Raw genomic sequence first — 72,089 nt, 5'->3', positions numbered from 1 at the left:
CCCACCATTCCAAGGCTGTTATTATATACACTGTTAGAAAAAAAAATCTGTAGAGAACAGAGAAGAGGAGAGCGCGATGTGCAGGACCAGATGGTGGAGTAGGGATGGGGGGAGAGGGGATGGACAGACTCTCACCTGGTGGAGTTATGTTGCTGCACGTCTTCCCACCACGTCTTCCCACCAATGTCGGATTGCCAGTTAACAGCTGCAGATTCAGAAGATAAAACAATGGAGGTTTTCTCTGCCGTCACTGCAAGGCGCTTGTAAGCTTGAAGATGACCGATTTATTGATAAAGCAGTGCCAGTCATCTTCAAGCTTACATTAGGCTCCTCATGATCATTGCAGTGCCGGCAGAGAAAACCTCCATTGTTTTATCTTCTTAATCTGCATAAAAAAATTGGAGGAGAGAACTACAACTTCCAGCATGTCAAATCTAGGTCTTATAGGATGTGGTATCAAAGTTATCAAAGTTAGAGTAAACCACGGCACTCAGAAGTGAAATTTAGACATTCTTTATTCCATCCAAAATTAATTCAACATGGAGCCATTGGCCAACGTTTTGGTCTATCCTAGACCTTGATCACGGCCTATACAGTATATAAACATAATAACAAGTGCTAAGTAATGTCATACAGTCCTGATCAAAAGTTTAAGACCACTTGAAAAATGGCAAAAAATCATATTTTACATTGTTGGATCTTAGCAAGGTTCCAAGTAGAGCTTCAACCTGCAACAAGAAGAAATGGGAGTGAGACAAAACATTTTTTGAGCGTTCAATTAATTGAAAATAACGATTAAACTGAAACAGGCAGTTTTTTCAGCTGATCCAAATTTTAGGACAACATGCCTTTAAAAGGCTAAATCTGTGCAAAGATGTGGATTCATTGTCATTTTCTGTCAGGTAGTCACACGTTGTGATGGCAAAGGCAAAAAATCTTTACCTTTTTGAACGTGGTCGGGTTGTTGAACTGCATAAGCAGGGTCTCTCACAGCGCACCATCGCTGCTGGGGTGGGACGCAGTAAGACAGTCATTTGGAATTTCTTAAATGATCCTGAGTGAACAAAAAAGTCAAGTGGAAGAACTAAAAAAATTTCATCAGCACTGAGCCGGAGGATCCAATTGGCTGTCCGTCAAGACACTGGACGATCCTCGACCCAAACTAAGGCCCTTACTGGTGCTGACTGCAGCCCCATAACCATCAGACGGCATCTGAGACTGAAGGGCTTCAAAAACAAAAAAATGTCTTCAAAGACCTCGTCTCCTTGAACGCCACAAAACTGCTCGCTTGGGCTTTGCAAGAGAGCACCAAACATGGGACATTCAAAGGTGGAAGAAAGTTTTATTCTCTGATGAGAAAAAATGTAACCATGATGGTCCTGATGGTTTCCAACGTCACTGGCATGACAAGCAGATCCCACCTGAGATGTTTTCTACGCGCCACAGTGGAGGGGGCCCCATAATGGTCTGGGGTGCTTTTTCCTGCAGTGGAACAATGGTGTTCAAGGAAGTGCAGGGGCGTCAAAACGGCCGCTGGCTATGTCCAGATGTTGCAGAGAGCATTCCTCATGACTGAGGGCCCTCTTCTGTGTGGTAACAACTGGGTTTTTCAACAGGACAATGCTACAGTACACAATGCCCGCAGGACAAGGGACTTCTTCCAGGAGAATAACATTACTCTTTTGGCCCATCCTGCGTGTTCCCCTGATCTAAATCCAATTGAGAACCTTTGGGGATGGATGGCAAGGGAAGTTTACAAAAATGGACAACAGTTCCAGACAGTAGATGGCCTTCGTGCAGCCGTCTTCACCACTTGGAGAAATGTTCCCACTCACCTCATGGAAACGCTTGAATCAAGCATGCCGAAACAATAACGGCGGAGCTACTCATTACTGAGTTCATGTTTGGAAGTTGGATTTCTGTTTTTGGGGGGGTTCGTTTTTTGGGGGAGGTGTGGTCCTAAACTTTTGATCAGCTGAAAAACAGCCTGTTTCAGTTTATTCGTTGTTTTCATTAAATTGAATGCTCAGAAAATGTTTTGTCTCACTCCCATTTCTTCTTGTTGCATGCTGAAGCTCTACTTGGAACCTTGTTAAGATCCAGCCATGCTAAATAGGATTTTTTGCCATTTTTCAAGTGGTCTTAAACTTTTGATCAGGACTGTATAATCATATAACAAAATGTAAAAACAGTTGAAAGTACATTATTGGTATAAATCATTGTGCATTGTCGTCTCAAAACATTCTCCTCTGGTGTAATACAATTGTGCAGAGATCAAGGTTGCTGGAAATGTAATAAAAACATATATATACACATGAGTATATATTTTTTTTAGATATGGTAAGAGTCTCATGTAGATAAAATCGGACAACACAGCCCAGGTAAGTATAAAGTATAATGATCAATAGATATAGTATGAGGCATGTATTGAGGCTGCAGACTGGAATATAAATTATATCTAAATTGCATCTATAGGTAGGAGACCTTTATATGTATTAAGATGTCAAAGGAGAATTAAAGTATTCTATAGACTATATTTCAGAAGACAGGTTCAAAACAAGGTTGACAAAATAAAAGAAAACCAAAAAGTACAGAGCAGTAAAACATTGGTGGTCAGTGGAAGCTTACCCTAAGTGCGGCTGCCAGACGTGCGCATTGGAGGATGGAGGATGCTAAATGCCGCGTGTTTTAAAGCCAGCCGGGCAAACAGCGTCTTGGCTAAGATCAAGTGTAGTATCTGTTCTTCAGTTTCAGTCGAGCTACGCTCCTGGACTGTACTCCGTCCATGGGGGGGTTGAATACCCAACCTATCCTATGTGACGTTGAGCGGAACGGAGAACCACACAGTAACCCTGGGTTTACGGAGCATGGGTGGCACCGATGCCAATGCGATGTGACCTCTGCTGGATCGAAGCCATGAGGCTGGGTTCTGTTAAAAGCCCGAAGTGCATAGTGCCCCAGGACTGGTGACCCTGGGGTGCCTAAACTCACAGGGTGTCTGGGCCCACTAAGTATGGCACATTTGCACAGCACTCCTTTTCTTCACAATTTTATCACACACCTCTCTTTGTTCGGCTTCGGCCTTGACAAGATGAGGAATTTTTATAATTCCGGCTAAATTTCCAGGCCGTAATTGGCACACATTTACTTATTTATTTTTGTGTTTTCACTGTGTGCACATTACACGTTTGTTTGTCACTGGATTTTCGAGGTTGCGGCGCCCTTACAAGCAACCCACCTTGAGGTCTAGGGGGGCGTGTGTGTGGCCATATTGGTTTCTTAACCCACTGCAAATCCTGGGTGGCAGCCGAGGCGAAAGCCGGGAGCATAGATGGGAGTACCCTCGGCTTCGGGTGAGGGATGCCACTTGTTCCAGTCTGAACTGTCCTCTGAACAGCACCTGGTGGTGTCGGATAAGTGCATTGTCCCAGTTATCCTTCAGTTGTTGGTACAGGGCCGTTGTTCCCAGGATTAGGGCGGCCATCAGAAAGAGGTTCCTCATCCTTGGGCGTCAGAACTTTCTTGCAGTGAGAAGCGTGTATCCAGTTAGGCTTTCCTTCAACCTTTACTGCTGTATGAGTAGACCATCAAATCTGGGATCCAGGCCTTTCCCCACATGTCTTTTTATCACCACCCGGTCTCATGGTTGCAGACTGTGTGTTCCTTCTACTGAATCTGAAAGGGAAGCAAACACTTGTTTATGGGTATGCTCAAGCCTCTATGTGAGGGCATGTAGCTTGTTAGGCTATAATAGTTCATTTGCAACTGTTGTGGAAAATACAATCCTAAGCTGGGGGCTCTTCCAAACAGAATTTTAAATGGGGATAATCCTGTCTGATTCAATAACTTCAGGGACACCATACCTGCACATCAGTTCACTGACCAGCTTCTTTGCTGTGTTCTTTGCATTTGCCTTTGCTACTGGGAAGGCTTCCGGCCACCCTGAAAAGAGATCAACACACACAAGGACAAATTCCTATCCTCCTACCTTAGGCAGCTGTATGTAGTCTATCTGCAGTCTCTGGAACGGGTAAAGTGGCTGGGGGGTGTGCTTGCTTGGAGTCTTCACCACTTGACCAGGATTTTTCCAATGCAAATGCGGCGGGCTGTGACCTCGGCCAGGGGTCCCCTTTTAGTGATGGAATAAATATTTTGTTGTGACGCCAGTTGTAGTGAAGCAACAAGTGCACAGGGCCCCTTTTAGTGATGTGGTGGTACCCAGGTGTAGGAATTCCAGAGTGGTGTAGGGTGGCCTAAATGTCCCTTAATGGTGTTGCACTTGTCATGGTGCTCCTACCTGGATACGCTGGACCCCAGGCTGTGTCGTCCGCAGCAGAACAAAGGGGTAGTTGGTAAAGGGGATGAAGAAATAAATTGCGATCAAACCTTGTGATGAAGTTCAATAACAGCTTTACTTGAATAAACGTTTCTCCAAACATTTTCAGGCTTTGTCTTGGTTCCAGCCGGCTTTGCCAATAACTGTGTCAGGCAAACTCCTCTCTGCTACATCTGAACACTTTACTTCTGGTCTCTGAGGCTTCAGGCTTTGGCCTCTGTGTCCAGAAAAGCTCAAAGTGCTTCGGCTGGCCCAGACAGGGCTTGTCCAACAGGGACGAGTACCTGCTGCACAACCTCCCTTAGCAGGGGGTAAAACTGAATTAACTCCTCACTAACTAGTCCCTCCCTCTCTTAGAGAGAGCTAGAGTGGAAAGAAGGGTTCCATTCTAGGTAAAATAGCTCTGCCATTTATTCCACCATCTGCTGGTGAACCAGGCATACATAACAAGAAATATGAATATGCATTTTGCAGGACCTGGAAATTAATACATAGGATCACATGTGGTTAACCATAGGAGACAGTAGCAAGGTGCAAAGGTGGTAACGGCACTCTGGGGCATTACATACAGACCATACATCCTTGTACAAACCGAGCGGCTACTGTAGAAACTCCTGGAGCAATCCACCCTGCATTAACCACACTTACCGTGGCACCTTTTGATAGGTGAGTGGGCCCGTGGGCCTCCTGAGCCATAGCTGGGTATAGAGGGCACGATAGACAAATTTTATCCTTGTTTCTCCAAATTCCATGTTCATCAGGTTTGGCCCGTTGTTTTACCCAAAGTTCTTTTTCCTCAGGAGAGCTTGTTCGAGCATTCTTTGAAATGTACTTAGTGAAATGTCCTCAGTTCTCAAGGCTCTCACCGGGGTGGCGTCAGCATATAGTGACTGGAGTGCAGCTTGTTTGGCTGCCTTGTCTGCTCGATCATTGCCTTTTACTTCCACCGTGGTACATCTTGTATGAGCCTTTACCTTAATAATAGCAACCTCCACTGGTAATAACAGAGAGTTCATAAGTTCAAGTACAGAGTCATTATCTTTAAATGGCCGGCCTGCTGATGTTAGAAAGTCTCTAGCCTGCCATACGGGTCCATAGTCATGTGCAATACCAAAAGCATACCTTGAGTCCGTGTAGATGTTCACCTTCTTCCCCTTGGCCAATGTCCATGCCTCAGTGAGTGCCTTCAGCTCTGCCTCTTGCGCTGACATGTGAGGTGGCCGTGGTTCAGCTATCCCTGCCTCATGCTCTGTGATCACTGCATATCCAGTGTGAACCGGCCGTCCTCTCCCATCAACCTGCTTCCATCTACAAAATACCCAAAATCAGGGTTATCAAGGGGGTTTTCATGGACATGATTAAATCCTGACGTTTCTTGTTGCATTAATTGTACACAGCCATGGAGGTCATGTTCCATCATGTCATTAAGGAGGCTGCCTGTACCTTCTATGCCCCCTTCCCCCATTTCTGAATCTGTGATTGGTAACAAAGTAGCAGGATTCAGAGTAGTCCATCTTGTGAAAGAAATGTTAGCGGCATGAGGAGTGCACACTGGAGTCTGAGCTGCCTGGCCATAGAAATATTCTGAGGTTGAACCTGTGTTAATATGCCCTGTATGTCATGAGGGTAGTCTAACACAATTTCAGAGGCTTTTTCTATCATTGCCTGCACTGCCGCTACCGCCCTGACACAGGACGGGATCTAATCTGGCTGAAAAGTACACCACTGGCCGCTGGCGGTTACCATGTTTCTGAGTCAGTACAGCCGTGCTGTGACCCTGCATTTCTGAGCAGAACAGGTTAAATTCCTCATCATATTTTGGAATACTCAGGGCAGGGGCCGAGGTTATGCACAGCTTCAATGTAAGGAAATTATTCACTGCCTCTTCTGTAAGATGAAATGGGTCACATGACAATCATACAGAGGCTGCATTAACATGGACAACTGCAAAAAAAAAAAAAAGGGGGGGGGGTCAGTCAGCACATCCCAATGTGCAGGTGCACGCTGCCATGGCTAGAAACAGCACTCTGCAAACACAAATAAAGTACAATAATGCCATAATTATAGAAAACTTTCTGGCGCTAATGCTACTCTTATTTTGCAAATTTGAGATTCTTGGCAAATACATTTTGTACAAAATAATTTGGGCCAGTTGGCCAAACGTCACGGTGATCTCTATCAGACGGGAACCTAACACTAAATACTACCTGTTATGTGCCATAATGGCCACCATAACATTCAGGGAGTGCAGGTTCCACATGCATGTTGGGTCTACTCTGCCTTTTACCATTTTTGGTGCCATAATGGCCTCCATTAAATCCAATTTTGTACAAAATGTATTTGCCAAGAATCTCAAATTTGCAAAATAAGCGTAGAATTAGCACCGGAATATTTTTTATAATTATGGCAATATTGTACTTTATTTGTGTTTGCAGAGTGTTGCTGCATTGTCTTTTTTTATGCATTAACATGGAGGTATATGTCTAATTCAGGGGCAACAGTATGACACCAGCCCCAAAAACACCCTCAGGCTTTGTGCTCCTTTGGGCACTTGTATCCTTTCAGCAGCCTCCTTTCTTTCTGGGGTTAGGTGGCGAGCTCCATGGGAGAGACAGTGTCCTAGAAATACAACCTTGTTTTTACAAAACTGCAGCTTCTGCTTTGAGGCTTTACACCCGTTCTGATGCAGGAAAATTAAGAGATATAGTTGCCTCACAGCAAGTCTCACTGTCTTCAGCACACAGGAGCAAATCCCCCACGTATTATAACAGGAGCACTGAGCCGGCTGGTGCCCGGTCTGTAAGGACAGATTGCAGAGCTTGTGTATACATGGTCGGGGAGTTCTGAGCTCCCTGAGGCAGGACGGTCCAAGTATACTGATTACCCGTAAATGTAAAGGCAAACAGATACTGACAGTCAGGATGCAGCGGGACACTAAAGAAAGCATTTGCCATGTCTATCACTGTGAAACACGTGGCAGTGGATGGGACTTGTGACAGTAAGGTATGTGGGTTTGGCATTATTGGAGTTTGTAAAACTGTCACCTTGTTAACAGGGCCGGACTAGGGATAAAAACCAGCCCTGGAAAACATTGCACACCAGCCCCACAGCATTGCGGCATTATTTACTTGTTTATAATAGGGGGAAGCATTCATTTTAAAACACGTGTGTAAACACGAATATGAACTTTGCCCCACGGTAGCTCTTTTGTAGAATCCCCATTGTTCATATTATCACAGTGTTTCCAACCAGGATGCCTCCAACTGTTGCAAAACTACAACTCTCAGCATGCTCAGACAGTGTTTTACCATGTCCTTTGACCCGCCCCTTTTTGTTGGCCACCTATTTAATGATTGTTGCATGGAACATTTTACTTGACCAGCTATTTTAGATATTCTACGGCAGTCCTGTTACAATCCCCCCCCCCCCCAATGAGCCTTTCAACCAAATAATAAAAATATTCATAAAATCTCATATGCTGCAAAAAAATAATAATAATCAGCAATGTAAAATTGATAATAAAGATCAACTACAAACAAACATATTTCACATGAAAACTTAGAGTTACTTGGCTTGGCCCTTGGGGATCTCGGACGCCACTTCCGCACTTTGGCCGGGGGCTCGGCGGAGCTCATGTGTTTTAGCCTAATAAGAAAAATGTCATAATAAGGATTTGGAGAAGGGGCAGAGCAGGGAGAGCAGAGCAGGGAGAGGCTGGTGCTGCTACTAGGGGGCTCATACCATGGGGGAGTAATAAAGCCCACCATAATGCCCCCCAGTAGAAATAATTATCCTTATAAGGTACAAAACATACCCCTTTGTAATGCCCCCAGTTGAGCTAATGTTCCCATAATGTGCCAATATAAAATACCCCTTCTCAGTGCCCCCATAGATGACCCCATAGTGCTCCCCCTTCCCCATAGTACCCATCATAATGTGTCCCAGTATAAAATGCCCCTATACAGAGCCCCCCATATAAAATACCCCTTCTTTTTAGCCTCATTAGATGCCCCTATAGTGCCACCCAATTATCTGCCAGTAATAAGTGCCCCAATAGATGCCCCCAATCATGTGCCAGTAATAAGAGCCCCCCACCATCATGTGCCAGCAGCCACAGCCCCCCCATATCATGTGCCAGTAGCCAGAGTGCCCTCCCTATGTGCCAGTAGCCCCCCTTATTATGTGCCAGTAGTTCCCCTGATGTGCAATTAGCCCCCCTTATCATGTGCCATTAGCCCCCCTTATCATCTTATGAGCCACTAGCCCCCCCTTATGTGCCAGTAGCCCCCATTATGTGCCAGTAGTCATCTTTATGTGCCAGTAGCCCCCTTATCATGTGCCATTAGCCCCCTTATCATGTGCCACTAGCCCCCCCTTATGTGCCAGTAGCCTCCCATTATGCGCCAGTAGTCATCATTATGTGCCAGTAGCCCCCCCCTATATGCCAGTAGTCCCCCTTATGTGCCATTAGCCCCCCTTATCATGTGCCACTAGCCCCCCCTTATGTGCCAGTAGCCCCCATTATGTGCCAGTAGTCCCCATTATGTGCCAGTAGCCCCCTTATCATGTGCCAGTAGCCCCCCTTATCATGTGCCAGTAGCCCCCCTTATCATATGCCAGTAGCCCCCCTTATCATGTGCCAGTAGCCCCCCTTATCATGTGCCATTAGCCCCCCTTATCATGTGCCATTAGCCCCCCTTATCATGTGCCACTAGCCCCCCTTATGTGCCAGTAGCCCCCCATTATGTGCCAGTAGCCCCCTTATCATGTGCCAGTAGCCCCCCTTATCATGTGCCAGTAGCCCCCTTATCATGTGCCATTAGCCCCCCTTATCATGTGCCATTAGCCCCCCTTATCATGTGCCATTAGCCCCCCTTATCATGTGCCATTAGCCCCCTTATCATGTGCCACTAGCCCCCCCCCCCATCATCATGATCCAGTATTGTACCTATATAAAAAAATAAAAAAAAACACTTATACTTACCTCCAGTGATGCGATGCAGGCCTCTTCCGGCCTGTGTCCCTCGCTATACGCCTCAGGCGGCGTGATGACGTCATCGCGCTGCCTGCACCGGACTCTGATAGGCTGCCAGTACTAAGCCGGCAGCCTATCAGAGGAACAGGAGGGGACACACCTCTCCCTCCCCTGCCTCAGACCCAGAGAATGGAGCTCCGCTGTTGTGTGAGAAGAGGACGCGGCAGCCGCACAATAGCCATGTACTGGGTGAGAGGCGCCCCCCGGAGGACAGATGAGGGGCCTGCAGCAGGGTCATACAGAGTGCAGGGCCGGCTCCGGGAGCGTGTCGTCGGCCGTTGCGTGAAACTTCTCCCCCCTGATACAGGAGTCCCCGCAGCATAGACATCTGTATCGCCGTCCTGAGGACGGCGATACAGATGACTGGAGATGAGCGCTTCCAGAATGGAAGTGCTCATCTCCTGCTGCTGTGCCCTGCCGCCGCCCGCCCCCCCTTGCAAACAGGGTCGCGGCCTTGCGGCACTCAGGCCTGCCGGCCTACCCGGAAATTTCCCGGTATCCCGGCAGGCCAGTCCGGCCCTGCTTGTTAATTTCTCTAAGATCATGAACCATCCTGTAACTGACAGGCTGTCCCTTAACTGGTTTCTTCTTTATTGGGAACAGCGGGGTATTAGCGGGAGATGCCCATTTTATCAATATACCAGCCTGGAGAAAAGCATCAATTTGGCTGGCCACTGCTATCTCCTGGGCATGACTGAGGGGGTGCTGCTTCAGGTGAGGGGGCTGACCTCCTGGCTTAAGAAGCACAGTGACTGGAGACAAGAGTTTCCCTATATCTATTTTTGATGTTTCCCATAAATCCTTCTGTGCCACCTCAAGAACAGTCTGGTCTACAAGGGTTAATTCTGATGGTTCTGTCTCAGGCAGGGCCAGCATCACTATTAAGGGACATAATACTTCTTCTGGGGCCCCAAAATCTACACGGGTAGTACCATCAGGATAAAAGTGTATGTGGGATCCCAGAGCTTGCAAAACATCAGTCCCTAAAAGAGGTTCTGGTAGGTTTTCTTTAACAAACAATTGGGTAACAACCGTACTGTCTTTTATCTTTAGTTTAAATGGTTCAGCTTCACGGACAAAAACAGTTTCTCCTGTAAATCCCACAGCTGGTACATAGCAAGGGGTTTACTGATATGGCTTCAAGAAACTCGGGTCTACTACTGTTTTGGCTGCCCCCATGTCAACCAGGAATGGTACTGCCTTTCTGTTTCTGAGTATACAACAATCTACCTCGCACAACTTCTCCTCTCCATCCCTCAGTTCCAACCTCACAAGCTACTTTTATCCATATATCAACCACTTCTTCACATCCATGATCCTTTATCCAACCACAATGTGTCCTACTGAATCTTTCCCAGACTTCTAGGTTACGATATCCATACTTCATCTCTGCCTTCTCCAACACTCTGTCCACATTCTTCAGACCCTCCTTACCTCCTCTTTCCTTCACCAATGTTTTGTCTGTCTTATAACCTTCAGGTATAAAGAAATTATTCCCCATTGCTCTTCAACTGTACCAGAACAACTATAGAAAGTAACACAATTCCAGACGTCTATTTCCTCTCAGTTTCCTCAGAGCTTCCTCACTATTCACCTAGTGTACTCTGTTACTGAGATTTCACTTTCTATAATGTTCTGCAATTTTTCAAACACAGTAAAGAACAAACAAGACGTATACCAAGACTCCTAAAGCCAGACCAAAAAGATCATCAAAGTTACTCATGATCAGAAACTAAACCCAACAATTATAGGTATTTTCAACTTTTAAGGTTCATTATCAATAAGGACTCGACTGTAAAAGGACTTTTACGCGTACGTTCCTTCAACAGTCCCTGTAACCATATAACAAAACAATAACAAATACAGGTGCACTCTGCAGTCAACCGGTCAGGGAGGCACAGATATAATGTAAGATAAAGTCTCTTACCTTGCAGTGCTGTCTTTTATATCTGTCCGTCTAGGTCCGTATTATCCAAGTGGTCGGGAGATCAGTGAAGTGTCCTTTAGTCGAGCCCCTCGTTGGGCGCCAAGTTTTGTTGGGGCAAAAGCCCCACCTCTATGATTGTCGGGGTCCCAATTGAAGTGTCCTTATGAGCGCTCAGAGAACAGACACAGACGCACTGCTGAATCAGATTCTCTCTACTTTATTCCACAAAATTATACATCTTTATAACACTACAGATAATCACAGACAAATCTGGCACACCGCCAAAGGGGGTGGAAATCGAAACTAACGATTTGATTCGTTATTCATGAAAGGCAATACTTCCGCACCATACTAACAGAATTCTATTAATTACAAAGTTTCTGCATCATCTTATCTCAAAGTACACATTCTTCAGCAGTACATCCCAAAACTCAGAAAGAACATAACTCTCTCTTGTCTGTCAAACTCTGATAAGGAAGCGAGGGGGCAGCTACCTTGGCCTTGCAGCTAGGAACATTTGATTCCCTACGTCCTGCCAGCCGGCTCAGTAATTTTCCACATATGTACAAGATGGAAGAAATACTCATACAAAATGGATTCTGATCCCTCACACATGCATACATAGATATATATAGGCACATACACACACACAAAAACTGGTCACTTACCTTCCTACTTGAAGGCTGCAGGATTGATGCAGTCAGGAGGCACGGAGGAGGGAGAGCAACTCTGATAGTAGGCCAGGTCTTTTCTTCCTGACCTCGGCTTCCTCCTGAGCGACCTCTGGGCATCATCAATCAATGTCAGCAGGCAGGTGTAGAGCCGGCTCCTCATTGGCTCAGCCTGCCTGCTACTGTATAATGCTGCTGCCCTGCACTCCCTGGGTCCCGTCAGATATGTAAATAACCAGCTTTCTGTAAGGCTCCATTCACACGTCCGCAATTACGATCCCGAAAAAAATAGAACATGTCCTATTCTTGTCCGCAATAGGCATTTTCTATTAAGTGTCGCGATGTGCGGTCCACAAAATGCGGAAGGCATTTTGCCGGTGTCTGTGTTTTGCGGATCCACAAAACACACATGGATGTGTGAATGGACCCTAAGGGGCTGGGACGGGCGGCCCACTGTGTGATCTGGCCAGAAAATACTGGCAATTATCATTGCCGGTAAAAATAAAATACCGGTACTGGCTCAGAGAACAAAACACCCGCTTGGCCGGTGAAATACCGGACAGGTGACAACACTAACCCTAATCAGAGAACTACAGCTTCCACCATAACAGATAAACCTTAAGGGACACTGACAGGCCCTATAAACATATTTAGATATTCCTATGCAGTCATAGGTCTTATAATGTGTATGCCGATCATATAGGTGTACCCCCGTCCGCATTTCAAAGACTGTAAAATCTACTTTATAGTCATATGTGAATCACTTACCTTTGTGCCCAAGGGGGCGGTATTTCTCCTGCATTTGTGCCCAGCCACGCCCCAACTGCCGTTTCCTAGCGCCGCCCGGCTCATTATTATTCACTGCGCTGGGCGATTTTCCAGTCCCCGATGCTGCGAGATCCCGTGCATGCCCAATAGAAACGTATGGGCATCGGCCTCACTTGGAGCTTCTGCGCATGCGTCAGATACCTTACCCTCACTCGCCGGAATCGTAGTGCGCCTGCGTCCTGTAACCTTCAATGCGGCGGCTTCAGCATCTGCTGCGCAGTGAATAATAATGAGCTGGGCGGCGCTAGGAAACGTCAGTTGGGGCGTGGCTGGGCACAAATGCAGGAGAAAGACCGCCCCTTGGGCACAAAGGCAAGTGATTTACATATGACTATAAAGTAGATTTTACAGTGTTTGAAATGCGGACAGGGGGTACACCTATATGATCGGCATACACATTATAAGACCTATGACAGCATAGGAATATATTAATATGTTTATAGGTCCTGTCAGTGTCCCTATAAGGAGATATTTAATACAAGGAGCAGTTATATAAAGAAAGCACTACAACTCCCAGCATCTCTTCATCTCTCTATTCCCTTACATTCTAACCAGTGGCACAGATGGGGGGGGGGGGGTATTCTGCCCCTGTGGACTGGTTAGGACAGGTGGAAGTTTTAATGAAATAAAAGAAATGAACATATACACGCCCTCCCTGCCCCCAATAAAGAGGGGCGTGACTCTCAGGACATCGTGTTTTTTTCTGTCCTGCGGACAAGACAGGATGGGTGGTCTACTTCTCCATCCCTAGCGGTGGAGAGAGTGTTTTTATTTCCCTTTGGGAGCGCTTTTTCTGCTCCTTCTATGCCGCCTGAGGTCTAATGCTCCCTTAGTCTCTGGAGCGTTCGGCCTTACCTCGTTCCGAGGACTGAATCGGCGGTAACAGCGTCCCGCATGTTCTGCTGGGCGCTGCCATCTTGCGGAAGTGAGTAAAAGGGCTATATGGAGACCAATATGAACCAAGTGAACGCTTCCATAGAAGAGTTTAAACATGCCCTGGTTTCTAAACGCCGTCGTCCCTCCTCTCCGCATCGGGCGATGGAGGTATCGGGGATTCAGGATGCGAGAGACGGTTTAGCCTCTTCCTCCTCTGAGGAGGAGGACGGTTTTTCATATTTTTTTCCGCCGGAAAAAGCCAAGCGGCTACTAAGATCCATCCAGTCGGAAGACCAGGACGTTGATCCGGGGGAAGCATCATCTTCTGCCTCTAAGGGGCCTAGGGCCTTTAAAGCAGATAGTTCTCTCCTATCTCTGATGAAGACGGAATGGAGAAAGCCGGAGAAAGGTCCAGAGTAGAACAAAAGATTTAGGGCAGTATTTCCGGTCAAAGAGGATCAGGAATCTTCCTGGGGGCCTGTCCCAAAAGTGGACATGGCGATTTCGAAACTATCAAGAAGGACCCTAATCCCATCAGATGACGGGTCAAGTTTGCAAGATGCAATGGATCGGAAGGCGGATTGCGCCCTTAGGCGCGCTTATTCCTCGTCCTCCGTCTCAGTCGCGATTTCTTTTTCTGAAGTAGCGAATTTCCTAAAGACAAGATTCACCCAGATTCAATCTGACCTAGACCAGGGGGTCTCTAGGGACGACATTCTGGCCTCATGTAAAACGGCCACCCTTGCCATAGACTTCCTGTATGACGCAGCTCCACAACAGTTGAAGCTGGCATCTAAGTCCATGGCTCTCTCAACCGCGGGCTCAACCGCGGGCAGGCGTCCGCTTTGGTTGAAACCTTGGAAGGCTGATACGACCTTGAAGCACAATCTTTGTGCCATGGCATACGAACCCGGCAAACTCTTTGGTGCAGAGCTTGACCAAATAATGGAAGGGCTGTCGGACAAGAAGGGCAAGTCCCTTCCCCAGCAGTCCTTTCGTGGTCGGGGCAAAAGGCTTGGTTCCAGATCGGAACCTCAACCCAGAGCCCAGAGGGATTGGGGCTCCCGTAGAGGAGGAAAATCCTCTCGGGGTTCTAGACCCCCCAAGAAATCCTCGGCGCTCTGATTGCGGGCCTCCTCGAGGCTCTTGGTATTTAGCCGGTCTGACTGGAAATCCCAGGCTCCCTTCTCCCCACATTTCCGTTGGCGGATCATATCCAGGACAGTTGGGTCCTGCGCATAATTTCTCAGGGCTACCTTGTGGACTTGAGCAGTCCGCCTCCGGACAAGGTCGTCCAAACAAGGCTTCTTCCCAGCAACAAGCAAGAGATTCTAGAGAATTACGTGCTAGAATACTTCCAGAAGGGGGCCTTAGAAGAGGTTCCTCTTCAAGAGAGGGGCACAGGTATCTACTCTGGTACCCAAGAATACTGGAGGTTGGAGGATGATTATAGATTTGAGGTTCTTCAACCGTTTCATAAAACAAAAGAAGTTCTGTATGGAAACTATCCAGTAGGTAACCAATCTTCTTTTGCCGGGAGATTTCTTGGCAACCTTAGACCTCAAGGATGCTTATCTCCATATTCCCATCCATCCTGGGTCCAGAAGATTCTTAAGGATCACTGTAAACATCGGGGAGGGGGGGGGGTCCTAAGACATTTTCAGTTTGTGGCCCTCCCGTTTGGGATTTCTTCAGCCCCACACACTTTCACCAAAGTGGTGGTCTCTGTGGTGGCCGCGCTAAGGCTTCAGGGCCTAAGTATAGTTCCATACCTGGACGACTGGCTCCTCAGAGCTCCTTCCCAAGCGATCCTGTCCCAACACATCCAACAGGCTGTTACATTCCTGCATCAGTTGGGATGGATAATTAATTGGGACAAATCCCAACTTCAACCAGCCACCTCGGTAAGGTTCCTGGGGTTCTCGGTGGATTCAGTCAGGATGACGATTCATCTCACTCCCGAAAGAAGGCAATCCGTGCAACGGACAGCCCGTTCTCTCTCTGTACCAAAACAGGTAACGATTCGAACATGGATGTAGATGTTGGGACTAATGTCTTCAACCGCAGAGGCGGTACCTTGGGCATTATGGCATCTACGTCCGCTCCAGTCGAAAGTACTAGCCAAGTGGACTCAATTTCGTGCTCTCCCTGCCTTACAAAGTCTGATCCTCTCTAAGGTGGTGGTCCCACCTCGAGGACGGCAAGTCCCTGATCCAGCCCTCTTGGATCATACTTACTTTAGACGCATCCCTAGTAGGCTGGGGTGCGCATCTTCAGGACAAGACAGTCTAGGGAACTTGGACACCTCAGGAGAGGTTATTGTCATCGAATCTCCTGGAAATCAGAGCAATCAGACTAGCTCTTTTTCATTTTGCTCCCTTCATTCGAGGAAAGGCCGTGAAGATACAATCAGACAGCATGACCGCTGTACTATATATCAACAAGCAGGGAGGCACGAGGTCACAAAGTCTCCTGAGAGACATAGGGGTGATACTGGATTGGGCAGAAATGAACCTCACCCGCTTGTCAGCCGTTCACATCCGCAGAGTTCACAATGTGATCGCGGACCGCCTGAGCCGAGGTCTTCCAACCAGAGAATGGTCACTTCATCCAGAGGTCTTCAAGGAGATAGCGCTTAGGTGGGGCATGCCAGAGATCGATCTCATGGCAACGAGGTTCAACACCAAGTTGGAGAGGTATTGCTCCCTTTACAGGGAGGACAACCCGGTGGCTATAAATGCTCTGTCAATCCCATGGAGGTTCAGGCTGGCCTACATCTTCCCTCCAATTTCCTTGATACCAAGGGTCTTGATGAAAATCAGGCAGGACCAAGCGTCAGTTATCGCCATTATCCCATACTGGCCGAAAAGAGCTTGGTTTACCCAACTCTTACAGATGATGTCTTAGGATTTACCTGGAACGCTCCAAGGTATTTAGGAAGGATGAAAACCTCCTTATCCTTTTTTCCGGTACCCATAAGGGGAGGAAAGCCTCTAAGCCCTCCATCAGTCTTTGGATCAAAGAGGCAATTCGGGAGTCTTATATGTCTCAGGGCTCGGAGTCCCCTGAATTTGTAAGGGCCCACTCTACTCGAGCAGTGGCCACTTCTTTTGCAGAGAGAAGCTCGATCCCATTGGACGTGATCTGTAAGTCAGCTTCTTGGAGTTCTCACTCCACTTTTATCTCACACTGTAGAGTGGATGCTAGAATACATAGTTATTCCTCATTTGGCCGGACAGTGTTATCTTCCGCCAGGCATGAGGACCCTCCCATGGGGGTTTCTACTTGCTAAATCCCCATCTGTGCCACTGGTTAGGACGTAAGGGAATCGTTAATTTCTAACGATAATTTGTTTTCCCTTAGTCCTAATAGTGGCGCACAAATCCCCCCCTTTTTTTAGTTTTATCGTAATTGTGATTATTTTTATCTACTTGTAATTACACGATGTCCTGAGGGTCACGCCCCTCTTTATTGGGGGCAGGGAGGGCGTGTCTATGTTCAGTTCTTTTATTTCATTAAAACTTCCACCTGTCCTAACCAGTCAACAGGGGCAGAATACCCCCCCATCTGTGCCACTGTTAGGACTAAGGGAAAACAAATTATCGTTAGAAATTAACGAGTAGAGAAAGTGCTCATCACGCCTCCATCATACAAAGCCCTGCGCACTGCACTGACCACATGAAAGTGACATCCTCACATCCTTCACCATCTCTTATCCTCTTTATTGCTAAACCCTACCCCTACCCTGATCACATGAAAGTGACGTCACCCAAGGTCCATCACCACCTGTTATCTATTCCACTTATGAGCCACTCCCCCTGCATTGATCACATGATGATGAGGTCACCCCAGGTCCTTCACCACCTCTTCTACTCTCCTTAGCCCCGCCCCCTGCACTGATCACATGACAGTGACATCACCCCAGGTCCTTCACCACCTTTTATCCTCTCCAATGCTTAGCCCCGCCCCCTGCACTGATCACATGACAGTGACATCACTCTAGGTCCTTCACCACCTATTATCTTTCCACTGCTGAGCCCCGCCCCCTGATCACATGACAGTGATGTCACTGCAGGTCCTTCAGCTCTGGCAGTGCAGCAGATACTGGGCAGGTCCTGGTCAGTAGTCAGGGCTCTTGTTCTCTCTGGTATCAGCCATTCCTCCAGCCTGCAGGTAAGATGAGCTGTGAGGAGACAGTGTGGTGGAGAGCTCAGACATGTCACCTCTGGAGATTCTCCTCCATTACACACAAGGAATCCTTCTCCGCTCCTCAGCTTAGTATGATGGGGGAGGAGTAGTGGGGATAGCGGGGGTTGTCATCATTCGCTGGCCCCTGACTGTCCTGGTGAGGGGCCCCTTCCTCCAGGAGGAGAATGAATGGAGCGGGGCCCGGCCTGAGCTCAGCTCTCTCCAGTCTCTTCTCTAGGAGTTCTGGACACAGCTGAGCACAGCCCAGAGGTGGGACCTGCATCTATCAGACATTTATCTCCTGTGGAGCCACCAGAGATCTCCATGTTGGGGCCCCTGGAATCCATGTGGTGGGGGCTCTGAGAAGCGGGGCCCCTCCAGGCTCAGGAAGTGCGGTTCTGGAGGTGACATCTGGTCTTGTCCCCTGGATGATTTCCTCTCCTCTTCTTATAAAGGCGCCTGCAGTACTAGAAGCCTCCAGCTCCTCCAGTTCTCTCCTCTTCTCCTGAATGACCACCAAGGATGGACAGGAAGGAGATCAGCAGAAGAATATTAGACCTCACCTTGGAGATCGTCTCCCTGCTGAGTGGAGAGGTAAACTTTTCTAGATTTCTCTCCTCTTTATTGTATTCTGTAACAAGTCAGACATCGGGAATGAGAATCCATCATAGGAAGTGATAGGAAGAGTCCAGGGTCCTGGAGAACGGCCTCCACACCTTCCAAGTGATGGAGAACCTGAAGATCATCCCCCAGTATGGTGAGTGATGTATCATGTGACCAGTGACCAATAGTCATGTTGTAGGAGCCATGAGAAGGTAAGTAGGCACGTTGTACCAGGAGGAGAGGGCCGGAGGAGAGCACATGGCCCCTGAAGGGTTTATTCCCTAAGTGTCTCTCTCCATCCACAGGAGTACACAATTGTGAAGAAGACATCGGGGGACTGTGTGACTCCCATCGTCCATCTCCAGGAGTCAGGAGGGCGGAGCAGGACCCCTCCCCCCATCACAGAGCCTCCCCCTCACCCCCTGATCCATGAGCAGAAGATCCTAGAACTCACCCACAAGATGATGGAGCTGCTGACTGGAGAGGTGACACTGCTGGGAATGCTGGGAAATTCTCCAGTAACAGCACTGGAGGGGTCTGGGTGATGACGGTGTCATTGTGTTGTCAGGTTCCTATAAGGTGTCAGGATGTCACTGTCTATTTCTCCATGGAGGAGTGGGAGTATATAGAAGGACACAAGGATCTGTACAAGGAGGCCATGATGGAGGAGCACCAGCCTCTTATATCACAAGGTAAGAGCCGTCATGTGCAGTATATACACGTGTGTGCAGTGACATGTAATGGCGGAGCACCAGCCTCTTATATCACAAGGTAAGAGCCGTCATGTGCAGTGTATACACGTGTGTGCAGTGACATGTAATGGAGGAGCACCAGCCTCTTATATCACAAGGTAAGAGCCGTCATGTGCAGTGTATACACGTGTGTGCAGTGACATATAATGGAGGATCACCAGCCTCTTATATCACAAGGTAAGAGCCGTCATGTGCAGTGTATACACGTGTGTGCAGTGACGTGTAATGGAGGAGCACCAGCCTCTTATATCACAGGGTAAGAGCCGTCATGTGCAGTGTATACACGTGTGTGCAGTGAGGAGTAATGGAGGAGCATCAGCCTCTTATATCACAGGGTAAGACCCATCATGTGCAGTGTATACACATGTGTGCAGTGACGTGTAATGGAGGAGCACCAGCCTCTTATATCACAGGGTAAGAGCCGTCATGTGCAGTGTATACACGTGTGTGCAGTGAGGAGTAATGGAGGAGCACCAGCCTCTTATATCACAGGGTAAGACCCATCATGTGCAGTGTATACACGTGTGTGCAGTGACATGTAATGGAGGAGCACCAGCCTCTTATATCACAAGGTAAGAGCCGTCATGTGCAGTGTATACACGTGTGTGCAGTGACATGTAATGGAGGAGCACCAGCCTCTTATATCACAGGGTAAGACCCGTCATGTGCAGTGTATACACGTGTGTGCAGTGACATGTAATGGAGGAGCACCAGCCTCTTATATCACAAGGTAAGAGCCGTCATGTGCAGTGTATACACGTGTGTGCAGTGACATGTAATAGAGGAGCACCGGCCTCCTATATCACAAGGTAAGACCCGTCATGTGCAGTGTATACACGTGTCTGCAGTGACATGTAATGGAGGAGCACCCGCCTCTTATATCACAAGGTAAGACCCATCATGTGCAGTGTATACACGTGTGTGCAGTGAAATGTAATGGAGCAGCACCAGCCTCTTATATCACATGGTAAGACCCGTCATGTGCAGTGTATACACGTGTGTGCAGTGACATGTAATGGAGGAGCACCAGCCTCTTATATCACAAGGTAAGAGCCGTCATGTGCAGTGTATACACGTGTGTGCAGTGACATGTAATGGAGGAGCACCAGCCTCTTATATCACAGGGTAAGACCCGTTATGTGCAGTGTGTACACGTGTGTGCAGTGACATGTAATGGAGGAGCACCAGCCTCTTATATCACAAGGTAAGAGCCGTCATGTGCAGTGTATACACGTGTGTGCAGTGACATGTAATAGAGGAGCACCGGCCTCCTATATCACAAGGTAAGACCCGTCATGTGCAGTGTATACACGTGTCTGCAGTGACATGTAATGGAGGAGCACCCGCCTCTTATATCACAAGGTAAGACCCATCATGTGCAGTGTATACACGTGTGTGCAGTGAAATGTAATGGAGCAGCACCAGCCTCTTATATCACAAGGTAAGAGCCGCCATGTGCAGTGTATACACGTGTGTGCAGTGACATGTAATGGAGGAGCACCAGCCTCTTATATCACAAGGTAAGAGCCGTCATGTGCAGTGTATACACGTGTGTGCAGTGACATGTAATGGAGGAGCACCAGCCTCTTATATCACAGGGTAAGACCCGTTATGTGCAGTGTGTACACGTGTGTGCAGTGACATGTAATGGAGGAGCACCAGCCTCTTATATCACAAGGTAAGAGCCGTCATGTGCAGTGTATACACGTGTGTGCAGTGACATGTAATGGAGGAGCACCAGCCTCTTATATCATAAGGTAAGAGCCGTCATGTGCAGTGTATACACGTGTGTGCAGTGACATGTAATGGAGGCCATGTATTCAGTCACTGTGTGCTTGTGTCTCCACAGATGGATCCAGGAGGAGAAATCCACCAGAGAGATGTCCCCGTCCTCTGTATTCCCAGGACTGTCCAGAGGAGAAGCTCCCAGAGAACCCTCAGGTACATGGAGCTGAGCCCTATACACATCTATATAGAGGGGTCCTGCAGTCATAGAGGGGTCATAGATTGTGGGGGTCTCTTCTGTGGATCTGTTAGATTTCCCACCTGTCTGCTGTATTGTCCTGAATTGTTACAGATGACAAATCAGGGGGAAGATCTGACTGATATTAAAGTGGAGGATGAAGAAGAGCGGATGATGGGCGATCCCCCGTGTAAGAGTGAGGTGGAGGAGGATGTTCCAGGAGATGTCACCACAGGTAAGGAATCATGAATGGAGAAAGTGACTTCAGATTCTGTCCTTGGTGCCTTCAGGACAGGAGAAGAATCTGATCACCGGCTGCTGCGCAGCTCTTTGCATACCTGCAGTGGAGGCAGAGCAGCCAGCACGGGACTTGCTCTTCTCTCCCCAGCAGGAGAACATTGCATTTCCGTGCAGCCACCACAGGGAATACACTGTAAAGAGATCACTGCTTCCTGGAGGTTGTATTCTTTCCTATTACCAGAGCTCCCCCTGGTGGTGGCTGCAGGTATCCAGCTAATGTTGCATAAGGAAAGGTTCTGGTGTAAATCCATGGAGAGATCCGGTGTTCAGGAAGAGCTTTATATATCTGAAGCGCCCGGTCCACAGTTTCTGACTTGAAAGTTGGATAAAGTGGTTGTGGCCAAAGACACATTTTTTTATTACAATTTGTATTTGATTTACGTTTCTTCCACTGGATAAAAAAAAAAAAAAAAAGTCAATTCTTCAGAAATCTGGTGCTTTGCGCACGTTCTTCCCTGGGTGTAGGTGGTCCATACTAAGTTCTGCTCTGGGGCCTTATGAGATCGGCGTATCCGCTGCTGATGTTCAGGGCTCTTCATAGCACTTCCTTCAGAATTTGAAATCCGCAGCCTGTCCTGGTGGTATATAGTCTATGGGAGCGCATCAACAGTGAAGGCAGGAAGAGGTCCGCATGTGAATCCACATTATTACTGAAGCAATATGATGACAATCCGGATGGTATATGATCCGGAATCTGTGTGTTTTCTGCAGCCATAATACAGACGGATTACTATACGGTCACGTGAAAGAGTCCTTAGTACATATGGCTCCAGCTCCACACAGCGGGCGGGTGAGTAACTGTGGGAGGAGCTTAACTAGGTAGTGGAGCTGCTGCCGATCACCTGTGTGCTATACAGACAGCAGCTTCACTGTGAGGTTTAGATGTGCCCCCCCTTACCTCACAGATCTCCTGCACATCTCGTGTCCCCTCTTACCCCCTCACAGATCTCCTGCACATCTCGTGTCCCCTCTTACCCCCTCACAGATCTCCTGCACCCCTTGTGTCCCCTCTTACCTCCTCACAGATCTCCTACACATCTCGTGTCCCCTCTTACCCCCTCACAGATCTCCTGCACATCTCGTGTCCCCTCTTACCCCCTCACAGATCTCCTGCACATCTCGTGTCCCCTCTTACCTCCTCACAGACCCCTGCACATCTCGTGTCCCCTCTTACCCCCTCACAGATCTCCTGCGCCTCTTGTGTTCTCTCTTGCCCCCTCACAGACCCCTGCCCACTGACTCTTCTTTACCTTACACAGAGTTCCTACAAAGTTGTCTCCCCAGTGACCCCTACCCCCCTGTCGTCAGTGTCATTTCCAGCTCTCCCAGACCCTCATCCCCCACAGAGCTTTGCCACCTAGTGTCTCTCTCTTGCCCCCAAGAGAACCCTTGCCTAATTACTTTCTCCTTCACTCCTGCACATTGCCTCTACCAGGGGTCTTCTCAACCTTGACCTCTTTTCAACCCTGCCATGTTTAGTTTTTTCCTTCCTCATTGAGTACTGCCACCAAGTGTTTTTCTCTATGGAGCCCCCATAAATGTGTCTTCCCCTGCCCACCTTGCCTGGTTTTCTCTACGGAGCCCCCATAAATGTGTCTTCCCCTGCCCACCTTGTCTGGTTTTCTCTACAGAGCCCCCATAAATGTGTCTTCCCCTGCCCACCTTGCCTGGTTTTCTCTACGGAGCCCCCATAAATGTGTCTTCCCCTGCCCACCTTGCCTGGTTTTCTCTATGGAGCCCCCATAAATGTGTCTTCCCCTGCCCACCTTGCCTGGTTTTCTCTATGGAGCCCCCATAAATGTGTCTTCCCCTGCCTACCTTGCCTGGTTTCTCTATGGAGCCCCCATAAATGTGTCTTCCCCTGCCCACCTTGCCTGGTTTTCTCTACGGAGCCCCCATAAATGTGTCTTCCCCTGCCTACCTTGCCTGGTTTTCTCTACGGAGCCCCCATAAATGTGTCTTCCCCTGCCCACCTTGCCTGGTTTTCTCTACGGAGCCCCCATAAATGTGTCTTCCCCTGCCCACCTTGCCTGGTTTTCCCTACGGAGCCCCCATAAATGTGTCTTCCCCTGCCCACCTTGCCATCTGTGCCATTTTTCTTATCCTTTACCACATCTTCCACCCCATGACACTGTGTCCTTCCACATTTCCATCTCTAGTGCCCCCTTGTCTCCTTTCCATTTCCTCTCCTGTATCTCACTCCGGTACAACCTCTTATACCTGCCCCTTTCTGTGACTTCAACAGGATTATGCTGCATTGTGTGCCTCACCCTCCACCCTCAGATCCTCCCCTGGTCCCTTCTTCTCCAGGACCCTGACTCCTTAATTGAACGGGACCCAGACATTTCTGAAGGTGGCCATGGTTTCTGCAGGACATGACAGTCATAAGTTGATATGTTTTACCTATATTTTTTGGGGAAAAATCCCAAATTTACAGAAATTTTGAAAGTTTTGTAAAGTTGATTTTTCTCTGCTTTTAAGACAGACAGTGATACCGCACAAAATGGCTGTTACCTGACATTCCTCGTGTCTACTTTATGTTGAATCATTTTTGTAAATGTAATTTTATTTTTTTAGAACTGTAGAAGGCTAAGAATTTTAGAAGCAATTTTTCAAAATTTTAAAAACCAATACGCCGGTCTTAATAAAGATTAAGCGCTGCGCCGCAATCTGTGCCTGAAATAGGGGTATTTAAGCTTAATAAATGAAATGCAGCACCATGAGAAGTGTGGACCCCTCCTGTTCATACTGATGCGTGTATGTGTCCCATTTCCTCCCGTTCTCCCTCTTCCCTCCCTTATTGACACTTACCCATCAGGCCACTCAGTGTTTTCATGGCTGGCCGCGTCACAGTGGGGAGGGAGCCCTCCCTCCTTCTCCGCTGTTCAGCTGCTGTTGAGAGCATGGTATGCGCTGTACTATGCATGCACCATGTTTTCTGATAGGAAGTGATACTAATCTGCACAATAGCACAGCTTAGTATCGAAAAAACTGGAAATCCCAGTATCAAGCTGAATCGGGTATCAAATTATCGAGACTTTAGTACCTGATGCCACCCAAGTATGGGCACACTGCAGAGCTCAGACGGGAAGGAGCGCCATTTGAAGAACAGGATCTCATGTTGCATTTGAAGAGACCCTGAGGTATCCCTACTGTGGAAACCCCCACAGAGATTTTGTAAACTACTGTCTGGATATACGTCAGGGCCCATGCACACGGGAGGCCTTATGTGGTTATTTACACAGTGTTGGCTGACAAGTGCAGAAGCTCTGATGTGAACTAAAAAGGAGGTCCCCAAGAATTGATCCCATTTTGGAAACTACACCCCCAAGGAAATTATCGAGTGGTGTCGTTACCATTTTACCTTAGAGGTGTGAATCTGTAAGATGTGTGGCGTATATCCGAGAGTAATGAGGTGGTAACATTACAGGGGTGAAGGGAATACTCCATGGATGAGAGGTGCCCTATAAAGCAGTCTCTCCGGCCCAGGCCGGGGTTTCCAGGGCAGGTTCTGCAGTCCTAGTTGTTGTCCGTTAGTATCCCCCTTTTGGAACACTCTGCATCTGTCATGTACTTGTTGACGCGCGCTCCTGCGCCGATACTGGCCTTGCTATGGTGGTGTTGCGGCATAGTCCGGTTACTGTGGACGCTGGGGCTGGTCGGTCTTTTAGGGAGCAGATATGCCGGGTCAGTCAGGCTCGGAGCCGGAGTCGTGTGCTTCCTGTCGGCCGGTACTTAAACGGAGAACTGCTGACCACAGTGTCCTGTGATTTGTCTTCCTCGCGATACTAGCGTTTATCTCCTGGCTTCTGAAATCTCTTTTGGGTCCTTACCTTCCTTGTTATTTGAGGGACTTCACCAGTGAAATATTGTCCTGGTACAATATGGCCACCAACCCTTCCAGAAGTACTGGGGCCCTCCTCTTCCTGGTCTGGAAAATTCAGGGCCTTGATCACTGCCTCTTGCAACTGAAGTAATGTTCAACTCTGACCTGCAAATCAAAATAACCTCTCGGCAGTATACAGCGCCATCTGCACAATGTGTGCGGCCAGCTTCTTGTACCACGCCTTCTCTATTCTGTATGGTGCTGTAGGATGCAGCCTCTGATCTGAAAGATCAACCCTCCCATGTGCCTACTGTAGGGCAGCACGGTGGCTCAGTGGTTAGCGGTAGCTCAGTGGTTAGCGGTAGCTCAGTGGTTAGTGGTAGCTTAGTGGTTAGCGGTGGCTCAGTGGTTAGCTGTGGCTCAGTGGTTAGCTCTGGTGCATTGCACACTGAGATTCTAGATTTGATTCTGACCAAAGACAACATCTGCATGGTGTTTGCGGGGGTTTCCTCCGGGTTCTCCAGTTTCCTCCCAAACTCCAAAGACAGACTGATAGGACACTGAGGGGGAGATTTATCAAACTGGTGTAAAGTAGAACTGGTCTAGGTGCCCATAGCAACCATCCGATTCCACCTTTCAATTTTCAAAGGAGCTGTGAAGAATGAAGGGTGGAATCTGATTGGTTGCTAGGCGCACCTAGGCCAGCTCTACTTTACACCAGTTTAATAAATCTCCCCCTTAGGGCTCATGCATGGCCCTTGTTGGCTGGTGCCCGTAATGTGGCTCACAAGGTCCGCAGTATACGGGCGCCGGCCTTTTGTGCACCACATCACGGATGTGGACTCATTCAAGTTAATCTTAGAGGTGCGGAACAGAGGCTGGATGGGTCCAGGTCTTCATACAGAGGCACATGGTTGGTGCCCGTACATTGTGGACTGCCATCTGCGTTCTGCAGCACGGACACAGGCTAACAACAACCGCGTGCCTGAGGCCTTAGATTGTGAGCTCCACTGGGGACGGCGCTATATAAGAGAGGAAGATACATACACAGTCCAGGATGCAGTCTGGCTGGGGGTAGTGGTGCCCTGGGCAGGCGAGCCTGTGTTACTTGGATTTAACCACTGGCATGTTCCCTGCTGCCACCCTTCCTGAGCAGGGACCTAGGGAGGCCTTTGCAGTTTTTGCATTCTGTGCCACAAGATACAGGACCTCTGGACTTAAAGGGAACCCGTCATCAACTTTATGCTGATCTCACTGAGGGCAGCATAAAATAGTGACAGACGAGCTGATGTCAGCGGTGTGTCAGTCATCAGCTAAACGTCGGTGGTTGCCGAGAACTAGCATCATAATGATTGCAGCCCAGGCCTCGAAGAGAGTCCCATCTACCTGAGAAGAGTCCTGGTTATTATAATCTCCAGCTCTCACCCATCTGCTGATGGTTGGCAGTTCTCTACTAGATAGAAAGGGAGACAACTAGGTAGAAGCCGGTCAGTCATCAGCAGGTGGGCGGGAGAGCAGGAATCTCCAGGACTCTTCTCAGGAGGCCGGGACTCTTTTCCAGGCCCAGTCTGCAATGATTGTGATGTTGGTTCTTGGCAACCACTTACTTTTACCTTATAAATGACCGACCGCTGCAATCAGCTCACCCGTCTCTACTTTATTCTGCCGTTAGTATGGGCAGCACAAAGTTGATGACAGGTTCCCGTTTAGACAGTGGTGTGCTGGTGTAGAAGGTCTCCACACACAGGGTCCAGCAGTGGGCGCTATTTTCCCACTTACTCCTCGGACGGGGACATTCTGGGGGATCAGTCCAGGCTCCAGAGCTTCTCCAGCACAGCTCGTACATTTTAATGCCATACCTTGTACTCAGGGCAGGCATCGGTGGGATTTAACCCTTCCTTTATGCTGTATAAGGGACTCGTCTACCCACATGATTTTTTCAGGGTGTCCACCTCAGCCGGTTCTAAAGTGGTCGAGGACAGACCTAATTTTGATTAGAAGGTCAAGTCTCATTTTGGGGCGGATATTGTGTGTTATTGGAGTCTGGTACAGAGATCTCCTCTGCAATATTGTCATTTCTGGCCTACTTACCAGCAGTGGCAGAGCGTGGGTTGCCAGCACCCGGGGCAAGCCAAAAATTTCTCCCCCCCCCAGCCTGTGGGCACACCCCTTTTAATAGATAATATAGTAGATGTCACCTGCAGTCCTATGTAACACCACAGATAACACAGTGATAACTGAGTACCGATAATGTAGCAGATGTCAGCCACTTGCAGTCCTATGTAACACCTCAGATAACACAGCGATAACTCTCTGAGTACAGATAATGTAGTAGATGTCACCTGCAGTCCTATGTAACACCACAGATAACACAGCGATAGCTCTCTGAGTACAGAGAATGCAGTAGATGTCACCTGCAGTCCTATGTAACACCACAGATAACACAGCGATAACTCTCTGAGTACAGATAAAGTAGTATATGTCACCTGCAGTCCTATGTAAGAGAGAAGCCATATGCATGTTCTTTCAGCCTCTTCTCGTCTCTGCAGAGTTTCACAGAAAAAATGTTAGGTTCCTCACTTTACTATCATCCTCTCAACAACTCATCCTGCTGCCCCCAATACTGTGCTAGAGCCAGACAGATAGTCCTCGAATAAGAACAGTCACCGTCCTGGGACCAGCTATCTACTAGTATATGTCTATAAATAAAAATATATATTTGTTCCGAACTACTATTTCTTTTTTTTCCCCCAAAAAAAAAACTTGGGCCAAAAATTGAGCACAGATATCATCAGTGATGTACGACACTTATCAGCTCTAAAAAAAAAAGAAAGTATATGGTAATTGGTAGGCTGTAAAACTAGCCTTGTTTTTCCATTTTTTTTACCAATTATAAATAAGTGGACAAGCAAAAAAGCTTTTTTTTCAATTACCTTTTTAAAAAAAATTCAGATTTTTTTTTATGTCCCACAAGGGGACTAGAACTCACAGTAGTCCTATTTTTGGTACAATCCACTGCAGTAGTTATCTTGACAGTTTTTTGCTGACACTTCGCCTATCAGACCCCCAGTCTGTGGGCACACCCCTTTTAATAGATAATATAGTAGATGTCACCTGCAGTCCTATGTAACACCACAGATAACACAGTGATAACTGAGTACAGATAATGTAGTAGATGTCAGCCACTTGCAATCCTATGTAACACCACAGATAACACAGTGATAACTCTCTGAGTACAGATAATGTAGTAGATGTCACCTGCAGTCCTATGTAACACCTCAGATAACACAGCGATAGCTCTCTGAGTACAGAGAATGCAGTAGATGTCACCTGCAGTCCTATGTAACACCACAGATAACACAGCGATAGCTCTCTGAGTACAGAGAATGCAGTAGATGTCACCTGCAGTCCTATGTAACACCACAGATAACACCGCGATAACTCTCTGAGTACAGATAAAGTAGTAGATGTCACCTGCAGTCCTATGTAAGAGAGAAGCCATATGCATGTTCTTTCAGCCTCTTCTCGTCTCTGCAGAGTTTCACAGAAAAAAATTTAGGTTCCTCACTTTACTATCATCCTCTCAACAACTCATCCTGCTGCCCCCAATACTGTGCTAGAGCCAGACAGATAGTCCTCGAATAAGAACAGTCACCGGCCTGGGACCAGCTATATACTAGTATATGTCTATAAATAAAAATATATATTTGTTCCGAACTACTATTTCTTTTTTTCCCCCCAAAAAAAAACTTGTGCCAAAAATTGAGCACAGATATCATCAGTGATGTACGACACTTATCAGCTCTAAAATAAAAAGAAAGTATATGGTAATTGGTAGGCTGTAAAACTAGCCTTGTTTTTTCATTTTTTTTTTTACCAATTATAAATAAGTGGACAAGCAAAAAAGAGCTTTTTTTTTTAATTACTTTTTTAAAAAAATTTAAAGATTTTTTTTTTTTTTACGTCCCACAAGGGGACTAGAACTCACAGTAGTCCTATTTTTGGTACAATCCACTGCAGTAGTTATCTTGACAGTTTTTTGCTGACACTTCGCCTATCAGACCCTGCCTTTGGCTTTCCTATGTAAGTCTTTCAGTTGCCGTAGCAACTATTAGAACCCTGCGATCGTGTTGCGGGGGCCTGATGAGGTAAAGAGGTAGCCCCCTTCTGCTTTACACCCCGTAGAAACAACGGTTGCTACCAAGGGGTGGTACTAGCCCCACTCTGACACCCGGCTTGGCTCCTAAGATAGCAGTATGCTGTAAATGTACGGCACGGTGCAGAAATGTGATACTCGCCATGCAGTACATTACTGCATCGTGTGGGAAGGGGTTAGAGATGTTTGGTTGTGGTGTTTTTGGCTTCCTGTCGGTGGACTCCAGTCTTCAGATCCATGATTATCAGGAAGCTCCGATGTCACATGTGATTATTGTACAGACACAGACGTCTCAGTGATGATTCCCTGCACTCACACGACACTTCATTAGCTCCACCTTCTTAATTCTTGATCGGACCCTCGTTCCCCTTCGAACATCCTGAATTCTTACTGTAATGGATCCAAAAAGGTGCTTTATTACCTCACTCTGTCTGTTCCACTACATACTATAGATATCTATATACCTGAGATCTGGTGACTGTGGGGGTATTAGGCCATACAGCCCGCATTGTCAAATCTATGAATTCAGTCTGAGACTTGCGCTTTACCTCATAGCACATCATCTTAAAAGAAGACTGTGGTCCTGATCCGTTTGTCCATAACAATGTAACAGAGGGTCTCTCAAGAGACGTCACAATACAAACTGCACGTGTTATTAAGTAAATCTCTTAAACCTAATGAGGCCGGTGTACTTACTTAAAATGTTCATGTCAGAATGTTAATAGTAAAATGAGCATTTTACAAGTACAGCTAGAGAGTGAGAGTGCGAATAATGAGTCTTGTATTTCCGAGCTGTACTCTGTCTACCTGTAGAGTAATTGACAAGCGCCTTTCAGTGCACCTCCTCCCGTGCTGCTGCTGGAATCTGACACATGCTCAGTACAAGCTGGAATTATAAGCTTTAATTCCTCACTGCAACTTCTGCTGGAAGAATGAGGGATCTCTCACTACAGAGTCAGTGTGAGATTTCAGCAGAAATATCTCTAAATGGGCAAGACATGAATTATTCTAGTGAGTACACCAACATCATCAGGTCTAAATGTGGAGGAGGATTGCGCTGCAGGAGAAAAATCTTCTAGTAAATATAAGTTCCTTATGGAAATCCTAAACCATTGGGATCACAGACCAACTTTGCAACCTTCACTGGTATGGAAATCTGTGGTATAGAAAACGCACTATGGTGTAGCGAGTTCAGACATCAAACGCACCATGTGAACAGGATATACTCACAAGATTCCAGATGGGTGAGTGCCCGTAGAGATCTAGACGATGTTTCCTATAGGGCTCTGCTAAAAGAAAACACTATGGTGCAGTAGAAAGGACACGGTGCACGCCTGCAGGACAAATGTACTTACAGAACTTCTCTGGAAAAATGCAAAAGAGATCCTGACGGAGTCTTCACAAGCGGCCGGGCAGATCGAACGGACAGAAGTCCAAAGACGTCAGCATAGGATTTTTCAATCGACCAATTGAATGCTCCCTTGCCTGGATGGTGACGAACCACAGCCTTCAGAACGCTCTCAATAGAGGAATCGCATGTATAATACACACCAAAGGGTCAGATGAAAAATATTTTTTAATATACTAGATAAAAACAAAAATCACAGCATGAACTGCATATAAAATATCTAAAAAGCCCGACCCGGGTTTCGCAATGCTGCTTCGTCTGGGGCATTGATTGGTAACAGGATACCGCTGAGTTTTAAATTAGCAGAAACACCTCCCCCATCCCACATCATTGGATTAGTAGAAGGGGCATGTAACACACATAGAAACAGATTAAAACTGAACAAATAAAATACAGCAAAAAAAACAGAAAAACAGAAACTGACAGGGTGGCGAAAATAAATAAATGCGAAAAATACACCTTTACAAATACATTTACAATAAGCATTTAAAATAAGCAAGCATTAACGTCGCACTCAATGTTTAACCCTTGCGGTTGGATGGTGCCCAAAAGGAACATCCATTCCACCTCTTTTTTATTTATCAAGGCAATATAATCCCCTCCCCGAATTGGGTTATGTACCAATTCTAATCCAAAAAACCGCAAACCTTTGGGGTTTTTATTATGATGGATCTTAAAATGCAATGAGACACTATGTGTCTCAAGACCTTTTTTGATATTGCGGATGTGCTCCTGCACCCGAGTTTTTAAACTCCTTGTGGTTCTGCCAACGTATTGGAGCCCACAAGGGCATTCCAACAGATAGATTATACCAACATTGTTGCAGGAAAACCGGCCTCTAATTTTCAAAGTCGTATCTTTGGTTCTTTTAATTACAACAGTGTCTACAGATCTCGCTCGGTCTTTTAAATTGCGGTTTTTACATCTGTTTCTATGTGTGTTACATGCCCCTTCTACTAATCCAATGATGTGGGATGGGGGAGGTGTTTCTGCTAATTTAAAACTCAGCGGTATCCTGTTACCAATCAATGCCCCAGACGAAGCAGCATTGCGAAACCCGGGTCGGGCTTTTTAGATATTTTATATGCAGTTCATGCTGTGATTTTTGTTTTTATCTAGTATATTAAAAAATATTTTTCATCTGACCCTTTGGTGTGTATTATACATGCGATTCCTCTATTGAGAGCGTTCTGAAGGCTGTGGTTCGTCACCATCCAGGCAAGGGAGCATTCAATCGGTCGATTGAAAAATCCTATGCTGACGTCTTTGGACTTCTGTCCGTTCGATCTGCCCGGCCGCTTGTGAAGACTCCGTCAGGATCTCTTTTGCATTTTTCCAGAGAAGTTCTGTAAGTACATTTGTCCTGCAGGCGTGCACCGTGTCCTTTTCTACTGCACCATAGTGTTTTCTTTCTAGCAGAGCCCTATAGGAAACATCGTCTAGATCTCTACGGGCACTCACCCATCTGGAATCTTGTGAGTATATCCTGTTCACATGGTGCGTTTGATGTCTGAACTCGCTACACCATAGTGCGTTTTCTATACCACAGATTTCCATACCAGTGAAGGTTGCAAAGTTGGTCTGTGATCCCAATGGTTTAGGATTTCCATAAGGAACTTATATTTACTAGAAGATTTTTCTCCTGCAGCGCAATCCTCCTCCACATTTATCTACATAGCGGACTTTTCCCACATCGTCTTTTGGATTTGCAGCGCTAGAGAGAACAAGTATTTCAAACAGAGACTCATATCTTTTTATCTCTTGAATCATCAGGTCTAAGATCAATTTGATAATGAATGCAGTTTGTGGTGACTGATCCTTTTAAATGATTGTATTAAAGTGATGCTCCAGTGAAAGCTTTATAAGGCTGGAATCACACATGCAGTGTTTGGTACCGTTTGTTTTTTTGTCAAAGCCAAGTGTGGATTCATAGTGAGTGGCTTAGTGAATAGTGCCACAGTGTCCATGTGTAGATTCATAGTAAATGGGTCAAATTTTTATCTTCCCAGAAATTCCCCTCAAGAATTCAGAGAGAAAGTTCATGTTATCACTAAGTTATAAAGCAGAAAATGAAGATATCATGCAGTGCTCTATAGGAAAAAACCTCAATCTACATCCAGGACTTCACAGTACAGATCTGTCATATAATCCCCCTAATCAGGAGGAACCTTCTCTTGACCAATCACAGATTGCTACCCCAAATACAGTTCAAAAAGGGGGTAAAAGGTTACAGTATGGTGAACGGTCCACAAGAAGCTCAGGTCTTTCTACACACAGAAGAAATCATACAGGAGAGAAGCCATACTCCTGTTCAGACTGTGGGAGAAGCTTTAAATATAAATCAAGTCTTCATACACATAAAAGAAATCACATACGAGAAAAACCATTTTCATGTTCAGAATGTGGGAAATGTTTTATATATAAATCAGCTCTTGTTACACATGCTATAAGTCACTCTGGAGAGAGGCCGTATTCATGTTCAGAATGTGGGAAATATTTTAAGTATAAACCGAATCTTGTTGCACATGAGAAAATTCACATAGGATTGAAGCCATATCCATGTTCAGAATGTGGGAAATGTTTTCCGAAAAAATCTGATCTTGTTATACATCAGAGAATTCACACAGGAGAGAAGCCATATGCATGTTCAGAATGTGGGAAATGTTTTAGACAGAAATCATTTGTTATTCTACATGAAAGAATTCACACAGGAGAAAAACCATATTCATGTTCAGAATGTGGGAAATGTTTTAGGAGTAAATCGGCTCTTGTTACACATGAGACTACTCACAAAATAGAGGAGCCATATTCATGTTCAGAATGTGGGAAATGTTTTAAATATAAATCAAGTTTTGCTAGACATGAGAGAAGTCACACAGGGGAGAAGCCGTATTCATGTTCAGAATGCGGGAAGTGCTTTACAAATAAATCACCTCTTGTTATACATGAGAGAAGTCACACAGGAGAGAAGCCATATTCATGTTTAGAATGTGGAAAGCGATTTTCAGATAAATCATATCTTGCTAGACATGAGAGAAGTCACACAGGAGAGAAGCCGTATTCATGTTCAGAATGTGGAAAGCGATTTTCAGATAAACCATATCTCGTTAGACATGAGAGAAGTCACAAAGAAGAAAAGCTGCATTCATGTTGAGAATGTGGGAAATATTTAACACAAAAATGACATCTTGGTAGACATCAGATAAATCATATTTCAAACAATTTTCACATATTTTAACATATTGGGTTATTGATGGACCTTAAACAGTCAATAAGCGAGTTCATTTTTTGGTTGGAACTATCCTGGATCTCCTAGACACGAGCAGGATCCAAGTAAGAAACATATTGTGGATATAATGAAAAGAAGAAGAGCCTTAATTACCCCCAGAGCAGTGAAGATGAATTGTCCTCATGAACCTTGCTTCTTACCACTGTATTCACACCTCCACCCACACTGCGGGAGAATCCAGAGTGACATAGTGAGAAGTAACGATGATCCATATAATTGTTTTATAACGTATGTGGACAGATTAATATTTCATCTTCATCCAGTCTTCAAAGGGATTGTTCGCCCTGGGGGCTGTTCTGGCAGACCCTCAGAGTGGCTGGACCCTTGGGGGGAATCATACTTACCTAATCCGTGGCACTGGATTTAACAGTAAAAGAAAATCTTACATTTGTGCCACAACAGCATCTCTATGGTTCCCTTTATCTCTGTCTGATGTGTATATATCTTGTATATATTTTAGGTTGTGACCAAAGTGAAATAAAAGACCCTTCACTTCATATTATCTTTGTATGTGCCGTGGTTTCTGTAGCGCTTACCCCGGAGTGTAAAAGGGTTTCCACCGCTGGAGGGTGTCCTTTTCCCGATCGTTGAGGAGTCTGCTCAGCATCCAGTAGTGATCCAAGTGAAGAAGCTCTTCCAAGTGCTAGTGTTATAGCTGTAAATGTGTAACCCCCAATAAGAGACAAGACTCTAGATTGAGGGTGAAGAATAACTCACTTTATTGATTCCACAGCTCGGCCTTTTATGCAGGAACACAAACTACAGCAAAAGATAATGCACTCACAAACTGGGGCTTGGTCACATAGCTTACAAGTAGACACTGTGTTATTACCCAGACAATGGACCAGAGTGTTATCTTGTGTATTGTAATTAAGTAGGTCAGTCTTGTGGTTAGAGCAAACGGACTGTCTGGAAGTGTGTCTACACATACAGTCATGTGAAAAAATTAGGACACCCTTTGAAAGCATGTGGTTTTTTGTAACATTTTTAATAAAAGGTTATTTCATCTCCGTTTCAACAATACAGAGAGATTAAAGTAATCCGACTAAACAAAGAAAACTGAAGAAAAGTCTTTTCAAGATCTTCTGTAAATGTCATTCTACAAAAATGCCTATTCTAACTGAGGAAAAAGATAGGACACCCTTGCCCCTAATAGCGAGTGTTACCTCCTTTGGCTGAAATAACTGCAGTGAGACGGTTCTTGTAGCCATCTACCAGTCTTCGACATCGGTCTGAGGAAATTTTACCCCACTCCTCAATGCAGAACTTTTTCAGCTGTGAGATGTTTGAGGGGTTTCTTGCACGTACAGCCCTTTTCAAGTCACCCCACAGCATCTCAATGGGATTCAAATCTGGACTTTGACTTGGCCATTCCAGGACTCTCCATTTCTTCTTTTTCAGCCAATCTTTGGTTGATTTACTAGTATGTTTTGGGTCATTGTCATGTTGCATGGTCCAGTTCCGCTTCAGCTTTAATTTTCTAACTGATGGTCTCACATGTTCTTCAAGCACCTTCTGATACACAGTAGAATTCATCGTGGATTCTATGATGGTGAGCTGACCAGGTCCTGCTGCAGCAAAGCAGCCCCAAACCATGACACTTCCACCTCCATGCTTCACAGTTGGTATGAGGTTCTTTTCTTGGAATGCTGTGTTTGGTTTACGCCAAACATGTCCTCTGCTGTTGTGTCCAAATAATTCAATTTTGGACTCATCTGTCCAAAGAACATTATTCCAGAAGTCCTGGTCTTTGTCAACTTTATCTCTGGCAAATGTCAGTCTGGCCTCGATGTTTCTCTTGGAAAGCAAAGGTTTCCTCCTTGCACACCTCCCATGCAAGTTAAACTTGTACAGTCTCTTTCTGATTGTAGAGGCATGTACTTCTACATCAACAGTAGCCAGAGCCTGCTGTAGTTCTCGAGATGACACTTTAGGGTTTTTGGAGACCTCTTTTAGCATCTTGCGGTCTGCTCTTGGGGTGAACTTGCTGGGGCGACCAGTCCTGGGCATGTTGGCAGTTGTTTTGAAAGCCCTCCACTTGTAGACTATCTTCCGGACAGTGGAATGGCTGATTTCAAAATCTTTTGAGATCTTTTTAAATCCCTTCCCAGACTCATAGGCTGCTACAATCTTTTTTCTGAAGTCCTCTGACAGCTCTTTTGCTCTCACCATGGTGCTCACTCTCACTTCAACAGTCAGGAGCACACCAAACTAAATGTCTGAGGTTTAAATAGGGCAAGCCTCATTCAACATGCAGAGTAACGATCTACTAATTATGTGCACCTGGTGTGATATACCTGTGTGAGATCTGAGCCAATTTAAGAGGGAATACATGTGAGGGTGTCCTATCTTTTTCCTCTGTTAGAATAGGCATTTTTGTAGAATGACATTTACAGAAGATCTTGAAAAGACTTTTCTTCAGTTTTCTTTGTTTAGTTGGATTACTTTAATCTCTCTGTATTGTTGAAACGGAGATGAAATAACCTTTTATTAAAAATGTTACAAAAAACCACATGCTTTCAAAGGGTGTCCTAATTTTTTCACATGACTGTATGTCCTTGATACACATAGATGTCTGTGTCCATTGTTAGGAGTAGGTGTAACGGACCGTTTCAGCAGACAAGGGGTTAAAATCCGTTTAGGCGATATGCCCCTTTCTGAGAGACAGGCACAGCTACTGCAGAACACCAAACTCCCGAACTGGATACAAAATAGCACTCCAAACTGGAACCTCGCGAATAGCTGCTAGCAGACGAACAGGAAAAGCATACAATCAGCTTACACTCCTGGCAATCAGTCTCTAACAGCATACAGGGAATCCCCCTAATAACGAGACAAGGCTCCGTGTTGAGGGTCAAGCAGTGGTCTGACGTGCTGGCACACCCAGCCTGGTTTTTATTACAGTTGTTGCAAATACAGGACAGATACAACACATCCCCACAATGCATCATGGTTTCCTCCTCTCTGTCCCGGAGACAACCGAGAAGTAATCCAATTATCTCTCAGGACAAAGGGAAATCGCCAATACACATGTGGAGACAACAGGACAGACATCACCATTTAAACACACAATGGGACAATAGAAACACACCTACACAAAATCCTCCCTTCTGCCGGTGATGATTATTGAACACAATGGCGAATATAATTATCAAAGGCAGAGAAATACAGTTTTATAAAACATATCACAAGAACCCCAAAACATGCAATAACCCCATAACCAATATATCTTTGGAACCGGGGGATCTGGGTAAACCACATATCCAAAATTCACCCACATCCGTTCAGTAGTTTGGAAGATACAGTTTTATGCCAGTTACACCGAAAATATACAAGTTATACAGAAAATAGTCACTAATAAATTTGTCCCCTGTTTGGTAGTTTCAAACTACTGAATGATGTCTCTGTGCACCAAATACAGGCAAGATAGCACCGTGTTGAAAAGTCAGAACACTGTCTGTGAGTTAAAATGGCCGCTATTGTTCTCACCATGTGCTTCATCCATTGTTCTCACCATGGGAATAGTAAAATCCAAGCAAGTAAGGCAAATGATGCAATCCAGGGACAGAGGGCTCAGTCCCAAGTGCCTTAAGACCCAATAACTTAAGCGACCATAATCCCAGGGCAGGAGGCTGGCAAACAGCCCCCTCCAAAACACCGTGGCGAGGTTGGTTTCGCCACAGTATGTATCCAAGGTCTTGGCTAAAAACCATCTTTAAAACAGGTGTATCTGTTACAGTTTCATCCTATAAATTGTTCCTAACAGACAATTTATTTTTGGCCCATATTACACTTTCTACTAGATCCGTGGCATTAATTGCTCCTGTATGCTAAGGGTTTATACATCAGTAAATCACGGAAAGGAACTTGGGAAAATGAAAGGTGGAATCTAGTTGCTATGGGCAACTAATCCAGTTCTACTTTACACCAGTTTGATAAATCTCCCCCTATGGGTGATGATGAATTTTGTGAGTTGTAGTACAGACTCTGAGACGATTCTATTTGCCTCCTGGTATACTCGGCAAGCAGTTAATCCATCATTGTGTGGGATATTAATTCCATCTGTGTACGGTACATTATGGTACCAGACTTTTTCCTTTTGCCCAGACCCATTGAAATGAACGGGTCAGGATTCAGTCCGGACGGTATTCATTCACTTCACTCATTGTACTAGGATGGAAAACTTGCTTGTATGAATGATGACTAAGAGCAACATTGCATCTCCACATCTGATCTACATATTTAGAGGAACGGGTGCGGACTCATTAATATAAATGGGTCCGCAAAAACTGTGGACAGCTCACCATGTGCTGTCCCCATCCGTATGTCCGTTCTGCAGCTCCACAAAAAAGATAGATCATGTCCTATTCTTGCTTGTTTTGCAGACAAGAATAAGCATTCTTACAATGGGACAGCGAAAAACAGGCAGATGCAACACAGATGTCATCCGTATGTTTTGCCGATCCATGTTTTGTGGACCACAAAATACATAAATGTCAATGCACCCTTAGAAATCGAATCAGGAATAAACGCTGGTAAGACCTGCTTTTAATTTCAGTTTCAGCTGCATTCACTTCATCCCGATTTCTAACAACAATACTTCCCATGTAGTGAAGATAACACTGGGATTCTGGTATTGTTTGAAAGCTTGGAATGTCAGCTTTCTAACAATACAAATACACCTCAGGTCTCACGCTGCTCTAGCTGCTGCTTTTCCAGAGATATCAGCAGGTAAAGCAGCCTCAATCTGGAGGAGAAGGTGGGGCAGTTGGGGAGCTGAAAGCCTCCAGGAGGAAAAGAAAAATAATAATCAAATAAATTCCACAAAATAATCTTAAATTTGCAGTTTTTTTTTTACTTTCCCTTAAAAGTAAAATAATGAAAGTTAATTAATACACTAAATACACCCCAAAATGGTTCCTAAAAAACCTACAATTAATCCCGCAAAATAAACAAAAATCTAGAAGAAAAAATTAAAAAGTTATGACTGCTAGAGCACAAAGGGGGAAAATGTTATTGGTCCTTAAGGCTAAAATTAATTGTCACTAAGGGGTTAAAAATGCAACAGTGTCCCCTGAGTTGTGCGCCAACAAGGTTTACTGCAGACACATTAAAAATGTACAATACTTTTTTTTTTATTACAATTTTAATGTGACAATGTGCCTCTTTCACATGAGCGAGTTTTCCGTCAGGGCACGATGCGTGAAGCAAACGCCTAGAATCTGGACTGAATCCTGAACCTTTTATTTCAATGGGTCTGTGTTTTTCATGCATCATTTTTGAGTTCAGGAAAAATCGCAGCATTTTCTATATTCTGCGGTTTCCATGCAGCTCTGGCTCTATAGAAGTGAAAAACTGAAGGCGTCCGGATGTAATGCGTTTTTCACTGATGGTTGCTCGGAAATGTACATTTTTATTCTTCAGCTTTGTTTTCACGCATGTGAAAAACACATCAAAAACTGATTGGACCTGAAATACTGAACACCATTGCTGACAAGGCTGACTGAATTTGCTGCAGTTTTTTCCTGACACAATCCGTATTGCTCTCATCTGACAGAGGCCTTAGGAGGGTAGAGTCGCTCTCTTTTTCTTGGCATTCCCTTGGCTTTCTCTTATGAGGTGGTGTTGCTCCCATACCTGATATTATGGACATTTGGAGCTGTATTCAGAACAAATGCAAAAAAATTGAAACATATATTTGATAATGAAGATAAAACATATACACACAATACAACACACACATTTAGAATAGAAACATTTAGAGATCTGAAAAGTCTATTACACAAACAGTAAGGACAAAAATGGGAAATTAGATCACTGAACCAATAGTTAAAAAATGACCAAATACGAAAAGGCCTGATGCTGATGAAAAATTCACCTTGTGACCTATATGATGAAGATTAATGCTTCTCTCAAGAAACAGTCAATCGCATTGATACGATTGCGTTCCGATGTTCAATTTTTATTGCGCGGGTGCAATGTGTTTTGCACGCGCGTGATAAAAAACCGACTGTGGTACCCAGACCCGAACTTCTTCACAGAAGTTCAGGTTTGGGTTCGGTGTTGTGTAGATGTTATTATTTTCCATTATAACATGGTTATAAGGGAAAATAATAGCATTCTGAATACAGAATTCTTAGTAGGTGATCAATTGAGGGTTAAAAAAATAAAAATAAATTAACTCACCTTATCCTCTTGATCGCGTAGTTCCCGGTCTCTTCTTTACTTCTTTAATGATGAATTACCGGCTAGGACCTGTGGTGACGTCAGATCACATGGTCCATCACCACGGTGATGGACCATGTGATTGGAGCATGTGATCTGACGTCACCACAGGTCCTTCAGCCGGTAGTTTATCATTAAAGAAGTAAAGAAGAGACCGGGAACTACGCGATCAAGAGGAGAAGGTGAGTTAATTTTTTTATATTTTTTTTAACCCTCAATTGATCACCTACTAAGCATTCTGTATTCAGAATGTTATTATTTTCCCTTATAACCATGTTATAAGGGAAAATAATACAGTGAATAGACTGTCACCTAGCGACCATGCGTGAAAATCGCTCCGTATCTGCACTTGCTTGCTGATGCTTGCGATTTTCACTCAGCCCCATTCACTTCTATGGGGCCTGTCCTGCGTTAAAATCGCAGAATATAGAGCATGCTGCGATTTTCACGCATTGCAGAAGTGATGCGTGAAAAAAAAACGCTCATGTACACAGCCCCATTGAAATGAATGGTGCCGCATTCAGTGCGGGTGCAAAGCGTTCACCTCCCGTATTGAACCCGAGTGGAAATCTCGCCCGTGTGAACTTAGCCTTAAGTGGCCCCTATGTCAAGATCCCACTCTTTTACAAGCTTTAAGGATGTGACGGGGAAGACCTAAGCCAGTTATCCATCCACAGACAGCTGTTTCGGGGTGATGCCCCTCATCAGTGTGGAGTAGGATTCTGGCCAAGATACTTTTGAGGAAGAATTTCTGATGAAGGATTATCCCGTAGATTTGATAGATACATCCCTAAACAAGGTTAGGGAGATAAACAGAAATGCACTTTTTACTACCAAGAAATCAAGAGAAGATTAGGAGGATATTTTACACATAATACTCCCATATAATAGTCAATATAAAAAAATAGAGGGAATCATAAAAAAACATTGGCATTACATTGTGCAAGATAAAACAATAACATAGTACATAAGGCCGAAAAAAGCCCTCCGTCCATCCAGTTCAGCCTGTCATCCTGCGAGTTGATCCAGAGGAAGGCAAAAAAAAAAACCCTGTGAGGTAGAAGCCAATTTTCCCCACTTTAGGGGAATAAAAAATTCCTTCCCGACTCCAATCAGACATCAGAATAACTCCCTGGATCAGCGACCCCTCTCTAGTAGCTATAGCCTGTAATATTATTACACTCCAGAATTACATCCAGGCCCCTCCTGAATTCCTTTATTGTACACCATCACCACCTCCTCAGGCAGAGAGCTCCATAGTCTCACTGCTCTTACCGTAAAGAGTCCATAGTCTCACTGCTCTTACAGTATAGAGTCCATAGTCTCACTGCTCTTACAGTAAAGAGTCCATAGTCTCACTGCTCTTACAGTAAAGAGTCCATAGTCTCACCGCTCTTACAGTAAAGAGTCCATAGTCTCACCGCTCTTACAGTAAAGAGTCCATAGTCTCACTGCTCTTACAGTACAGAGTCCATAGTCTCACTGCTCTTACAGTATAGAGTCCATAGTCTCACTGCTCTTACAGTAAAGAGTCCATAGTCTCACTGCTCTTACAGTAAAGAGTCCATAGTCTCACCGCTCTTACAGTAAAGAGTCCATAGTCTCACTGCTCTTACAGTATAGAGTCCATAGTCTCACTGCTCTTACCGTAAAGAGTCCATAGTCTCACTGCTCTTACAGTATAGAGTCCATAGTCTCACTGCTCTTGCAGTAAAGGGTCCATAGTCTCACTGCTCTTACAGTAAAGAGTCCATAGTCTCACTGCTCTTACAGTAAAGAGTCCATAGTCTCACTGCTCTTACAGTAAAGAGTCCATAGTCTCACTGCTCTTACAGTAAAGAGTCCATAGTCTCACTGCTTCTACAGTATAGAGTCCATAGTCTCACTGCTCTTACCGTAAAGAGTCCATAGTCTCACTGCTCTTACAGTAAAGAGTCCACAGTCTCACTGCTCTTACAGTAAAGAGTCCATAGTCTCACTGCTTCTACAGTATAGAGTCCATAGTCTCACTGCTCTTACCGTAAAGAGTCCATAGTCTCACTGCTCTTACAGTATAGAGTCCATAGTCTCACTGCTCTTACAGTAAAGAGTCCATAGTCTCACTGCTCTTACAGTATAGAGTCCATAGTCTCACTGCTCTTACAGTATAGACTCCATAGTCTCACTGCTCTTACAGTAAAGAGTCCATAGTCTCACTGCTCTTACAGTAAAGAGTCCATAGTCTCACCGCTCTTACAGTATAGAGTCCATAGTCTCACCGCTCTTACAGTAAAGAGTCCATAGTCTCACTGCTCTTACAGTATAGAGTCCATAGTCTCACTGCTCTTACAGTATAGACTCCATAGTCTCACTGCTCTTACAGTAAAGAGTCCATAGTCTCACTGCTCTTACAGTAAAGAGTCCATAGTCTCACTGCTCTTACAGTAAAGAGTCCATAGTCTCACTGCTCTTACAGTAAAGAGTCCATAGTCTCACTGCTCTTACAGTATAGAGTCCATAGTCTCACTGCTCTTACAGTATAGAGCTCCATAGTCTCACTGCTCTTACAGTATAGAGTCCATAGTCTCACTGCTCTTACAGTAAAGAGTCCATAGTCTCACTGCTCTTACAGTATAGAGTCCATAGTGTCACCGCTCTTACAGTAAAGAGTCCATAGTCTCACTGCTCTTACTGTATAGAGTCCATAGTCTCACTGCTCTTACAGTACAGAGTCCATAGTCTCACTGCTCTTACAGTAAAGAGTCCATAGTCTCACTGCTCTTACAGTACAGAGTCCATAGTCTCACTGCTCTTACAGTATAGAGTCCATAGTCTCACCGCTCTTACAGCAAAGAGTCCATAGTCTCACTGCTCTTACAGTATAGAGTCCATAGTCTCACTGCTCTTACAGTATAGAGTCCATAGTCTCACTGCTCTTACAGTATAGAGTCCATAGTCTCACCGCTCTTACAGCAAAGAGTCCATAGTCTCACTGCTCTTACTGTATAGAGTCCATAGTCTCACTGCTCTTACAGTATAGAGTCCATAGTCTCACTGCTCTTACAGTAAAGAGTCCATAGTCTCACTGCTCTTACAGTATAGAGTCCATAGTCTCACTGCTCTTACAGTATAGAGTCCATAGTCTCACCGCTCTTACAGCAAAGAGTCCATAGTCTCACTGCTCTTACAGTAAAGAGTCCATAGTCTCACTGCTCTTACAGTATAGAGTCCATAGTCTCACTGCTTCTACAGTAAAGAGTCCATAGTCTCACTGCTCTTACAGTATAGAGTCCATAGTCTCACTGCTTCTACAGTAAAGAGTTCATAGTCTCACTGCTCTTACAGTACAGAGTCCATAGTCTCACTGCTCTTACAGTAAAGAGTCCATATTCTCACTGCTCTTACCGTAAAGAGTCCATAGTCTCACTGCTCTTACAGTAAAGAGTCCTCTTCTATGTTTGTGTATAAACCTTCTTTCCTCCAGACGCAGAGGATGTCCCCTCGTCACAGTCACAGTCCTGGGGATAAATAGATGATGGAAGAGATCTCTGTACTGACCCCTGATATATTTATACATAGTAATTAGATCTCCCCTCAGTCGTCTTTTTTCTAAAGCGAATAACCTTAATGTTGATAATCTTTCTGGGTACTGTAGTTGCCCCATTCCAGTTATTACTTTAGATGCCCTCCTCTGGACCCTCTCCAGCTCTGCTATGTCTGCCTTGTTTACAGGAGCCCAGAACTGTACACAGTATTCCATGTGTGGTCTGACTAGTGATGTGTAAAGTGGTAGGACTATGTTCTTATCACGGGCATCTATGCCCATTCTGATGCTACCCATTATCTTATTGGCCTTGGCAGCAGCTGCCTGACACTGGTTTTTGCAGCTTAGTTTGCTGTTTATTAAAATTCCTAGATCCTTTTCCATGTCAGTGTTACCGAGTGTTTTACCATTTAGTATGTATGGGTGACTTGCATTATTCCTTCCCATGTGCATAACCTTACATTTTTCAGTGTTAAACCTCATCTGCAGTTTCTTTGCCCAAGCCTCTAATCTATCCATATCCCTCTGTAGCAGTATACTCTGTAGTATATATACAGTATACTGTCCTCTGTAGTATATACAGTATACTGTCCTCTGTAGTATATATATACAGTATACTGTCCTCTGTAGTATATATATACAGTATACTGTCCTCTGTAGTGTATATACAGTATACTGTCCTCTGTAGTATATATATACAGTATACTGTCCTCTGTAGTATATATATACAGTATACTGTCCTCTGTAGTATATATACAGTATACTGTCCTCTGTAGTATATATACAGTATACTGTCCTCTGTAGTATGTATACTGTCCTCTGTAGTATATATACAGTATACTGTCCTCTTCAGTGTTAATTACTTTACACAGTTTAGTGTCATCTGCGATAATTGATACTTTACTATGCAAGCCTTCTACAAGATCATTATTAAATATATTGAAGAGAATAGGGCCCAATACTGACCCCTGAGGTACCCCACTAGTGACGGTGACCCCTCCAATACTGACCCCTGAGGTACCCCACTAGTGACAGTGACCCAATCTGAGTGTGTACCGTTAATAACCACCCTCTGTTTTCTATCATTGAGCCAGTTACTTACCCACATACAGACGTTTTCTCCCAGTCCGAGCATTCTCATTTTATATACTAACCTTTTATGTGGTACTGTGTCAAATGCCTTGGAGAAGTCCAGATACACGACATCCATTGATTCGCCGCTGTCAAGGACCACTATTAACCAAAATTCCACAAATAACCTATACCAGAGCACCAAATTTTGGTCTAAAGGTCGCACCAACCTATAAAAGGGCCAAGACGGAGATGACACATAATTGGTTACAATTAAAAGGTTTCTTTAGATGTGGAGTCTGTAGTGGGTGTAAGAATACCAAATTCTTGAAGCAAACCACCAATATCCAGTCCACGAGGAATTCCTTTAATCTAGAAATAAAAGAGAGCTTAACATTCGACTCAACAGATGTACTTTACATTATACAGTGACCATGTGACAAACAATGTATTGGAAGAACAAAAAGAACTTTAAAAAAGAGAACAGCCGAACACATGAACAATATAAGGAAGGGCTTTGAGCAACACTGTTTATCAAAGCATCTCAAAGAAGGGATCCATCAATACTCGAAAAAGTCACGAGAAAATGGAAGGGAGGAAATCATGTTGCACAGATGTCAAGAATAGAGTCAAGGAGAGTTTTCAAATTCGATACATTATTACCAAATGGACTTAATGCAGAAATGGAACTCTTTGGTTTCCTGTAGAAAGAGGGTGGGTGCCCTTCATGGACGAGACATCGAGGTCGGGCTGTTTTACCAGCACCTCGATCTCTCCTCCGTGGGAGGCCCCCACCCCTATACATCGATTTGAATTATCACATCTGAAAATGAACAAAAAGGAAGGAAATAGTGGGATGAGAAAGTCTCTCCTAACAGGCGATTAGTAGAGATCTTTTAGATAATGCCAGAAAAAAGGCATTTGAACTGCAGGAGAGTTTTTTCCCCTCCTTTTTTTATAATAGGAATATATATACAAATAATACAATAAGAGGCAAGAGATGTAAAATAAGAAATGGAGGGTAGATACGGGAACAAACTTTAAAACATATACATTACGCATGCTAAGATATATTATATGCATTGAACAATTAGTTATGGAGAACATATGTTTCTTTCGTGGAATGGATATTTTGTATGTGGGAGGTGAGGACTGGGGGTTGATATGAGAGTGCTGATCCATTTCGGACTTTACAAATGACACCCTCGAGGGATCCCGCCCGATGCAGCCATAATATAAAAAGCCTCTTCTATAGATTGCAATATATAGCATTGAAGAAGGAGTGTGCCGGCTCCGAAACGCGTCTGGTGACTAAACAAATCCAATCTAAGAAGATCCCTTGAAGAATATTTGCAGATATTGATAACTGCAGTTATAACCCCAGATCTAGCAGTGACGGAGCAACCCGGAGTAAAGGCAGACTCACTAACACGTGGGACGCCACGTGAGACGCCAAACTCGGGGAGGACATCGCTACAGCTACACCGCCCGGCATATGGAAAGCTACTCCCAGTTTAAACATCAAAGCTACAGCCATTGAAAATATCAACTTTGTAATTCAGAGAACGGGGGCACATCAGAATTAAAGCAAGAGGGCCGGCACACGGTATAAAATACACAATGTAGTTCAGGGGAAAGAAAAGAATAGCGAGATAGGAGCCGCACAGCTAAAGAAGTATCAACAAAGACACAACAAAGAATGGGTTAAAAACATTGTATACAATGAATCCGGGCCGTGTGAAGTAATCATATGCACATGCCCCCCTGACTCACCACAACAATAAATAACGGAGAGCTATAATACTTATCATGTAGAGTAGCATGGTGGGGGTATGCGCGGTGGTCAGGAAATAGCCCAACGCGTATCGGCAGGCTCTGCTGGCTTCCTCAGGGGTGCCTGTTCCTGAATAGCACCTAGGTTCATATATATACATAATGGTAACTAATAATAATCGATTTCACCTGTGTCATGGCGGCAGAGAGGGGCGCGGGGGCGGCAACCTCCCATTCGGCTGGTCGGTGGGAAGGGAGAAGAAGGAAGGGGCAAAGTATTTCAGATATGCGCTTGTTATTACTGCCCATGCAAATGCCGGAGTGGATGGCAGCTGGAAATGACGTGCGTCGCCGAGCCGGCGCGTCCTGCGTTCCAAATAGCGGAAACGGCGGAAGGCACAAATTGCGTGCCAAATACCGGAAGTTCTCCAGTATAGTTTGAGCGCCGTGAACGCACCCGGAAGGAGGGCCCTGTGGCCAAAGAGACAAAACAGAGCATAACCACAAGGAAAAGAGGGGGAGGGAAAGAAAACAAGGGCTAGCATGGATTCTCCCCTCCCACCGACCAGCCGAATGGGAGGTTGCCGCCCCGCGCCCCACTCTGCCGCCATGACACAGGTGAAATTGATTATTATTAGTTACCATTATGTATATATATACTAGCTCATGTGCTATTCAGGAACAGGCACCCCTGAGGAAGCCAGCAGAGCCTGCCGATACGCGTTGGGCTTGTTTCCTGACCACCGCGCATACCCCCACCATGCTACTCTACATGATGAGTATTATAGCTCTCCATTATTTTATTCTTGATGGATCTCATGCATTTGTACATGTGGGGGAATGTTCATGGTGTTGTGGTGAGTCTGGGGGCATGTGCACATGATTAGTTCACATGGCCCGGATTCATTGTATACAACGTTTTTAACCCATTCTTTGTTGTGTCTGTTGCTTTAAATAAATGTGATACTTCTTTAGCTGTGCGGCTCCTATCTCGGTATTCTTTTCTTTCCCCTGAACTACATAGAAAATATCAGGGCGGCAGTAAAGCTGCAGAGCAGCGATAATAATAATATCCAATTATATGGACATCCAGGAACAATACAGACTAAAGTGATGATGGGAGGAGCACTACCACCTACCGCACTGTATACTGGGCAGTGAGGCAGATTACACGGTAGATCTTCAATTGATTATAAAATAATAACTATATTTCACAGATCACTATATTTCTATATTATTTCCTTTCACTCTTTTTCCTCCATTTTTTCACCAAGTTTTTCACAATCGCTGGAATAATGAAAACATCCTTTTGATTAATCATGTTAAAAATTAATTTCTTGCATCAATTATGAAAATATTGATTTGGACATAATCACCGGACAACAAAAAAGGATATTGAATTGGTTCCTTTGGACAATTTTTAAAAAAATGATATATTTTTTTAATAAAATTTTTATGTATGAAATATTGATTTGTAGATGTTGGAATTGATTAAATATATTAACTGTACTTAATTTTTTATACATTTAATTAAAACGTGGGTTTTCAGTACAGTCCTGGATGATAGAGTGCATGTTAATCCAATTAACTCAATATATGTTTCATTGTAAGGTTTTTCAGGGTAAAGCTTTTTAGAGCGACATATTCCATAATTCAAGACAGGTGAGATACCACATAACTATTACTTAAGCTCTATGTGGTAGTCTGATCAGATAATGGTGACATTACCACAGGTCCTTCACCAAATCTTCTCCTCTCCCGGCTCCGCCCCCTGCAAAGATCACATGACGGTTACGTCATCCCAGGTCCTTCAGCACCTCTTCTCCTCTCCACTGTTGAGCCCCGCCCCTGCACTGATCACATGACAGTGACGTCACCCCAGGTCCTTCACCACCTCTTTTCCACTGCTGAGCCCCGCCCCCTGCACTGATCACATGACGGTGACGTCACCGCAGGTCCTTCAGCTCTGGCAGTGCAGCAGACACTGGGCAGGTCCTGGTCGGTAGTCAGGGCTCTTGTTCTCTCTGGTATCAGCCATTCCTCCAGCCTGCAGGTAAGATGAGCTGTGAGGAGACAGTGGTGGAGAGCTCAGACATGTCAGCTCTGGAGATTCTCCTCCATTACACACAAGGAATCCTTCTCCACTCCTCAGCTTAGTATGATGGGGGAGGAGTAGTGGGGATAGTGGGGGTTGTCATCATTCTCTGGCCCCTGACTGTCCTGGTGAGGGGCCCCTGCCTCCAGGAGGAGAATGAATGGAGCGGGGCCCGGCCTGAGCTCAGCTCTCTCCAGTCTCTTCTCTAGGAGTTCTGGACACAGCTGAGCACAGCCCAGAGGTGGGACCTGCATCTACCAGACATTTATCTCCTGTGGAGCCACCAGAGATCTCCATGTTGGGGCCCCTGGAATCCATGTGGTGGGGGCTCTGAGAATCGGGGCCCCTCCAGGCTCAGGAAGTGCGGTTCTGGAGGTGACATCTGGTCTTGTCCCCTGGATGATTTCCTCTCCTCTTCTCATAAAGGCGCCTGCAGTACTAGAAGCCTCCAGCTCCTCCAGTTCTCTCCTCTTCTCCTGAATGACCACCAAGGATGGACAGGAAGGAGATCAGCAGAAGAATATTAGACCTCACCTTGGAGATCATCTCCCTGCTGAGCGGAGAGGTAAACTTTTCTAGATTTCTCTCCTCTGTATTGTATTCTGTAACAAGTCGGACATCGGGAAGGAGAATCCATCATAGGAAGTGACAGGAAGAGTCCAGGGTCCTGGAGAACGGCCTCCAGACCTTCCAAGTGATGGAGAACCTGAAGATCAGCCCCCAATATGGTGAGTGATGTGTCATGTGACCAGGGACCAATAGTCATGTTGTAGGAGCCATGAGGAGGTAAGTAGGCACGTTGTACCAGGAGGAGAGGGCCGGAGGAGAGCACATGGCCCCTGAAGGGTTTATTCCCTAAGTGTCTCTCTCCATCCACAGGAGTACACAATAGTGAAGAAGACATCGGGGGACTGTGTGACTCCCATCATCCATCTCCAGGAGTCAGGAGGGCGGAGCAGGACCCCTCCCCCCATCACAGAGCCTCCCCCTCACCCCCTGATACATGAGCAGAAGATCCTAGAACTCACCCACAAGATGATGGAGCTGCTGACTGGAGAGGTGACACTGCTGGGAATGTCGGGAAATTCTCCAGTGACAGCACTGGAGGGGTCTGGGTGATGACGGTGTCATTGTGTTGTCAGGTTCCTATAAGGTGTCAGGACGTCACTGTCTATTTCTCCATGGAGGAGTGGGAGTATATAGAAGGACACAAGGATCTGTACAAGGAGGCCATGATGGAGGAGCACCAGCCTCTTATATCACAGGGTAAGAGCCGTCATGTGCAGTGTGTACACGTGTGTGCAGTGACATGTAATGGAGGAGCACCTGCCTCTTATATCACAGGGTAAGAGCCGTCATGTGCAGTGTGTGCAGTGACATGTAATGGAGGAGCACCAGCCTCTTATATCACAAGGTAAGACCCGTCATGTGCAGTGTATACATGTGTGTGCAGTGACATGTAATGGAGGAGCACCAGCCTCTTATATTACAAGGTAAGACCCGTCATGTGCAGTGTATACATGTGTGTGCAGTGACATGTAATGGAGGAGCACCAGCCTCTTATATCACAAGGTAAGAGCCGTCATGTGCAGTGTATACACGTGTGTGCAGTGACATGTAATGGAGGAGCACCTGCCTCTTATATCACAGGGTAAGAGCCGTCATGTGCAGTGTATACACGTGTGTGCAGTGACGTGCAATGGAGGAGCACCTGCCTCTTATATCACAGGGTAAGAGCCGTCATGTGCAGTGTATACATGTGTGTGCAGTGACATGTAATGGAGGAGCACCAGCCTCTTATATTACAAGGTAAGACCCGTCATGTGCAGTGTATACATGTGTGTGCAGTGACATGTAATGGAGGAGCACCAGACTTTCATATCACAAGGTAAGACCCGTCATGTGCAGTGTATACACATGTGTGCAGTGACATGTAATGAAGGAGCACCAGCCTCTTATATCACAAGGTAAGACCCGTCATGTGCAGTGTGTGCAGTGACATGTAATGGAGGAGCACCAGCCTCTTGTATCACAAGGTAAGAGCCGTCATGTGCAGTGTATACACATGTGTGCAGTGACATGTAATGGAGGAGCACCGGCCTCTTATATCACAAGGTAAGACCCGTCATGTGCAGTGTGTGCAGTGACATGTAATGGAGGAGCACCAGCCTCTTGTATCACAAGGTAAGAGCCGTCATGTGCAGTGTATACACGTGTGTGCAGTGACATGTAATGGAGGACCACCAGCCTCTTATATCACCAGGTAAGAGCCGTCATGTGCAGTGTGTGCAGTGACATGTAATGGAGGAGCACCAGCCTCTTATATCACAGGGTAAGAGCCGTCATGTGCAGTGTATACACGTGTGTGCAGTGACATGTAATGGAGGAGCACCAGCCTCTTATATCACAAGGTAAGAGCCGTTATGTGCAGTGTATACACGTGTGTGCAGTGACATGTAATGGAGGAGCACCAGCCTCTTATATCACAGGGTAAGAGCCGTCATGTGCAGTGTGTACACGTGTGTGCAGTGACATGTAATGGAGGAGCACCAGCCTCTTATATCACAAGGTAAGAGCCGTTATGTGCAGTGTATACACGTGTGTGCAGTGACATGTAATGGAGGAGCACCGGCCTCTTATATCACAAGGTAAGAGCCGTCATGTGCAGTGTATACACGTGTGTGCAGTGACATGTAATGGAGGAGCACCGGCCTCTTATATCACAAGGTAAGATCCGTCATGTGCAGTGTATACACGTGTGTGCAGTGACATGTAATGGAGGAGCACCAGCCTCTTATATCACAGGGTAAGAGCCGTCATGTGCAGTGTATACACGTGTGTGCAGTGACATGTAATGGAGGAGCACCGGCCTCTTATATCACAAGGTAAGAGCCGTCATGTGCAGTGTATACATGTGTGTGCAGTGACATGTAATGGAGGAGCACCAGCCTCTTATATCACAGGGTAAGAGCCGTCATGTGCAGTGTATACACGTGTGTGCAGTGACATGTAATGGAGGAGCACCAGCCTCTTATATCACAAGGTAAGAGCCGTCATGTGCAATGTATACACGTGTGTGCAGTGACATGTAATGGAGGAGCACCAGCCTCTTATATCACAGGGTAAGAGCCGTCATGTGCAGTGTATACACGTGTGTGCAGTGACATGTGATGGAGGAGCACCAGCCTCTTATATCACAAGGTAAGAGCCGTCATGTGCAGTGTATACACGTGTGTGCAGTGACATGTAATGGAGGAGCACCAGCCTCTTATATCACAGGGTAAGAGCCGTCATGTGCTGTGTGTGCAGTGACATGTAATGGAGGAGCACCAGCCTCTTATATCACAAGGTAAGAGCCGTCATGTGCAGTGTATACACGTGTGTGCAGTGACATGTAATGGAGGAGCACCAGCCTCTTATATCACAAGGTAAGAGCCGTCATGTGCAGTGTATACACGTGTGTGCAGTGACATGTAATGGAGGAGCACCAGCCTCTTATATCACAGGGTAAGAGCCGTCATGTGCAGTGTGTACACGTGTGTGCAGTGACATGTAATGGAGGAGCACCAGCCTCTTATATCACAAGGTAAGAGCCGTCATGTGCAGTGTATACACGTGTGTGCAGTGACATGTAATGGAGGAGCACCAGCCTCTTATATCACAGGGTAAGAGCCGTCATGTGCAGTGTGTACACGTGTGTGCAGTGACATGTAGTGGAGGAGCACCAGCCTCTTATATCACAAGGTAAGAGCCGTCATGTGCAGTGTATACACGTGTGTGCAGTGACATGTAATGGAGGAGGTACCTTATTTCTTCTTACATTACATGAGTAACGAGATGTCCATACACTGCTATGGTAGTTAGTGTTCAGATGTTTTTAGAACTCCCAGTGCGGAGAGCAGAGGGTGGCCAGACATGCTCAACCTGGAGATAGGTGTAGGTCACAGAGGTGAGACCCGCACCTTTCTGACATTGACGGCATATCCTATCTGTATGACATCCATGTCTGAGATGTGAATACCCCTTTAATTCTCGCCCCAGCAGAGACTCCAAAATTAATTCCGACCCCCAGACCACAAAATTTAAACAGAACTCCAGACAGAATTATAGATTAACACAGGCCCCGATACCTCAAAATAAGCTGTCAAATTCATTCAGACTCCACATGTATGCAGACCCCAGATCCAACCCCACTTCATTCTGATCTTTTTACACCCACCTTCCCCTAATTTTAGAAGCCAGACCAGATAAAAATAAAAAAAACTCACTTCTCCTCTTGTGCTCTGGGTGCGGCTGCGCTGTGTTTTCTCTAGAGCAGGTGTGTCGGCGATCCTCTGGGGTTTTGGTTAAAGAGGTGACTAAAAACCCAATAGTCAATGGTCCGTCTGAGCTCCAAAGATCATGTGTAAAACACTTAAAAAATAATTTAAAAATGTTTTGTCTGCCCAACAAGGGAACTTGAATTTACAACAGTGCTATTGTTGGTACAATGCCCTGTAATAGTCTATTGCAGTGTCCTGTACTTGTCAGTTTTACACTAACACTTTGCCTATTAGACTCTACCTTTTGGCTTCCTGTCGGTGGACTCCAATCTTCAAATCCATGATTATCAGGAAGCTTCTGTCATATGTGATTATTGTACAGACCCAGACGTCTCAGTGATGATTCCCTGCACTCACAGGACACTTCGTTAGGTCCATACAGACCGTATTGTCATGTCTATGAATTCAGCCTAAGACATCTGCTTTACCTCATGGCACATTATCTTCTTAAATGTGGACTGCTGCCCTGATCCGATTATCCATAACAAGGTCACAGTTGGTCTCTCGGTAGATTTTGCAATATAAACTGCGTGTAGTATTGAATAGATCTCTTAGACCTGATGAAGCCGGTGTACTTACTTTAAAATTCCATGTCCAAAGGTTAATAGTACAATGAGCATTTTACAAATCCAGCTAGAAATTGAGCGTGCTGGTGTGTCTTGTATTTCCAAGCTGTGCTCCTATAGATGGACAAGCTCCTGTCAGTGCGCCTCCTCCCCTGCTGCTGATATCTCACGCCTGCTCAGTACAAGCAGCAGATGGATTTATAAGCTGTAATTCCACACTGAAACCACTGCTGGAAGAATGAGGGATCTCTCACTACAGAGCCAGGTAAACTACAGCCTATACTGTGTGAGATTTCAGCAGAGATTCCTCTAAGTGGGCAGGACATGAATTCTTCTAGGGAGTACACCGACATCATCAGGTCTAAGATCTATTTAATAATGAATGCAGTTTGTGGTGAGGAATGTGGTGACGGATATTCTAAGTGAAATTGTTGTATTGGTGTTGATGGGCAAAATGTGCCGGTAAATTATAGGACTGGTTGTCAGACGTGGTCGGGCTTTTCCCATTTTTCAGTATTTTTAAGCTATGCTTTAATATATGTAATAAAAATCATGACTGGGTTTAAACTAGAATTCTAACTTATTACTTCGTTAGTAAGTTATAGAAAGCTTTATCAGGCTAGAATCACGCCATCAGTGTTTGGTGTCGATTTAAAGCAGATGGCTTATAACTGATGGCCTTCCTGCTGGATCCAGTTCCTGGCCAATAGGTATGTTGTACGTTTCTATTCTTTCTTTCATCTTAACAGAAAATCCCAGCAAGAATTCTGATGGAAAACCAGAAGATGAAGATACCCTGCAGCGCTCTTCAGGAGAAAAGCTAATTACCCATAATGTACATCCAGCACTTCACAGTACAGATCTATCATATAATCCTCCTAATCATGAGGAACTTTCTCCTAACCAGTCACAGAATGTTACCACTAGTACTGGTCAGAAAGGGGGTGAAAGAGGTAGCAAAGAGTTTGCATACACCTCAGGAATTTCTACACACACAACTCGCACAGTAGAGAAGCCCTACTCCTGTTCAGAATGTGGCAAGTGCTTTACGGATAAATCAAGTCGTGTTAGACATGAGAGAAGTCACACAGGAGAAAAGCCATATTCATGTTCAGAATGTGGGAAGTGCTTTACAGAAAGATTCAGTCTTGTTAAACATCAGAGACGTCACACGGGAGAGAAACCATATACATGTTCAGAATGTGGCAAATGTTTTACATATAAATCATATCTTGTTACACATCAGAGAAGTCACACAGGAGAGAGGCCATATTCATGTTTAGAATGTGGGAAATGTTTTACAGTTAAATCAAATCTTGTTACACATGAGAGATGTCACACAGGAGAGAAGCCATATTCATGTTCAGAATGTGGGAAATGTTTTGCAAAAAAATCTGATCTTGTTATACATGAGAGAATTCACACAGGAGAGAAGCCATATTCATGTTCAGAATGCGGGAAATGTTTTACACAGAAAGCATTTGTGGTTATACATGAAAGAAGACACACAGGAGAGAGACCATATTCATGTTCAGAATGTGGGAAATGTTTTACATATAAATCAAATCTTGTGACACATGAGAGAAGTCACAGAGGAGTGAAGCCGTATTCATGCTCAGATTGTGGGAAATGTTTTACAGTTAAATTAAGTCTTATTACACATGAGAGAATTCACACAGGAGAGAAACCATTTTCATGTTCACAATGTGAGAAATGTTTTATCTCTAAAGCACAACTTAGGAATCATCAGAGAAGTCACACAGGAGAGAAGCTGAATAAACATTGAGAATTTGGGAAATATTTGAAAACGAAAATCAGATGTTGATAGACATCAGATAATTCATATGTGAAACCATTTTCACATATTTTAACCTATCAGGTTATTTGTGGACCTTAAACAGTCAGTAAGTGAGTTTATGTTTTGGTTGGAACTATCCTGGATCTCCTAGACAATGGGCAGTATCCATGGAAGAAACATATTATGCATATAAGGAAGAGAAGAAAAACCTTGTTTACCTCCAGAACAATGAAGATGAACTGTCCCCATGAACCTTGCCTTCTTATCACTGTATTTACACCTCCACCCACACTGCGGGAGAGAATGACATGGGGGGAAGTAACGACGCTCCGTGGAATTGTTTTATAACTTGTGTAGACATATTATTATTATTTGATCGTCATTCAAACAGTCTTTAAACGGGTTGTTCAGACCTGGAGGCCTTTCTGGCAGACCCCCCCAGTGTGGCCTGGACCTGCAGAGGGAATCATACTTACCTGATCCCCACTATTGGATCCTTTGCTCCCCTTTCCCCTGCAGATTCTGGGTTTCCCTGTGTCAGCATCCTACTTCAACACAAGTCATGTGGCTGGTTCTGTCAGTAACTGGCTGCAGAGGTGATATGTCACCCATATGTCAAGTGACATCGCACATGGGTCATGGGTGACATCACTTCTGTGCCCATTCATTTGCAGCAGCCACGTGACTCATGCAAAATGGATATTAATGCGGAGAGACCCGAGATTTGTGGCAGAGAAGTGAAAGACCAGAACAAAGGCGGAATCGGGTAAGTATGATTCCCTCCAGAAGTCCGACCACACTGGAAGATCTGCTGGAATGGCCCCCAGAAGTCAGCAACCCCTTTAAAAATAAAATAAAATCTTATATTTGCGCCACAACAGTGTCGCTATTGTTCCCTTTATCAATATCTTATGTATATATCTTGTATATTTGTTAGGCTGTGACCAAGGTCTGGTATGGACCGAAACTCTAGTATTGGCTCCATAATTGCTTAGCTGGAGCATAAAATAAAAGACCCTTCACTTGTATCTTATCTTTGTATGTGCTGTGGTTTCATCATGGATAGAGTTTCTGACATTTTGGCTGATATACTTTCTACTAGTGCTGTGTCATTCATTGGTCCCACAAACTACGGGCTTTGTCAGTGAATCACATGTGTGCTGTCTGTTTTCTCCACGGACTGCACATGTACACATTGATTTTAGTGTGTTTATTCACACATCAGTGTTTTTCCACTGATCGTAGAGACACGCACTCCAAATATGCAAAATGGAATATACATAAACCGGCAATCCCATGTACCCGTGTAGTTATACCATCCCTGCTGCTCGGCCAAAATATAGTCCTCAATAATTCTCAAGCAGCAGAGTAAAATGTCAGGCGGCACTCACCATTTGTAGAAAACAGTTCCTTTATTCCTCTAAAAAATACAATATAAACATGGCAGGGACAGACAAACTTTACTGCAGGTCATAGCAGCGGCGGCCGTTTCGCTCTAAATTGCGCCTCTTCTGGCCACTGACGTAATCACGTCATAGAATGCTCGTTTATAAGCTTCCTGGCATTATTGCCATGGGAATAAACACATCTTAATTAATCATCGCATTACATCATGAATACTAATTATAAAAATAGTTAAAAACAAGCAATTCATCAAAAAGATCGCTATATCAATACAAAACATCAGAAAAACGCTGAGGTCATTTTGTTCAAATCTAATGGACCTAAAGCTTTAGAGCGGATGATCCACCTGGCTTCCTTCTGCAATAGCAGGTGGTATCGATCACCTCCCTGCGGGGGGTTGGGTACTTGTTCTATGCCAGAAAACTTTAGTTCCCTCCGTGTGCTTCTCGTACATGATTTATTAGTCTAGGACAACCTTTTCCTGTTCTAATAGAATTTACATGCTCCCTACATCTGATGGTTTTACCTATGGAAAAGCGTCCGCATTGGCATGTTATCAAGTATACAATGTAAGTACTCTTCATTAGATATTCCATTTTTGTAAACTTTAAAGAAAAAGACTTCCAGCACTTAGTAGATTCGAAAATTGCATCCTTTTTATTCCAAAAACAACATTGTGACTAGAGTACGATGGACAAACCTCTCGACACCTCCCGTCAGATCTGATCTACCACGTGCTGGAAGTCTTTTTCTTTGAAGTTTACTACAGAGAGCTGGCCTTGGCTTTTCCGCTGCACGATGGATATTTGGTGAGCTGGACTTTATTAGTTTTTATATTCCATTTTTGTGTTTTATAAAAGCATTTTTACAATATGTGGACGATGTGTTTATAGTTTGGTCAGGGAACTAATCACAATGTATGGAGTTTGTTACTTTTTACCCTAATGAGAAGAACGATATGAATATGAAATTCACCTATAATTATCGTAATCAGAGTTTGCAGTTCCTGGATGTCGCTGTAGTGGCGAGAGGCGACTAGTTGTCACGGAGGGATTTCGCAAACCCACGGCGACCAGCTCTTTGCTGCACCACGATAGCTTCCACCCATGAAGTGTAAAAGAGTCTGTCCCTTATAGATAGTTCATTAGGTTAAAAATAATAAAAAATACTGAAAATGGGTATAGGAGACAAGCTTTAGAATTGAGTACTATGGGGGTGGGATTGAAAGCACTGAGCAACTATAAAGAGCATTATATGTACTGGGGTTAATACGGGGGGATTATAAGTATTGGCCACTATAGGAAACATTGTAAGTACTGGGTTCACTATGGAAATACTATACTGGGAGCACTACGAGGGGCATAATAACTACTGGGCCACTATAGGAGAGCATAAAACTACTGGTAACAATGTAGGGGAGCCATGATAAATACTTGGGGCACTATAGGAAGCATTATAACTACTGGTAGTAGTATCTGGGGCAATATTGTTCCTGGGCTACTAAAAGATGAGTTTTATAACTACTGAAGACACTATAGGGCCGGGATGCCCACCCTGCGGCCCTGCAACTGTTGCAAAACTACAACTCCCAGCATACCTGAGCACCCCGCAAACAGAGGATGTGACAGCAACACCATCACCAGCAGTGTCACCAAGCATCTCCGCACTGTCCCATGGAAGCGTTCAGCTGTCCATCCCCCAAACATTGGAGAGAAAGAAGAAGTACCCCCTACCCACCCTGAATGCCAGCATTTCAAAGTTGCTGGCCTTTGAAATGCTGGATTTCAGTCTGGTGGAGACGGAGAGTTTTAAAAATGTCATGATGGCAACTGTCCCATGGTACGTGGTTCCCAGCCGCCACTACTTTTCCAGGCAAGCCATTCTTGCCCTACATGAACAAGTGTCATAAAAAATCAGGTGTGCGCTGTGCAACGCCACGGCAAGGTCCACATAACCACTGACACGCGGACCAGTAAGTACGGGCAGGGAGGTTATATCTCCCTAACTGCCTACTAGAGATGTCCCCAACTATTCGCCGGCGAACATAGCTTGTTCGCGTTCGCCGCAGCGGGCGAACATATGCGATGTTCGGTCCGCCCCCTATACATCATCATTGAATAAACTTTGACCCTGTACCTCACAGTCAGCAGACACATTCCAGCCAATCAGCAGCAGACCCTCCCTCCCAGACCCTCCCACCTCCTGGACAGCATCCATATTAGATTCATTCGGAAGCTGCATTCACAGTGAGAGGAGGGACAGTGCGGCTGCTGCTGCTGCTGATTTAATAGGGAAATCGATAGCTAGGGCAGTGTTCTGTGTCCACTCCAGTCCTGAAAGACTCATCTGATCTCTGCTGTAAGGACAGCGTCCTGACCGCACCCCCAAAAAGCCCTTTTTAGGGCTAGAACATCAGTCTTTTTTTTTTTTTCCTGTGTAATCTAATTGCAGTTGCCTGCCAGCGTGTGTGTCAGGCTCACAGCCCTGCAAGTGCATAGTGTCACCAGCGCGACTCATATCTGGTGTCACATTCGATTACATTTAAAGAAAAACAAAAATTTTGACTGTAAATAACTAGCAGTCAGTTACACACACGTGTTTGTGTGTTAAAGGCCCAGTGCCAGTGCATAGTGTCACTTCAGTGCCACTCATATCTGGTGGCACAGTACCTTGCACGCATAGTACAACTTAACTAATCTAAAAAAATGACAGGCAGAGGCAGGCCACCCCGCAGGGGCCGTCGTGGTCGTGGTGCTGTGATTCCCTTTGGCCCTAGACTAATGCCCAGTGTTCAGAGGCCACGTGCCCTGAACTAGAAAAGTTCTGAGGACATAGTTGACTGGCTTACACAGGACACCCAATCTTCTACAGCTTCCTCTCGAACCTTGACGCACCATCCTCCTCCAGCTCAGCTTCAGGCACCTCTCAAGTTACCACTCGCCCGCCTGCCGCCACCACCACCACAGCCACCACAGCCGCTTCACTTGATCCCTCAGAGGAGTTATTTACACATCAGTTGGAAGAAATGAGTGATGCGCAACCATTATTGCCAGAGGATGTAGATAACAGGGATATGTCTCAGTCAGGCAGCATTACACACATGGACGTACGGTGTGATGATGATGATGATGTTGTACCCGCTGCTGCTTCCTTTGCTGAGTTGTCAGATACAAGTGAAGTGGTTGATGATGACGATGTGTCCGTGGATGCCACGTGGGTGCCCGCTAGAAGAGAAGAAGAAGAGGGGGAAAGTTCAGAAGGGGAGACAGAGAGGAGGAGGAGACGAGTTGGAAGCAGAGGGAGGTCGTCACAAGGAGCTAGTGGCACAGTCAGACAGCATGTATCGGCACCCTGGGTCAGCCAGACAGCACGCCAATCAACGCATGCTGTTGCCACCACCAGAATGCCGTCATTGCAGAGCTCAGCAGTGTGGCATTTTTTTTGTGCGTCTGCCTCTGACAACAGCGATGCCATTTGCAACCTGTGCCAAAAGAAACTGAGTCGTGGGAAATCCAACACCCACCTAGGTACAACTGCTTCGCGAAGGCACACTGATCTCACATCACAAACGCCTATGGGATCAACACATGAGTAAAAGCAGCACACAAACTCAAAGCCGCCATCCTCCTCCTGGTCCAGCATCTTCAGCCACGTCAACCACTGCTGTCCTCCTTGCCCCCTCTCTACCATCCGCCACTCCGCCTCTCACCTTCAGCAGTTCCATCTCATCTGCCCACAGTCAGGTGTCTGTCAAGGACATGTTTGAGCGTAAGAAGCCAATGTCACATAGTCACCCCCTTGCCCGGCGTCTGACAGCTGGCTTGCCTGAACTCTTAGCCCGCCAGCTTTTACCATACAAGCTGGTGGAGTCTGAGGCCTTCAAAAAATTTGTAGCTATTGGGACACCGCAGTGGAAGGTACCCGGCCGAAATTTCTTTGCACAAAAGGCAATCCCCAACCTGTACTCGATTGTGCAAAAGGAAGTCATGGCATCTCTGGCACACAGTGTTGGGGCAGTGGCGTTGCTAGGGCTGGTGTCACCCGGTGCGGTAGAAAATGGTGTCACCCCCCCTGGGTGACACCTGACAGTGTAGGCTATATGTATATAACAAACATATTTCATATGAAAACTTACAATTACTTGGCTTGGCCCTTGGGGACCTCGGACGCCACTTCCACACTTGGTCGGGGGCTCGGCGGAGCTGATGTTGTGTTTTATCCTAATGAGAAAGATTTCATAATAAGTATTTGGAGAAGGGGCAGAGGGATAGCAGAGCAGGGAGAGGCCGGTGCTGCTACTAGGGGGTCATACCATGAGGGAGTAATAACGCCCACCATAATGCCTTCCCCCAGTAGAAATAATTCTCCTTATAATGTGTCAGTGCAAAAAATACCCCCCTGTAATGTCCCCAGTTGAGCTAATGTCCCCATAGTGCCTCCATAATGTGCCAGTATAAAATACCCCTATATAGTGACCCCAGTAAATGCCCCCATAGTGCTCCTCTCCCCCCTAGTGCCCCCATAATGTACCAGTATAAAATGCCCGATATATAGTGTGCCAGTAGATGCCCTCAGTGTCCCCCATAATTTGTAAGCATAAAATACCCCTTCTCAGTGCCCCGTAGTAGTCCTCTCCCCCCTTCCCCATAGTACCCAACACAATGTGTCCCAGTATAAAATGCCCCTATACAGAGCCCCCATATAAAATAACCGTTCTTTGTGGCCTCAGTAGATGCCCCTATAGTGCCACCAATAATGTGCCAGTAAGAAGTGCCCCCATAGATGTCCCCCAATAATGTGCCAGTGAAATGTGCCCTCATAGATGCCCCTTAATCATGTGCCAGTAGCCTAAGCCCCCCATCAACATGTGCCAGTAGCCATAGGCGCCCCCCCTATCATGTGCCAGTAGCCATAGGGCCCCTCTATCATGTGCCAGTAGCCATAGGGCCCCCTATCATGTGCCAGTAGCCATAGGGCCCCCCTATCATGTGCCAGTAGCCATAGGGCCCCCTATCATGTGCCAGTAGCCATAGGGCCCCCCTATCATGTGCCAGTAGCCATAGGCCCACCTATCATGTGCCAGTAGCCATAGGCGGCCCCCCCTATCATGTGCCACTAGCCATCAGTATTGTACAGAAAAAGAAAAAAAAAAGGAAAAAAACACTTACCTCTTTGGCAGCGATGCGATGCAGGCCTCTTCTGGCCTGTGTCCCGCGCTGTGTACGGCTCAGGGCTTAGGCGGCGCGATGACGTCATCGCGCCGCCTGCGCCGGCCTCTGATAGCAGGGCTCCAGACTAAAAAAAATACCTAGTAGCCATTGGCTCCTGAACTGAAAAATTTAAGAGCCAAATTACATTTTTAGTTCGCCAAATCAAAACCGAATGAAAATTTTGGTATTGTGACAACGCTACGCCGATCAGATCGGTGTAGGGTTGTTTCAATACCAAAATTTTGATTCGCTTTCATCACCATAAAAAAGTATTGCGATACTCAATACCAAGCAAAAAAGCCACGTGCATTTCGCATTTTATGAAACGTTCGGCCCATAATAGAACAGTCCTATCCTATTTTTTGGGGTGACAAGGTGACTAAAAAATGGCGAATGCTCACCGCATAGGAGATACTTTTTAATAATTTAATAGTTTGGACTTTTCGGACGCAGTATGTTTATTGTATATATATTTTATATGTAAAATTGGGAAAGGGGGGATTTAAACTTAATATTTTAGGGTACTTTCACACCAGCGTTTTTCTTTTTCGGCATAGAGTTCCGTCACAGGGGCTCAATACCGGAAAAGAACTGATCAGGCATATCACCATGCATTCTGAATGGAGCAATCCGTTCAGGATGCATCAGGACGTCTTCAGTTCAGTCATTTTGACTGATCAGGCAAAAGAGAAAACCGCAGCGTGCTACGGTTTTATCTCCGGCGAAAAAAACTGAAGACTTGCCTGAATGCCGGATCTGGCATTTTTTCCCATAGGAACGTATTAGTGCCAGATCCGGCATTCAAAATACCGGAATGCAGGATCCGTCCTTCCGGTCTGCGCATGCCGGTAAAAATGTGCAAAAAGATACAAGACGGATCCGTCTGTCCGCATGACAAGCGGAGACATGGATTCATTCTTGCAATGCATTTGTGAGATGGATCCGCATCCGGATGCATCTCATAAATGCTTTCAGTCACATCAAGATCGGCGGATCTGGCACGCAGTTCTGACAACTGGAACTGCTTGCCGGATCACACTGCCGCAAGTGTGAGAGTAGCCTTAGTGTTTGTGTTTTATTTTCACTTACTATTAGCCTCCTTAGGGGCTGGAACCCTTGTCCTATTCACCCTTAGGCCCCTTTCACATGGGTGAGATTTCTGCGCGGGTGCAATGCGTGAGGTGAACGCACTGCACCCGCACTGAATCTGGACACATTCACTTCTATGGGGCTTGTGCGCTGCGTGAAAATCGCAACATGCTTTATGTTGTGCGTTTTCATGCAACGCAGACCCCATAGAAGTTAATGGGGCTGCGTGAAAATCGCATTGTATCCGCAAGCAAGTGCGGATGCGGTGCGATTTTCATGCTTGGTTGCTAAGATGAAAGCCTATTCACTGTGTTATTTTCCCTTATAACATGGTTATAAGGGAAAATAATAGCATTCTGAATACAGAATGCTTAGTAGAAGGTCAATATAATAAACATTGAGAGCGCCCCCCCCAGTATATCAAACATTGAGAGCGCCCCCCCAGTATATCAAACATTGAGAGCGCCCCCCCCCAGTATATCAAACATTGAGAGCGCCCCCCCCCCCAGTATATCAAACATTGAGAGCGCCCACCCCCCCAGTATAATATACATTGAGAGCGCCCCCCCCCCAGTATAATAAACATTGAGTGCGGCCACCCCCCCAGTATAATATACATTGAGAGCGCCCCCCCCCCAGTATAATAAACATTGAGTGCGGCCACCCCCCCAGTATAATATACATTGAGAGCCCCCCCAGTATAATAAACATTGAGAGCCCCCCCCAGTATAATAAACATTGAGTGCGGCCCCCCCCCAGTATAATAAACATTGGTGGCGCAGTGGGAAGTGCCAATGAGGGTTTAAAAAATAAATAAAAATTAACTCACCTCCTCCAATTGATCGCGCAGCTGCCGGTCTCCTGTTCTATCTTCAGGACCTGTGAAAGGACCTGTGGTGACATCACTGTGGTCATCACATGGAACATCATATGATCCATCACCATGGTAATGGACCATGTGATTAGCTCAGTGATGTCACCACAGGTCCTGAAGATAGAACAGGAGACCGGCAGCTATGCGATCAACTGGAGGAGGTGAGTTCATTTTTTATTGATTTTTTTAACCCTCATTGGCACTTCCCACTGCGCCACCAATGTTTATTATACTGGGGGGGGTGCACAAAATGTTTATTATACTGGGGGGGGGGGGGGTGCACAAAATATTTATTATATTGGGGGGGGGGGGCGCACTCAATGTTAATACAAATACAGGAGGCGGGTGCCGGAATGAAATAGCCGGCACCCGACCTCTATGATAGGGGGCTGCGATCAGTGGCAGTTAACCCCTCAGGTGCCGCTCCCTGTCATAGAGGTCGGGTGGCGGCTATTTGATTCCGGCACCCGCCTCCTGTATTTGTATTACAGGTCAGTTTTCTTCATTGGTGGCGCAGTGGCCACAGCCCCTCCCCTCCTCCTCCCATCCCTCTTCTCATTGGCGGAGGCAGCGGCAGCAGCAGCAGCACAGGGGGAGGGAGAGAGCCCCCCCCCCCTCCCTGCCTCTATGGAAGCGCCGGCCCTGCCTAAAGTTAGTTAGTTAAGGAGAACTCCGGCGGGTGACACCCCATCAGACTGGTGTCACCCGGTGCGGCCCGCACCCCCCGCACCCCCCTTGCAACGCCACTGTGTTGGGGCAAGGGTCCATCTGACCACTGATACCTGGTCTGCAAAGCACGGTCAGGGCAGGTATATCACCTACACTGCGCATTGGGTAAACCTGCTGACGGCTGCCAAGCATGGAATGCGTGGCTCTGCAGAGGAGTTGGTGACACCGCCACGACTTGCAGGCAGGCCTACTGCCACCTCCTCTACTCCTCCTACACCATCCTCTTCCATAACCTCCTCGGCTGAGTCCCCTTCTGCTGCTGCATCTTGCTACACATCAACTGCACCCCCCACCAGCTCCCCAGGGGCTATTCCACATCCCGGATACGATAGTGTCACGCTGTCTTGGGGTTGACTTGCCTGAAAGCAGAGAGTCACACCGGACCAGCACTCCTGTCCGCCCTGAACGCACAGGTGGATCAATGGCTGACTCCGCACCAACTGGAGATCGGCAAAGTGGTGTGTGACAACGAAAGCAATTTGTTGGCGGCATTGAATTTGGGCAAGTTGACACATGTGCCGTAATCTGATCGTACAACGCTTTGTGCATAAGTACCCAGGCTTACAGGACATCCTCAAGCAGGCCAGGAAGGTGTGTGGCCATTTCAGGCGTTCCTACACGGCCATGGCACACTTTTCAGACATTCAGCGCCGAAACAACATGCCAGTGAGGCGCTTGATTTGCGACAGCCCGACACGTTGGCATTCAACACTCCTAATGTTCGACCGCCTGCTCCAACAAGAAAAAGCCGTCAACGAGTATTTGTATGACCGGGGTGCTAGGACAGCCTCTGCAGAGCTGTGAATTTTTTTGCCACGTTACTGGACGCTCATGTGCAATGCCTGTAGGCTCATGCATCCTTTTGAGGAGGTGACAAACCTAGTCAGTCGCACCAAAGGCACCATCAGTGACATCATCCCATTTGTTTTCTTCCTGGAGCGTGCCCTGCGAAGAGTGCTGGATCAGGCCGTAGATGAGCATGAAGAGGAAGAGTTGTGGTCACCATCACCACCAGAAACAGCTTTATCAGCATTGCTTGCTGGACCTGCGGCAATGCTGGAAGAGGAGTCAGAGGAGGAATGTGGTTTTGAGGAGGAGGAAGACCAACCACAGCAGGCATCCCAGGGTGCTCGTTGTCACCTATCTGGTACCCATGGTGTTGTCCGTGGCTGGGGGGAAGAACAGAACTTCAGTGAGATCAGTGAGGACAAGGAACGGGACATGAGGAGCTTGGCATCCAACCTTGTGCAAATGGGGTCTTTCATGCTGTCGTGCCTGTTGAGGAACCCTCGTATAAAAAGGCGGAAGGAGAACGACCTGTACTGGCCACGGTACTAGACCCCCGGTATAAGCAGAAAGTGCCTGAAATGTTACTGAATTACCGGAAGTCGGAAAGGATGCAGCAGTTCCAAAATAAATTTAAAAATATGCTTTACACAGCGTATAAGGGTAATGTCACAGCACAACGGGAATCTAACAGGGGAAGAGGTGAAAGTAATCCTCCTCCTACCATGACCACGCCGGCAAGGATAGGACGCTTTACAGACGTGTTGTTGTATGGAGGACATGCAAAGCTTTTTAAGTCCTACGCATCGCCACAGCCCTTCAGGGTCCACCCTCAGAGAACGACTTGACCGACAGGTGGCAGACTACCTCGCCTTAACTGCAGATATCGACACTCTGAGGAGCGATGAACCCCTTGACTACTGGGTGTGCAGGCTTGACCTGTGGCCTGAGCTATCCCAATTTGCGATAGAACTTCTGGCCTGCCCCGCTTCAAGTGTCCTGTCAGAAAGGACCTTCAGTGCAGCAGGAGGTATTGTCACTGAAAAGAGAAGTCGCCTAGGTCAAAAAAGTCTAGATTACCTCACCTTTAGTAAGATGAATGAGGGATGGATCCCGAAGGGACTGACAGTGGGGGATACATTTCGACTAAAAAAGGCCTGATGACTGAGATGAGCTGCCTTGGGCTAAAAATGGTCCACACGCTGCTGTATTTTATCCCTCTATGCCGGATGACTTGCGTGACTTATCTGCCACCAACTAGGGTTCAAGCCGCAATGTTTTAGGGCACTTTTTGCCTGGGAAACATCAATTTTTCTGGGGCCACATGCTGAGCTTTCCTTTGAGAATGATGATGGTGAGATCCCAGGTTACCGCCAGAGTCCTGCAATCTGAATGTTATACTTTGGTGGGAACAATTTACGGATAACTCTTGATAAATAGATTTGAGGGGAGCTAGCTGCCGATGAGAGAGGACGCTCTGACCTGCAGCTCCTGCTCTAACTGGTGAATCCATTGGCATCAAGCCAGTAAAATCATCAAAAAACGTTTTTAAACGTTACCAGGCCACGCAGCTTATTTAGCGGATCATAAACAACCGTCTATCGGTCTTAAAACCCACTCTGGTGGTTTATCTAAGTCGCGGCCTACTAAAGCCCGCCTTGCGTACGCCGGGAGGCCGGCTATCAAGTGTGCTTTCTCCAGAAACAACTCCTCGGAGGAGAATCTCCCACTAAACAAGAGGATCGGAGGATCGGGTGAAGCCGCAAACAAAAGATCACTGCCGGCGGTGCCGTGTAATATGGCCTGAAGCGGGATAGGAGTGCGCGGCCTTCTAAAATAGAGAGCGGACCGGACGAATTACCTCTGGGAGCGGTGAGTCCACATACCCTGGCGGGTTCCCCCAAGCATTGGCTGGTTCCCGGTGGACTGAGGGAAACGTCCGGCCTCCTCCGCAGCCTCACCCGAAGCGAAATAGGCCCCATTAGCAGTACCGGAAGTTGCGGCCTTCTCCGCGCCTACGGCCGCAGAATAAAGTAAGCGACCCAGACAACAACCACAAGGCCTAGAGACACAGAAAAGGGCAGCGACACCATCCGGGCCCAGAGGGAGGCAGCCCAGACACCACCACAGACAAAGCAGAGAAGAAGTAAGCCTCAGCGGCGGCACCGGAGGTTTCGGCCTAGTCCGGGACTGTGACCGCGGACTAAAGTAGAGCCTCAAACGACCACCAAACGGCATAGGGGCAAAGAGGAGGGAGGCGACGCTCTCCTTCAGCATCCTCCTACAGGGGAGCAGAGACTCTCTGTGCCTGCCGTCCTCCGGACCCACAGGGGGTGAATGATCCTTGGAGAAAGCCTCCAGATTGCTAGTAATCCAGTAGGTGTCGAACTGCTGCGGATCACAGCAGACTCAGCAAAAATCATACAATAGCAGCACTGCTACATCTCCTTAAAGACACAGTCAGCGGAGGAGGCGGAGCTGGCCGATGGCTGAGTGAGATGTGGCTTATGTGAGCTCCTGAAAGACTCGAGCAACTACTCTTCCAGCAGGACTTTATTAACTCTAGGGACCCCATGGGTGGCCGTAGGAGAGGGGCCCCATCGACTCCTGCTCCTGCCCTGAGATCCGCGAGAGCAATCACCCGCTTTTTCAGCACTCCTAGCCAGTTGAGTGCTCACGGCGGGGAAAACGAAGGGCCTAAGATGGCGCAAGCAGCGAGACAGGCGGCCGCTTCTTCCAGCAGTGCGCTGAACGACCCCGAACAGGACACTATATCTGGTAACGGGAACCCGCCGAGTAGACACTCTCCTACTTCTTACGCAGCGGCGGTGAGTCCGCCCTCAGCTCTCTCGTCCTCTCCTGCCCTCTTCAAGATGGTGGACGCATCCCTGAGCTCCTCTCCACAAGTCCGCAGCTCGCCAGAATCTTCACCCAGGTCAGTGACCCCGCGTGACCTGCAAAATGATGGGGATGAATGGGACTGGAAAACTCATCTCAAGTCCCTTCCCACTAAACATGAGATAGACGGGCTTTTCATGAGACTTGAGGCGTCTCACAAACAAGACATGGCGGCATTACAGCATGACATACAACATGTCGGCAACCGGGTGAAGGAAATGGAGTCTGCCCAAGAGCAATTTCAGGAGACCATTGAATCGCACAGGCTGGTCTTGCAAGATCATACTGACCAGATTCAAGATATCCTCTCCCATCTTGAGGACATTGAAAATCGTAACCGGAGGAATAATCTCCGGATTCGGGGCCTCTCTGAGAAAATACTCCCTCAAGACCTGGAAGCCTGGGCCCTGTCCTTCTTCGGGTCTATCCTACAAAAAAATCCAGATCAACATATTGAATTGGACAGGATCCACAGGGCATTGGGCCCCAAACCAAGTGACCAAACGCGTCCCCGGGACGTTATATGCAGGGTGCACTTTTACAGGGATAAGGAGGCAATCCTGAAGGCCTACAGGAATATGGAACATGTCCGGTCTGAGGATAAAGAGATCCTCATCTTCCCAGACGCACTTTGCTCCTGAGAAAGGCTCTAAAACCCCTTCTTTCTGAGCTACAGAAGCGTTCCATACCATATAGGTGGGGTTATCCTTTTCAACTAATCGCCAACAAGGATCGGAAGACTGGGTCATTTCTGGAGACCTTCGATCTACCTCATCTGGACTTGCCAGAGTGGCCTAGACCTCGAGAGATCCAGGGGGCCCCACGTCACGAGCAATGGCAGAGTGTGGCAGCAAAACCAAAGAGACCACCCAGAGGTCCTCCAGCGATTGCCGATTAGTCTTTGCTATTTCATTTAGTACAGAAGCTGCACCAATGTCGCAATTGCACTACTCACCTAGTGTTTCTTTTCCCGTCAATTATTCGGGTCTCATTGTGTATCTGATGTGTCCTGCACTGTTATAAGTTCACTTTCTTATGTTGCTGGAGTCTACGGTGGAGTCCACTTGGTTCTGGGCTTCTCCTTCTTCCACCTAGGGGTCTGCGGTACATAGTACTGCCTGTGACCGTTGTCACGACCTAAGTTCTTTCTTTTTGTTTGTCTAGTCCACTGTTCTGCTCCCTCCCCCCCCCTTGAGTTTGTGTCTTGTCTAGTCCTGTGTTCAGTGTATTAGTCCCTAGTCCCATTTGTCACATCCCCCCCCTAGTGTTCCTCCCTATCCCTCTTCCCATACAGGTTTCCCTAGAGATCCAGAGAGATGGCACCTCTTTCCTTTTGTACCTACAATGTTAGGGGTTTCAATGTACCACAAAAAAGGAGTCAGGTCCTGTATAGATTACATAGGAAAAGGGTATTGATCGCTATGTTGCAAGAAACGCACTTTAAAGCTAATGCTATTCCGAAATGTGAATCTAAATATTACCCAACCTGGCTTCATGCTCCCAATCCTGAGAGAAAAGCGGCCGGGGTGTCTATTGCTTTGCATAGACACCTCCGCCACTCAGTATTATCCTCTGAGATGGATCCTAGAGGCAGATATCTCTTTCTAAAGATCTCGGTTGACCAATCTGTTATTTCAATTGCTAACGTGTATTTCCCCAATCCGCATTCGGGACCAAGGTCTTGAGGAAAGTGGCTAAATTCGCGGATGGTTCCCCGATCATCGTAGGTGGCGACTTTAACTTAGTAATGGACCCGACCCTTGACTCATCCACTGGTAAGTCCTCGGTTTCCTCGGTGTCGGTACATCAGCTCCAAAAGGACTTAGGGGTCCTTGGTCTGGTGGATATGTGGCGGGTCCTGCACCCAGGCATCAGAGATTATACCCATTTTTCCCATAGTCATAATAGCTACGGCAGGCTGGATCATCTTTTCATATCGCAGAAACTTCTTGACCTTGATCCCAAATGCTCCATAGACACTATCGTGTGGTCCGACCATGCCCCTGTATATGGTCTTCTGAAGGGTTCCACGCTAGGAAATGGGGCGTCCTCATGGCGGCTAAACGACAATCTGCTGAACGATGGGGTGTGTATGGCTGACGTCAGGAAAGCCGTGGCGGATTTTTCTGTAAACCACGAATCCGACACTACTGCTCAACCGATAAAATGGGAAGCCCTCAAATGTGTGTTACGAGGCCTCTTTATCTCACACGGGACGAGGTTGAAAAAAGAGCGTACCTTGAAACTGTCCAATCTTTTCTCTGAGCTTTCTCGGAGTGAGGAGCGGAATAAGCTGTCTCCTGCGGATTCCCTGAGGGCGGACATTTCTTCCCTTCGTCAGCAGATCTTAAAGATATTAGATCAGAAATCCTTATGCGCCAGGGATAGAGTTAGACATGGTTTTTATGAGTATGGGGATAAAAGCGGCAAATGGTTAGCACGAGCCCTCCATCCCAAACCCCTAGCGACACACGTGCAGGCTATTAATACATCCACAAATGGTTTGGTCCATGCCCCTTCAGCGATCTCCACGGAATTTAAAAATTATTACTCCGCCCTTTATGACTTGCAGGCCTCCCGAGACATGTCTTCGGCACTTCCGCCGGAGGACATACGTCAGTACATTACCTCCCACGGTCCCAAGCCCTTTGATACGGTGACATATTCTGACCTGGAGAGCGATCTTTCCATATCAGAAATTAAAGCAGCAATCCAGGACCTGCAAATAGGGAAATGCCCGGGTCCTGATGGGTTCACCCCCCGTTTTTACAAAGTCCTGGCAGAGGACTTAGCTCCAGTTCTTACTGAGACCTTTAATTCTATCTCTGCTGTATGTCCCTTTCCATATCAGGCCCTACAGGCACACGTAGTAGTCATCCCTAAACCGGGTAGAGATCCTACGGTTTGCGGAAACTACAGGCCCATTTCGATTCTCAATGTCGACCTGAAAATGTTTGCTAAGATTTTAGCCTTACGATTGCGCCCACACATCCCTGGCAGTGTTCATAAGGAGCAGGTGGGATTTGTCCCCGGCCGAGAGGCCCGTGATAATACTCTGAAGTCCCTGGGGCTCATAGCCAGAGCTAGGCAATATAAATCACCCTTATGTCTTCTATCGATTGATGCCGAGAAGGCATTTGACCGGGTGGACTGGAGGTTTCTAGCTGAAACCCTAGTCCACCTAGGCCTAGGTGTCAAGATGCTCCAGCGTATCATGGCTCTTTATTCTACACCTTCATACATACACCCGCATGTGTGCGGGTCAATGGCACTTTATCTTCACCGTTTCAGATTAGAAACGGTACACGCCAAGGTTGTCCCTTGTCCCCGTTTTTATATATACTGACTATGGAGTCCCTGGCCAACGCCCTTAGGGCAAACTCAGCAATCAAAGGCTTTCGATTAGGACAAACCGAACATAAGTTATCGTTGTTTGCGGACGACTTGCTTTTATACCTTACGTCCCCCAGAATAGGCCTTCCGTCCGTTCTCAAGGAATTTGGTATATTTGGACGCGTCAGTAACTTCAAAGTTAATGTACACAAGTCCGAAATTCAGAATATTAACC

At 46.1% G+C, this 72,089-nt stretch overlaps 2 protein-coding genes across 2 annotated transcripts; both read left to right on the top strand.

Moving 5' to 3' along the window:
* Positions 1-21,361: 21,361 nt before the first annotated feature.
* Positions 21,362-34,660, top strand: LOC122928958 (gastrula zinc finger protein XlCGF17.1-like). The gene is made up of 2 exons (XM_044282310.1): positions 21,362-21,414; positions 32,879-34,660. The coding sequence occupies exon 2, from the start codon at positions 32,911-32,913 to the stop codon at positions 34,021-34,023; it is 1,113 nt and encodes a 370-aa protein (XP_044138245.1). The 5' UTR covers positions 21,362-21,414; positions 32,879-32,910; the 3' UTR covers positions 34,024-34,660.
* Positions 34,661-50,062: 15,402 nt separating this feature from the next.
* On the top strand, positions 50,063-56,131 carry LOC122926302 (zinc finger protein 34-like). The gene is made up of 4 exons (XM_044277673.1): positions 50,063-50,111; positions 54,483-55,017; positions 55,613-55,637; positions 56,051-56,131. The coding sequence occupies exons 1-4, from the start codon at positions 50,078-50,080 to the stop codon at positions 56,129-56,131; spliced, it is 675 nt and encodes a 224-aa protein (XP_044133608.1). The 5' UTR covers positions 50,063-50,077.
* Positions 56,132-72,089: the final 15,958 nt, after the last annotated feature.

This window comes from Bufo gargarizans, chromosome 2, assembly GCF_014858855.1.
Source record: "Bufo gargarizans isolate SCDJY-AF-19 chromosome 2, ASM1485885v1, whole genome shotgun sequence".
Classification (NCBI taxonomy): Eukaryota; Metazoa; Chordata; class Amphibia; order Anura; family Bufonidae; genus Bufo; species Bufo gargarizans.
This window is presented reverse-complemented; position numbering and strand designations above follow the sequence as displayed.

Excerpts from the sequence above, each read along its gene's own strand:
- LOC122928958 (XM_044282310.1), top strand. The coding sequence starts at position 32,911 with ATGTTATCACTAAGTTATAAAGCAGAAAATGAAGATATCATGCAGTGC.
- LOC122926302 (XM_044277673.1), top strand. The coding sequence starts at position 50,078 with ATGATGGAGGAGCACCAGCCTCTTATATCACAGG. Across the intron at positions 55,018-55,612 it reads AGGCCATATTCATGTTTAGA|GTTATTTGTGGACCTTAAAC; the intron begins ATGTGGGAAATG and ends TTAACCTATCAG. Across the intron at positions 55,638-56,050 it reads TTGTGGACCTTAAACAGTCA|ATTCTGGGTTTCCCTGTGTC; the intron begins GTAAGTGAGTTT and ends TTTCCCCTGCAG.